Source organism: Dendrobates tinctorius, unplaced genomic scaffold (genome assembly GCF_039654945.1).
Source record: "Dendrobates tinctorius isolate UK_male_01 unplaced genomic scaffold, ASM3965494v1 ptg000162l, whole genome shotgun sequence".
NCBI classification, from domain to species: Eukaryota; Metazoa; Chordata; class Amphibia; order Anura; family Dendrobatidae; genus Dendrobates; species Dendrobates tinctorius.
Window position 1 is genome coordinate 48,036,461 of NW_027361829.1, and position 60,948 is coordinate 48,097,408.

Consider the following 60,948-nt stretch of genomic DNA (forward strand, 5'->3'; position numbering starts at 1 on the left):
AGTGCCGCTCAGGCGGACGCCACTAATTGCCTAGGATTGGGCCAGATAAGTGCACAGGTTGTGCAAGGCGTTGCACAGGCATGGCTATCACTTGCCGCGGTGCGATAGTGCCCTGCAGTGGGCGACACCATCGGATGCTAGTGTGCAGAAGACTGGACTGCACTGTGGCGTATACAGTACACTAGCCACTGACAGGCGCTGACTCTAACCACTAAACCCTAACAACAGACACAACCAAGGGTAGGGGTTTCATAAGGAGTCAGTCACCAGATGCATGCATCCATCATCATACACTCCGTAAGTATTTGAGTCCGGGACCTTCCTAGTGGTCCAATGGGAGCAGCAATAGGACCTGAGCATGTGACCTCATACCTCCAATGAGAGGACTTCCCACGGGCATGCTCAGTGGACCGAAAGAAGGATTTAGTCCCAGGAGCTGCTCGCTGCTGGCTATTGCAGGTTACTATAGCTGAACCCTGATTAGCAGCAGTAACCAAGCCAACAGTAGTAGACTGAGCAAGATACCGAGAACGACGTCTTTGCTGAGCAGGCTCCTCTGAGGCCAGAGAGGAATGGGAGACTGCAGATGGCAAGGCTCAGGATTCCTGCTGTGCAGATGCAAGAATCTGACGCCTAACACCTGGCCTGCAAGGGTGGATTCCCAGTCTGTGCCTAAATACCTGTCTGATTTTCGGGATGTTTTTGGAACAGGGGTTTCAAGAACTTCCTCCTTATGACCGTGCCATTAATCTTGCCCTTGGGGCCAAGCTGCCAAAGAGCAGTCTATATAATATCTCTGGTCCAGAGAGGCAGTCAATAAAGGACTATATCGCCGAAAGATGGGCAAAGGGTCATATCATCCCCCATTGCTGCTGGGTTTTTTCTTTGTAAAGGAGAAAGACGGGGGGTTATGCTGTCAGAGACACCGCACTGTACTTGCTCATAGAGCCAGTGCGCGTGTCCTGAGTACAGAAGCAGTGCTAATAGATACCTGTGGAGCAGGTCAGCAGAGGTGACCATGCGTGCTTCAGGCTAATAGTGTCAGGGTCCAGTCAACGCTGGAAGGTAAAGAGGCATAGGACCTGCGGACACTGAAACTGAATAATCTAGCACGGGACCTATGGTCTTGTGACTGCAAGGGGGCGGGGCTTAGCGTCCTGTTTACAGATAGGACAGTACACCATACAACAACTCAGAGTCAGGCAAAACAGAGGTCACAACCGTACGGGCAAACGAGGTACAGGAGGGGCAAACAGACGGGTAGTCAGACAAAGCCAAAGGTCATACACAAGAGGGCGACAAGGTACCAAGGGGACGAGCAGAGAGAAGTCGGATCACAAGCAGAGAGTCATACACTAGAGGTAGCGCAGTACAAGAGGGTCAGGCAGAACTCATAACAGGGGCAGAACCAGATCACAACCGAACAAGCAAGCAAGATATCAGGCACAAGGCACACGTATACAAGAGGTCACTTAACTCAGCCGAGGGCAGGAGTATAACTGACACCGGACCCAGGTCCAGTGAGCACTAAATTGCCTCCTGCTGCCAGAGAGAGGCAGCACAATTAACCCATAGTCTAACCAGGATGGGTCAAAGTGAAATCCCGTCCTGGATCATGACAGTACCCCCCTCTCAATGGGGGGCCACCGGACCCCCAGGTCTCTCAGGGTACTTGGCGTGAAAGGTTCGGATCAACCGATCCGCATGAACTGATCGAGCAGGAACCCACGAGCGTTCCTCAGGACCGTAGCCCTTCCAATGTATCAGATACTGAAGGGCGCGACGGACCAACCTGGAGTCGACAATTCGTTCCACCTCGTACTCAGCCTGCCCATCTACCAAAACCGGTGTCGGGGAAGATGATGACCCCTCCCCACCGGACCTCACAGGTTTCAAAAGGGCCTTATGGAAAACATTAGGAATCCTTAGAGATGGCGGAAGACTCAACCGAAAAGCCACTGGGTGAACTGCTTCGGTAATTACATAAGGACCTATAAACTTGGGTCCAAGCTTCGCAGAGGGGACCTTGAGCCTTATATTTTTGGTGGATAACCATACCTTATCTCCGACCTGAAACACTGGACCCACGGATCGTTTTTTGCCTGCAAAAAATTTAAATTTGTCCTGGGCCTTCGTAATATTATTCTGGACCTCCCGCCATACCTCCCCCAACCGCTGGATCGTCTCATCCGCCCCGGGACACCCAGAATTCAAGCGGGAAAATTCTCCAAAATGAGGATGAAACCCATAATTGCAAAAAAATGGAGATGTACCCGTAGACTGGTTAGTGCGGTTGTTAAATGCAAACTCAGCCAATGGTAACACAGAACACCAATCATCCTGTCGGGCTGAGGTCAAACAGCGCAGAATTTGCTCCAGAGACTGATTGGTCCGCTCAGTCTGCCCATTAGTCTCTGGATGGTAGGCGGATGAAAAGGACAGACCAATGCCCAACCTCCTACAAAAGGCTCTCCAAAATCTGGACACAAATTGCACTCCCCTATCAGACACCACATTCAGGGGTACCCCATGCAACCGCACCACATGCTCCACAAACAATCTGGACAATGTTTCCGCATTAGGTAGAGCTGCCAAAGGTACAAAATGTGCCTGCTTACTAAACCTGTCCACTACGACCCAGACCACGGTATTACCCTTGGAAGGGGGGAGGTTGGTGATAAAATCCATGGACAGATGAGTCCATGGTCTCTCAGGAATTGGCAGTGGTACCTATTCCCCGGCCGGCCTGTTATTGGGAGTTTTCGCACGGGCACAAACCTCACACGCAGACACATACTCCCCAACATCAGAGGCTAAAGAAGACCACCAGAATATTCTAGCAATGGCCTTCCGGGTCGCTGAGATCCCTGGATGTCCACCCAGAACTGAGTCATGGAACTCCTGGAGGACCTTGAGACGAAACTGAGCTGGCACATACAGTGGGGAAAAAAAGTATTTAGTCAGTCAGCAATAGTGCAAGTTCCACCACTTAAAAAGATGAGAGGCGTCTGTAATTTACATCATAGGTAGACCTCAACTATGGGAGACAAACTGAGAAAAAAAAATCCAGAAAATCACATTGTCTGGTTTTTTTTTTCATTTTACTTGCATATTATGGTGGAAAATAAGTATTTGGTCAGAAACAAAATTTCATCTCAATATCCTTTGTTGGCAATGACAGAGGTCAAACGTTTTCTGTAAGTCTTCACAAGGTTGCCACACACTGTTGTTGGTATGTTGGCCCATTCCTCCATGCAGATCTCCTCTAGAGCAGTGATGTTTTTGGCTTTTCGCTTGGCAACACGGACTTTCAACTCCCTCCAAAGGTTTTCTATAGGGTTGAGATCTGGAGACTGGCTAGGCCACTCCAGGACCTTGAAATGCTTCTTACGAAGCCACTCCTTCGTTGCCCTGGCGGTGTGCTTTGGATCATTGTCATGTTGAAAGACCAAGCCACGTTTCATCTTCAATGCCCTTGCTGATGGAAGGAGGTTTGCACTCAAAATCTCACGATACATGGCCCCATTCATTCTTTCATGTACCCGGATCAGTCGTCCTGGCCACTTTACAGAGAAACAGCCCCAAAGCATGATGTTTCCACCACCATGCTTTACAGTAGGTATGGTGTTTGATGGATGCAACTCAGTATTCTTTTTCCTCCAAACACGACAAGTTGTGTTTCTACCAAACAGTTCCAGTTTGGTTTCATCAGACCATAGGACATTCTCCCAAAACTCCTCTGGATCATCCAAATGCTCTCTAGCAAACTTCAGACGGGCCCGGACATGTACAGGCTTAAGCAGTGGGACACGTCTGGCACTGCAGGTTCTGAGTCCATGGTGGCGTAGTGTGTTACTTATGGTAGGCCTTGTTACATTGGTCCCAGCTCTCTGCAGTTCATTCACTAGGTCCCCCCGCGTGGTTCTGGGATTTTTGCTCACCGTTCTTGTGATCATTCTGACCCCACGGGGTGGGATTTTGCGTGGAGCACCAGATTGAGGGAGATTATCAGTGGTCTTGTATGTCTTCCATTTTCTAATTATTGCTCCCACAGTTGATTTCTTCACTCCAAGCTGGTTGGCTATTGCAGATTCAGTCTTCCCAGCCTGGTGCAGGGCTACAATTTTGTTTCTGGTGTCCTTTGACAGCTCTTTGGTCTTCACCATAGTGGAGTTTGGAGTCAGACTGTTTGAGGGTGTGCACAGGTGTCGTTTTATACTGATAACAAGTTTAAACAGGTGCCATTACTACAGGTAATGAGTGGAGGAAAGAGGAGACTCTTAAAGAAGAAGTTACAGGTCTGTGAGAGCCAGAAATCTTGATTGCTTGATTCTGACCAAATACTTATTTTCCACCATAATATGCAAATAAAATGAAAAAAAAACAGACAATGTGATTTTCTGGATTTTTTTTTCTCAGTTTGTCTCCCATAGTTGAGGTCTAACTATGATGTAAATTACAGACGCCTCTCATCTTTTTAAGTGGTGGAACTTGCACTATTGCTGACTGACTAAATACTTTTTTTCCCCACTGTAAAGTTTATCCACCGGCTTAGCTGGAGGTGCCAGAGCCTGGGCTTCTCGAATCTCCCGTTCCAACACATTAGAAACCTCTGCCATCACCATCCCAGGCTGAAGAATGGAGGATGGAGGTTCCGGGGGGGACACCGGATCTAGACTGCGTGACAACGCATCTGCTCTGATATTCTTGGATCCTGGTCGGAAAGTGATCGAGAAGTTGAATCGGGAAAAAAAAAGTGACCATCTAGCCTGTCTGGGAGTCAACCTTTTAGCTGACTCAATGTAAGCTAGGTTTTTGTGGTCCGTGATTACCGTTATAGGATGAACAGCCCCCTCCAAAAAATGCCTCCATTCTTCAAAGGCCAGTTTTACGGCCAGCAGTTCCCGATTCCCCACATCATAGTTTCTCTCCGCAGGGGAGAACTTCTTTGAGAAAAAGGCGCAAGGTCTTAAATTGGTCAAAGTGGCGGGTCCCTGGGACAATACCGCCCCCACCCCCACCTCTGAGGCGTCTACCTCAACAATAAATGGTTCAGAGGGGTCCAGTTGAATAAGAACCGGGGCCGACATGAAACATTTTTTAAAAAACTGAAATGCCGCTACCGCTGCGGTTGACCAATTCTTGATATCGGCCCCCTTTTGAGTCATGTCTGTGAGGGGTTTGACCACCTGTGAGAACCCCCTTATAAATTTCCGATAATAATTAGCGAACCCTAGAAAACGTTGCAGACCCTTCAAATCACACGGTTGAACCCACTCGAGAATGGCCTGCACCTTATTAGGATCCATGCGATACCCTTCAGCGGACACGATGAACCCCAGAAAGGACAGTTCCTGCACAAAAAATAAACATTTTTCAAGTTTAGCAAAAAGACAGTTCTCCCTGAGCCTTTGGAGAACTGCCCGAACATGACCAATGTGAGCTTGTTTATCAGGCGAGTAGATTAAAATGTCATCCAAATACACCACCATAAAACGTCCAATCAAATCGGAGAACACATGATTTATGAAATTTTGGAAGACCGCTGGAGCGTTGGTCAGGCCGAAGGGCATGACCAAATTTTCAAACAACCCTTCAGTAGTGAGAAAAGCAGTCTTCCACTCATCTCCATCCCGGACTCGGATAAGGTTATACGCTCCCCGTAGATCTAATTTCGAAAACCACTTAGCTCCGGACAACTGATTGTATAAATCAGGAATAAGTGGAAGGGGATAAGTATTCCTCACAGTTATTTTATTTAACTCACGAAAATCGAGGCATGGGCGCAAACCACCGTCTTTTTTTTTTTTTTTACAAAAAAGAACCCTGCCGCCACAGGAGAAACAGAAGGACGAATATGCCCCTTAAGGAGGCTCTCGGAAATATATTCCTTCATCGCAGCCCGTTCCGGACCCGAGAGGTTATACAGGCGGGCTTTGGGCAATTTCGCACCTGGAACCAGGTCAATAGCACAATCAAATGGGCGGTGTGGTGGTAAAACCTCAGCCTCCTTTTCGGAGAAAACGTCTGTGTAATCTATCAGGCACTCCGGAATGCCTTCTAGACCCACGGACGACACAGACACAGAAACAAGACATTTCTCAGAGCAATAGGGACCCCATTTAACAATATCCCGAGATTCCCAATTAATCACAGGATTATGCAGACGTAACCAGGGGAACCCCAACACCAGTCCCGCAGGCAGGTTGTTCATTACAAAACATGAAATACGTTCCTGGTGTAAGGAACTCACTTTAAGGAGAAACTCTTCAGTACAAGACACAATGTAATTCGTAACCAGTGGTGTTTTGTCAATAGCAACAAGGTGAATCGGAGACTCCAACCTAACTGTCCCTAACTTACACCTGGCCACCAAGTCAGAGTCAATTAAGTTCAATGATGAACCGCAATCCACGAAGGCAGAAGTGGATGTGGAGACACTCCCACAACAAAGTTCCACTTGAAATGACATTTCAGAAAATGCAGAAAAGGGTACCTGAGAGCCTGGGTGACCTCCACGATAATCACCCGGGCTCAGTCGCTTGTTGGTTAGTGGCCGGAAGGGGCAATCCTTTTTCCAATGTCCACACTCGCCACTGAGAACAAAGCATTTTCTCGCGTGTCGTTGTCTCCTTTCTTCCTCCTTAAGGTTGATGGTTCCCATCTCCATGATTTTCCATGAAGAACTGGCTCCCCTTCCTTGGGAGAATAATGATGTCTCGGTTTGTATCACTCCCCTAGCCCGTAACCTGCGATCCATTCGGACGGCCTGTGTCATAGCTTCCTCCAGGGCATCAGGTGGGGGGTGGAGAGCCAAGGCGTCTTTCAGATGCTCAGAAAGGCCTCTACGGAACAACCCCCGGAGGGCGGTGTCGTTCCAGCAGACCTCAGCAGCCCAGCGTCTGAACTCCGAACAAAACCACTCGGCTGAGTGCTTCCCCTGGCAAACATTCATCAGCCTGTCCTCAGCCATACGCACCCGATCAGGCTCATCATAAATATGCCCCAGGGCCTCAAAAAATGCATCCACAGTCATACGCTCAGGGGCCGTGGTAGGAAGGGAGAAAGCCCAAGCTTGGGGGGCTCCCCTTAACAGAGACATAATGACCCCCACTCTCTGACTTTCATCCCCAGAAGAGTGTGGTCTTAAGGAAAAAAAAAGCTTACAGCCCTCCTTGAACACTCTGAAGTCATTTTTATCTCCAGAAAAGGTGTCTGGTAACTTCACTGGAGACTCAGGGGAAATTAATGTAACATCCCGAGCCCCCAATGAAAGAACCCCCTGCACAGTGTCGGCGATCAGCTGCTGAGACTGAGCCAGGACTCTTTGTTCCCCAAAGAGTTTCTGAGACATCTGCGTCAGGTGCTTAACCTGTTCAGAAAGAGCGAGCATAGGATCCATCACACACACACAGGTGAATGGGAGCAGAGAAAAAAAAAATGGTATGGGTCAGTTATAATGTCAGAGACACCGCACTGCACTTGCTCATAGAGCCAGTGCGCGTGTCCTGAGTACAGAAGCAGTGCTAATAGATACCTGTGGAGCAGGTCAGCAGAGGTGACCATGCGTGCTTCAGGCTAATAGTGTCAGGGTCCAGTCAGCGCTGGAAGGTAAAGAGGCATAGGACTTGCGGACACTGAAACTGAATAATCTAGCACGGGACCTATGGTCATGTGACTTCAAGGGGGCGGGGCTTAGTGTCCTGTTTACAGATAGGACAGTACACCATACAACAACTCAGAGTCAGGCAAAACAGAGGTCACAACCGTATGGGCAAACGAGGTACAGGAGGGGCAAACAGACGGGTAGTCAGGCAAAGCCAAAGGTCATACACAAGAGGGCGACAAGGTACCAAGGGGACGAGCAGAGAGAAGTTGGGTCACAAGCAGAGAGTCATACATGAGAGGTAGCGCAGTACAAGAGGGTCAGGCAGAACTCGTAACGGGCAGAACCAGATCACAACCGAACAAGCAAGCAAGATATCAGGCACAAGGCACACGTATACAAGAGGTCACTTAACTCAGCCGAGGGCAGGAGTATAACTGACACCGGACCCAGGTCCAGTGAGCACTAAATGCCTCCTGCTGCCAGAGAGAGGCAGCACAATTAACCCATAGTCTAACCAGGACGGGTCAAAGCGAAATCCCGTCCTGGATCATGACATATGCACCATCTAAATTTATGCAAACTCAATCGGATTACGGTCAGGGATCCATAATCACTCTTTCTCATCCCAGACCTCTTTAATCAGATTGTAGGCGCAAAATGGTTTTCTAAACTGGATCTCAGTGGGGTGTATAATCTCATTCATATTAAAGAGGGGGATGAGTGGAAAACAGATGTCAATATGCCTGTGAGACACTATGAGAACCTTGTGTTGCCATTTGAGTTAACTAATGTTCCCTACATCCTTCAGCACTTCATGACATCTTTAGTCACCTGGTAGGTACATTTGTTGTAATCTATCTTGAGGACAAATTAATTTATTTACCTGAACTTGAGTCACATCAGATACATGTCAGGCAGGTCTTACAGATACTCAGAGACAATAAATTATTTGTCAAACCAAGGAAATGTGTGTTCTCGGTTGAGGAGTTCTCTTTTCTATGAAAAGTTTTATCGTCCATGGATTTTCGCATGGATACAGCGAAAGTCCGGACGGTACTGGATTGGGGTCATCCTAAGGATTTGAAGGCTTTACAAAGGTTTTTGGGTTTCACCAACTACTACTGTAAATTCATCAAAAACTTTTAGGTAGTGGCCAAACTTCTGACGGATATGACCAGGAAAGGGACACTTTTCAAAATAGTCCAGTCCGGCAAGGGAGACATTCAATATTTTGAAGGAGTGTTTTGCATCTAGGCTGAGTCTCATACTGTTAGGGCTGGCGGAATGCACCAAATTATAAAATAATAGTAGGTGCGTTCGCAGCCCGGGGTCCACTGTGCAGAGGTGGTACACTGCTGCTAGATAATGGCGGACGCTCAATATGGCGGTATAATGGCGGAACACACGCGGGTTAAACGTCACCCGGTGTGCACAGGGCGAACTCTGTTGCTTCACAGAGCCGCCAAATCCCTACACACAAACACCGAGCCTGTTCAAGCTCACAGAGCTCGGGGAGATGAACGCTCAGTATATGGTCACAGGACTTGGGCCCAAGGACACAAGGCCAGCGTCCCTCTAGACCTACTAAGCGTGCGGCGTCGCAACCGCGAACGCCACTAACTGAGGCTGACTGCAGCGAAGCGACAGTGACTGCCACTGTACGATAGTGCCCTATAGTAGGCAACACCATCGGATGCTAGTGCTGTGGACTGATGTGCAATGTGGCCTATAGCTTAGCCACTGACTGGTGCCGACTCTAATACTGATACCCTAACCACATGCGTAATATTCAAGAGAGGGGAATCTTAATAAGTCATTCACCAGGTAGATGCCTCCATCATCATCCACACATATAGCAACTAGAGTCTATACTAGCGCATGGTCGAGCGGCCATGTGAGTTTTTTATAGCCGAGACCTTACGGAACCTTCCAGATCCCCCTGATGGACCAATCAGAACTGGAGAAGGACCTGAGCATGTGACTTCCGATCCCCAATGGGGAATCGTCCCATGAGCATGCTCAGTGGAGCGACGGAAGGACTTACATTCTGGAGTCTTTTGCTGCTGGCCAGGGTGCATGGTCATACCTGAACCAGAGGTGGCAGCAGCAACCGATCCCACGCTGCTGGTCAGGGCAGAGCGCTGGGACCGACGAGACTGCTGAGCAGGCTCCACTGCGGCCGAAGGAGAATGAAAGACCGCCGATTGCAAGGCTCTGGATTCCTGCTGTGCAGTGGCAGGAACCCGACGCCTAACACATACAGCCTGATGTCACTCAGCCACTTATTGTAGAAGTTGATGTGTCAGAAGTGGGGGGGGGGTGGATTGTATTGCCGCAAGGTGTGTCTGTTAAATGGCGTTCATGTGCATACTTTAAAAAAAAACTGTCATCTGTGGAGAGAAATTATTACATTGGTAACAGGGAACTCTTGGCAATCAAGTGGGCCTTTGAAGAGTGGTGTCATTTTCTGTAGGGGGCAGTTGATTCAGTTATGGTAATCACGGATAAGAATCTCGTATATCTAGAGTCTGCTAAACTGCTAATGCCTCGAAAGGTCAGAAGGGCATTGTTCTTCACCAGGATTAACTTTTTTGTTAAGGTACTGTCACGCTTAGCGATGTACCAGCGATCCCGACCAGCGATATGACGCAGTCAGGATCGCTGGTACATTGCTAAGTGGTCGCTAGTGAGCTGCCACACAGGCAGATCTCACCAGCGACATCGCTGGGGATGGGGGTCGCTACTTACCTGTCACACTAGGCGATCCTGACGTCCTCCCGCCCGGCTCCACGCTCGTCGCTCGTCTCTCCACAGGAAGCGCCGCAGGAAGCCGACGACGAGAAACGGTCCAGGACGTTCTTGCGCGATCGCTAGCAATATCGCTATAACGTCACAAGTTATAGCGATATTGCTAGCGATATCGCTTAGTGTGACAGTACCTTTACATATAGGCCAGGGAACAAGAACATTAAGGAGGTTGTCTTATCACATAGTTTTCCTGGGGGGTGGAGATAATTGTGAACCGGTTCCTATAGTACAAAAATGGGTGTTTATTGCGTCTATATGCTCCGATCTTTAGAAAGAGGTTGTTGACACTCAGGGGGATGCCCCTGCTGCCTGTCCATTATGTAAACTGTTTATACCTGTGAATCTCCATCTGAGAGTTCTTAGTGAACATCATGATTCGGTCTTGGCCAGACATCCCGGCAATAAAGCCACCACAGATCTTCTTATTCTGCATTTTTAGTGGTCAGGGAAACATCAGGATGTCTGGGACTCAGTGGATTGTATCACTGATCTACCCATGTCAGGTAATACTGTAATTTTGGTGGTGATGGATAGATTCAGTAAAATGTCACCTTTCATTGCACTACCCGCTTTACCCAATGCCAAGACCTTGGTGCAAATTTTCATCAGAGAGATTGTAACATTACATGGGATCCCCACTGATATTATTTCTGACTGGGGGTGCAGTTTATTTCCAAATTCTGGAGGACATTTTTCACTCGTTTAGGGATTCATCTGTTTTCTTCAGCATTTCACCAGCATTCTAATGGGCAAACTGAACGAATTAACCAGAATCTTGAGACTTATCTCATTGGGATTGGGTTACCTACTTACCTCTAGTTGAATTCACGGTAAATAATTGTTGTCATGAGTTTACTAGCAAGTCCCAGTTTTTCAGGGCATACTGGTTTAATCCTCAGTTCAGCCCATTTATTAGGAATTGTTCTTCTGGAATACTTGAAAAAGAATGGTTTTCATCCTCAATTACGTCTGTGTGACAAGGGATTCTTGATAATTTGAGGAAGATGGGGTCCACATAGAAGAGTATGGCTGATTGGAGACGTTTTGGTGGGTCCAGACCTGTGGATTGGTGACTTGGTGTGGTTGTCCTCAAGGAACAGTAAATTGAAGGTTCCCTCTTGGAAACTGTTCCCAGTTTCATCGGTCCTTATAAGATTGTGATTTTTGTCAATCCTGTAGTATTCTGCTTTGCTTTGCCATGCACTTTTAGGATCCATAATGTGTTTCATTGATCTCTACTCAAAAAATATGTTGTGTCCTCTGTACTATCTCCGCTACCATCATGTCCTGTCATTGTGGATGGAAATTTGGATTTTCAGATAGCGAAGATCGTTGATTCTCGCTTAATTCATCGGTCTCTTCAGTATCTGGCTGTCACGGAGCGGTAGCAGGTAAACAGGGGGCAAGGAACCAGGGCCCCTGAACTGCCCCTCAGGCTAAGGGGGTGCCTTGACTTTCCTTAACTTGGGGGTACACTTGATGGTAGTGAGACCCAAGTCCCCGACCTGTCCCTATCTCCTGTTTAGCCCTGAGCTAAACCCCCAACCCCATCACCAGGAGGTGAGACAGGGAAAACAGTGAACTGTACCACAAACCAAAGGAAAAATAACACAGACACCATGGGATTATATCAACTGAAAAACAAAACTTAGCTTTAGCTGCTGCTAAGCACCGAACAGAAGAGGCACCAGAACAAGGAAATAGCTGGAGCTCCACTGCAACACAGCCTGCTCCTGACTCCAGCTTGGTTGGTCTCCAAAGTGGAATAATATCACCAACAGTTAGCTGGTGCACCTGGTGAGCTTATATAGGAAAGTGGGAGTGGTTTCCACCTGTCTCAACAGATAGACCAGCCATGCAATTTCACCAGCGGCCACCGGGGGGAAAAACCCACCAGCAGACTTACTAAACTTATAGTAACACCAGTGGCAACCGGGGTAAAAACTAATATTAACCCCTGATGGCCTGAAAGGAAAAAAAGTTTATCTGCGAGAAGCCCACACTGACACAGATCCAGAAATGGATCGTGACACTGGCACACTGGAAGGCATATGGTCCTGAAAAGAGGATGTGGGCACCAGCATCTGACATCCATGTGGCCAGGTTGATCCGGTCTTATCTCATGGCCCACCCTGATAAAACTAGTTCTGAGGTTCCAGAGGTCTTTCGTAGAAGAGAGGGTACTGTCACGGGTTTACTGCCACAGGTAGAAGCCAGAAGATGGCAGTGTCTGATTTCTCCTACACTGATTAGAAGCTTTTCACCTTCATATTAAGTGGTGCAGGTTTCTTTTAGCAATGCATTGGTTAATCTGTTCAGTTGAGAGCTCCTGGAAGATTTCTGTAAAGGCTCCGCTGTTCACTATTTGACACTCCCATCTCCTATATAATCTAGGCCCTGGCAAGCACTCATTAACAGAGTAGCTTTTGCTGCATGGCTGGAGGATGTTGTTGGTGGTTATTTGAGAAGGTGATTGGTGGATTTATCTGTGACTGTTGCTAGTAGGTTTTGGGTGTGTGATAATTCTCCTTCTCCTATTTTGGTTTAACCCCATGCTCCTCTCCCCGATGCATTCCTCTATTATATGTGTGATTATATTTGTATGATTGGTATTTTTCATTATTCCTGTTCGTATTACTCTGTTAGTCTGGTTGGTATATTATGGTACACTACTACTCCCCTTTTCTCTGGGTGGGAAAGTGTGGAGACTGAGGGTGGATTCAGGAGCTAAGGCAAGGTACGTGGCTTCGGTGTCCTCACCATCAGAAGTAATCTGGGGTACAGGGTGAGCTAGGGCGCCCCTAGCATTAGAAACAGGTAAGCAGCCTCTGGTCCTGGGACACCCGACAACTCACTAATGGAAAAAAGATTACACTGACTATATACTGAAGACACACTGATGGAAATAAAAGGTTAGACTGACCATACACTGATGATACACTGATGACGAAAAGATTACACTGACTGCACACTGACACACTGGTGGTAAAAAATGTTACACTGACGACACACTGATGGTATAAAAGGTTACACTGACCGTACACTGATGACAAAAAAGGTTACACTGACCGTACACTGATGACACACTGATGGTAAAAATGGTTACACTGACCGTAAACTGATGACACACTGATGGTAAAAAAGGTTACACTGACCGTACACTGATAACACTCTTATGGTAAAAAATGTTACACTGACGACACACTTGATGGTAAAAAAGGTTACATTGACCGTACACGGACACAAAACAGTTATGACACCAGTAACATTTTTTCACATACATGTTTAAACACATGAGAACTTACAGTGTATTTATGCAGGAAATTACACTTTTTTTTTCAAATTTCTTGTAAAAACTTTTTAAGTAAGGTAATCAGTCTACTTTCTCATCTTAGAAAAGAGCTTGAATTTAATGTGTCCAAAGTTGCATGTTAACGACAATACTTTTTGTGCAAATAGCGACTTCTTATGAATATTTACAATATTAGTTTGTGCATGAAAAATAGTATAAGAACCAGCATTGTCCAAACACAGATGCAGCAATAAAAGGACCATGAATTTCCACAAAGAGATAAAACCACAAGTGATGAGCGAGTGTGCTCCAGTAACGCGTTGTCTGAGCATGTTCGTGTGATAACTGAGTGACTTCGGCGTGCTCAGATAATATGGTCGACAAGTGGGGATTGCCTAACAAACAGCTGAGAGACATGCAGCCGCGGGGACTCGAACATATTATCCGAGCACGCTGAAGTCACTCAGCACACGAGCATGCTCGGATAACATCTTATCTGAGCACATTCTCTCATCACTACAAACCACTCACTAACAAACAGCTGAGAGACATGCAGCCGCGGGGACTCGAACATATTATCCGAGCACGCTGAAGTCACTCAGCACACGAGCATGCTCGGATTACACCTTATCTGAGCACATTCTCTCATCACTACAAACCACTCACTAACAAACAGCTGAGAGACATGCAGCCGCAGGGACTCGAACATATTATCTGAGCACGCCGAAGTCACTCAGCACACAAGCATGCTTGGATTACACCTTATCTGAGCACATTCTCTCATCACTACAAACCACTCACTAACAAACAGCTGAGAGACATGCAGCCGCGGGGACTCGAACATATTATCCGAGCACGCTGAAGTCACTCAGCACACGAGCATGCTCGGATTACACCTTATCTGAGCACATTCTCTCATCACTACAAACCACTCACTAACAAACAGCTGAGAGACATGCAGCCGCAGGGACTCGAACATATTATCCGAGCGCGCCGAAGTCACTCAGCACACGAGCATGCTCGGATAACACCTTATCTGAGCACATTCTCTCATCACTACAAACCACTCACTAACAAACAGCTGAGAGACATGCACCCGCAGGGACTCGAACATATTATCTGAGCACGCCGAAGTCACTCAGCACACGAGCATGCTCGGATTACACCTTATCTGAGCACATTCTCTCATCACTACAAACCACTCACTAACAAACAGCTGAGAGACATGCAGCCGCAGGGACTCGAACATATTATCCGAGCACGCCGAAGTCACTCAGCACACGAGCATGCTCGGATAACATCTTATCTGAGCACATTCTCTCATCACTACAAACCACTCACTAACAAACAGCTGAGAGACATGCAGCCGCAGGGACTCGAACATATTATCCGAGCACGCCGAAGTCACTCAGCACACGAGCATGCTCGGATTACACCTTATCTGAGCACATTCTCTCATCACTACAAACCACTCACTAACAAACAGCTGAGAGACATGCAGCCGCAGGGACTCGAACATATTATCCGAGCACGCCGAAGTCGCTCAGCACACAAGCATGCTCGGATTACACCTTATCTGAGCACATTCTCTCATCACTACAAACCACTCACTAACAAACAGCTGAGAGACATGCAGCAGCAGGGACTCGAACATATTATCCGAGCACGCCGAAGTCACTCAGCACACGAGCATGCTCGGATTACACCTTATCTGAGCACATTCTCTCATCACTACAAACCACTCACTAACAAACAGCTGAGAGACATGCAGCCGCAGGGACTCGAAACATATTATCTGAGCACGCCGAAGTCACTCAGCACACGAGCATGCTCGGATTACACCTTATCTGAGCACATTCTCTCATCACTACAAACCACTCACTAACAAACAGCTGAGAGACATGCAGCCGCAGGGACTCGAACATATTATCCGAGCACGCCGAAGTCACTCAGCACACGAGCATGCTCGGATAACATCTTATCTGAGCACATTCTCTCATCACTACAAACCACTCACTAACAAACAGCTGAGAGACATGCAGCCGCAGAGACTCGAACATATTATCCGAGCACGCCGAAGTCACTCAGCACACGAGCATGCTCGGATTACACCTTATCTGAGCACATTCTCTCATCACTACAAACCACTCACTAACAAACAGCTGAGAGACATGCAGCCGCAGGGACTCGAACATATTATCCGAGCACGCCGAAGTCACTCAGCACACAAGCATGCTCGGATTACACCTTATCTGAGCACATTCTCTCATCACTACAAACCACTCACTTACAAATAGCTGAGAGACATGCAGCCGCAGGGACTCGAACATATTATCTGAGCACGCCGAAGTCACTCAGCACACGAGCATGCTCGGATTACACCTTATCTGAGCACATTCTCTCATCACTACAAACCACTCACTAACAAACAGCTGAGAGACATGCAGCCGCAGGGACTCGAACATATTATCTGAGCACGCCGAAGTCACTCAGCACACACGAGCATGCTCGGATTACACCTTATCTGAGCACATTCTCTCATCACTACAAACCACTCACTAACAAATAGCTGAGAGACATGCAGCCGCAGGGACTAGAACATATTATCCGAGCACGCTGAAGTCACTCAGCACACGAGCATGCTCGGATTACACCTTATCTGAGCACATTCTCTCATCACTACAAACCACTCACTAACAAACAGCTGAGAGACATGCAGCCGCAGGGACTCGAACATATTATCTGAGCACGCCGAAGTCACTCAGCACACACGAGCATGCTCGGATTACACCTTATCTGAGCACATTCTCTCATCACTACAAACCACTCACTAACAAACAGCTGAGAGACATGCAGCCGCAGGGACTCGAACATATTATCCGAGCACGCCGAAGTCACTCAGCACACGAGCATGCTCGGATTACACCTTATCTGAGCACATTCTCTCATCACTACAAACCACTCACTAACAAATAGCTGAGAGACATGCAGCCGCAGGGACTCGAACATATTATCCGAGCACGCTGAAGTCACTCAGCACACGAGCATGCTCGGATTACACCTTATCTGAGCACATTCTCTCATCACTACAAACCACTAACAAACAGCTGAGAGACATGCAGCCGCAGGGACTCGAACATATTATCCGAGCACGCCGAAGTCACTCAGCACACGAGCATGCTCGGATTACACCTTATCTGAGCACATTCTCTCATCACTACAAACCACTCACTAACAAACAGCTGAGAGACATGCAGCCGCAGGGACTCGAACATATTATCTGAGCACGCCGAAGTCACTCAGCACACGAGCATGCTCGGATTACACCTTATCTGAGCACATTCTCTCATCACTACAAACCACTCACTAACAAACAGCTGAGAGACATGCAGCCGCAGGGACTCGAACATATTATCCGAGCACGCCGAAGTCACTCAGCACACGAGCATGCTCGGATTACACCTTATCTGAGCACATTCTCTCATCACTACAAACCACTCACTAACAAATAGCTGAGAGACATGCAGCCGCAGGGACTCGAACATATTATCCGAGCACGCTGAAGTCACTCAGCACACGAGCATGCTCGGATTACACCTTATCTGAGCACATTCTCTCATCACTACAAACCACTCACTAACAAACAGCTGAGAGACATGCAGCCGCAGGGACTCGAACATATTATCCGAGCACGCCGAAGTCACTCAGCACACGAGCATGCTCGGATTACACCTTATCTGAGCACATTCTCTCATCACTACAAACCACTCACTAACAAACAGCTGAGAGACATGCAGCCGCAGGGACTCGAACATAATATCTGAGCACGCCAAAGTCACTCAGCACACGAGCATGCTCGGATTACACCTTATCTGAGCACATTCTCTCATCACTACAAACCACTCACTAACAAACAGCTGAGAGACATGCAGCCGCGGGGACTCGAACATATTATCCGAGCACGCTGAAGTCACTCAGCACACGAGCATGCTCGGATTACACCTTATCTGAGCACATTCTCTCATCACTACAAACCACTAACAAACAGCTGAGAGACATGCAGCCGCAGGGACTCGAACATATTATCCGAGCACGCTGAAGTCACTCAGCACACGAGCATGCTCGGATTACACCTTATCTGAGCACATTCTCTCATCACTACAAACCACTCACTAACAAACAGCTGAGAGACATGCAGCCGCAGGAACTCGAACATATTACCTGAGCACGCCGAAGTCACTCAGCACACGAGCATGCTCGGATTACACCTTATCTGAGCACATTCTCTCATCACTACAAACCACTCACTAACAAACAGCTGAGAGACATGCAGCCGCAGAGACTCGAACATATTATCCGAGCACGCCGAAGTCACTCAGCACACGAGCATGCTCGGATTACACCTTATCTGAGCACATTCTCTCATCACTACAAACCACTCACTAACAAACAGCTGAGAGACATGCAGCCGCAGGGACTCGAACATATTATCTGAGCACGCGGAAGTCACTCAGCACACGAGCATGCTCAGATTACACCTTATCTGAGCACATTCTCTCATCACTACAAACCACTCACTAACAAACAGCTGAGAGACATGCAGCCGCAGGGACTCGAACATATTATCTGAGCACGCCGAAGTCACTCAGCACACGAGCATGCTCGGATTACACCTTATCTGAGCACATTCTCTCATCACTACAAACCACTCACTAACAAACAGCTGAGAGACATGCAGCCGCAGGGACTCGAATATATTATCTGAGCACGCCGAAGTCACTCAGCACACGAGCATGCTCGGATTACACCTTATCTGAGCACATTCTCTCATCACTACAAACCACTCACTAACAAACAGCTGAGAGACATGCAGCCGCAGGAACTCGAACATATTATCCGAGCACGCCGAAGTCACTCAGCACACGAGCATGCTCGGATTACACCTTATCTGAGCACATTCTCTCATCACTACAAACCACTCACTAACAAACAGCTGAGAGACATGCAGCCGCAGGAACTCGAACATATTATCTGAGCACGCCGAAGTCACTCAGCACACGAGCATGCTCGGATTACACCTTATCTGAGCACATTCTCTCATCACTACAAACCACTCACTAACAAACAGCTGAGAGACATGCAGCCGCAGGGACTCGAACATATTATCTGAGCACGCCGAAGTCACTCAGCACACGAGCATGCTCGGATTACACCTTATCTGAGCACATTCTCTCATCACTACAAACCACTCACTAACAAACAGCTGAGAGACATGCAGCCGCAGGGACTCGAACATATTATCCGAGCACGCCGAAGTCACTCAGCACACGAGCATGCTCGGATTACACCTTATCTGAGCACATTCTCTCATCACTACAAACCACTCACTAACAAACAGCTGAGAGACATGCAGCCGCAGGGACTCGAACATATTATCCGAGCGCGCCGAAGTCACTCAGCACACGAGCATGCTCGGATTACACCTTATCTGAGCACATTCTCTCATCACTACAAACCACTCACTAACAAACAGCTGAGAGACATGCAGCTGCAGGGACTCGAACATATTATCTGAGCACGCCGAAGTCACTCAGCACACGAGCATGCTCGGATTACACCTTATCTGAGCACATTCTCTCATCACTACAAACCACTAACAAACAGCTGAGAGACATGCAGCCGCAGGGACTCGAACATATTATCCGAGCACGCCGAAGTCACTCAGCACACGAGCATGCTCGGATTACACCTTATCTGAGCACATTCTCTCATCACTACAAACCACTCACTAACAAACAGCTGAGAGACATGCAGCCGCAGGGACTCGAACATATTATCCGAGCACGCCGAAGTCACTCAGCACACGAGCATGCTCGGATTACACCTTACCTGAGCACATTCTCTCATCACTACAAACCACTCACTAACAAACAGCTGAGAGACATGCAGCCGCAGGGACTAGAACATATTATCCGAGCACGCTGAAGTCACTCAGCACACGAGCATGCTCGGATTACACCTTATCTGAGCACATTCTCTCATCACTACAAACCACTCACTAACAAACAGCTGAGAGACATGCAGCCGCAGGGACTCGAACATATTATCCGAGCACGCCGAAGTCACTCAGCACACGAGCATGCTCGGATTACACCTTATCTGAGCACATTCTCTCATCACTACAAACCACTCACTAACAAACAGCTGAGAGACATGCAGCCGCGGGGACTCGAACATATTATCCGAGCACGCTGAAGTCACTCAGCACACGAGCATGCTCGGATTACACCTTATCTGAGCACATTCTCTCATCACTACAAACCACTAACAAACAGCTGAGAGACATGCAGCCGCAGGGACTCGAACATATTATCCGAGCACGCTGAAGTCACTCAGCACACGAGCATGCTCGGATTACACCTTATCTGAGCACATTCTCTCATCACTACAAACCACTCACTAACAAACAGCTGAGAGACATGCAGCCGCAGGGACTCGAACATATTATCCGAGCACGCCGAAGTCACTCAGCACACGAGCATGCTCGGATTACACCTTATCTGAGCACATTCTCTCATCACTACAAACCACTCACTAACAAACAGCTGAGAGACATGCAGCCGCAGGGACTCGAACATATTATCCGAGCACGCCGAAGTCACTCAGCACACGAGCATGCTCGGATTACACCTTATCTGAGCACATTCTCTCATCACTACAAACCACTCACTAACAAACAGCTGAGAGACATGCAGCCGCAGGGACTCGAACATATTATCCGAGCACGCCGAAGTCACTCAGCACACGAGCATGCTCGGATTACACCTTATCTGAGCACATTCTCTCATCACTACAAACCACTCACTAACAAACAGCTGAGAGACATGCAGCCGCAGGGACTCGAACATATTATCTGAGCACGCCGAAGTCACTCAGCACACGAGCATGCTCGGATTACACCTTATCTGAGCACATTCTCTCATCACTACAAACCACTAACAAACAGCTGAGAGACATGCAGCCGCAGGGACTCGAACATATTATCTGAGCACGCCGAAGTCACTCAGCACACGAGCATGCTCGGATTACACCTTATCTGAGCACATTCTCTCATCACTACAAACCACTCACTAACAAACAGCTGAGAGACATGCAGCCGCAGGGACTCGAACATATTATCTGAGCACGCCGAAGTCACTCAGCACACGAGCATGCTCGGATTACACCTTATCTGAGCACATTCTCTCATCACTACAAACCACTCACTAACAAACAGCTGAGAGACATGCAGCCGCAGGGACTCGAACATATTATCCGAGCACGCCAAAGTCACTCAGCACACGAGCATGCTCGGATTACACCTTATCTGAGCACATTCTCTCATCACTACAAACCACTCACTAACAAACAGCTGAGAGACATGCAGCCGCAGGGACTCGAACATATTATCCGAGCACGCTGAAGTCACTCAGCACACGAGCATGCTCGGAAAACATCTTATCTGAGCACATTCTCTCATCACTACAAACCACTCACTAACAAACAGCTGAGAGACATGCAGCCGCAGGGACTCGAACATATTATCTGAGCACGCCGAAGTCACTCAGCACACGAGCATGCTCGGATTACACCTTATCTGAGCACATTCTCTCATCACTACAAACCACTCACTAACAAACAGCTGAGAGACATGCAGCCGCAGGGACTCGAACATATTATCCGAGCACGCTGAAGTCACTCAGCACACGAGCATGCTCGGATTACACCTTATCTGAGCACATTCTCTCATCACTACAAACCACTCACTAACAAACAGCTGAGAGACATGAAGCCGCAGGAACTCGAACATATTATCTGAGCACGCCGAAGTCACTCAGCACACGAGCATGCTCGGATTACACCTTATCTGAGCACATTCTCTCATCACTACAAACCACTCACTAACAAACAGCTGAGAGACATGCAGCCGCAGGGACTCGAACATATTATCCGAGCACGCCGAAGTCACTCAGCACACGAGCATGCTCGGATTACACCTTACCTGAGCACATTCTCTCATCACTACAAACCACTCACTAACAAACAGCTGAGAGACATGCAGCCGCAGGGACTAGAACATATTATCCGAGCACGCTGAAGTCACTCAGCACACGAGCATGCTCGGATTACACCTTATCTGAGCACATTCTCTCATCACTACAAACCACTCACTAACAAACAGCTGAGAGACATGCAGCAGCAGGGACTCGAACATATTATCCGAGCACGCCGAAGTCACTCAGCACACGAGCATGCTCGGATTACACCTTATCTGAGCACATTCTCTCATCACTACAAACCACTCACTAACAAACAGCTGAGAGACATGCAGCCGCAGGGACTCGAACATATTATCCGAGCACGCCGAAGTCACTCAGCACACGAGCATGCTCGGATTACACCTTATCTGAGCACATTCTCTCATCACTACAAACCACTCACTAACAAACAGCTGAGAGACATGAAGCCGCAGGAACTCGAACATATTATCTGAGCACGCCGAAGTCACTCAGCACACGAGCATGCTCGGATTACACCTTATCTGAGCACATTCTCTCATCACTACAAACCACTCACTAACAAACAGCTGAGAGACATGCAGCCGCAGGGACTCGAACATATTATCCGAGCACGCCGAAGTCACTCAGCACACGAGCATGCTCGGATTACACCTTACCTGAGCACATTCTCTCATCACTACAAACCACTCACTAACAAACAGCTGAGAGACATGCAGCCGCAGGGACTAGAACATATTATCCGAGCACGCTGAAGTCACTCAGCACACAAGCATGCTCGGATTACACCTTATCTGAGCACATTCTCTCATCACTACAAACCACTAACAAACAGCTGAGAGACATGCAGCCGCAGGGACTCGAACATATTATCCGAGCACGCTGAAGTCACTCAGCACACGAGCATGCTCGGATTACACCTTATCTGAGCACATTCTCTCATCACTACAAACCACTCACTAACAAACAGCTGAGAGACATGCAGCCGCAGGAACTCGAACATATTATCCGAGCACGCTGAAGTCACTCAGCACACAAGCATGCTCGGATTACACCTTATCTGAGCACATTCTCTCATCACTACAAACCACTAACAAACAGCTGAGAGACATGCAGCCGCAGGGACTCGAACATATTATCCGAGCACGCTGAAGTCACTCAGCACACGAGCATGCTCGGATTACACCTTATCTGAGCACATTCTCTCATCACTACAAACCACTCACTAACAAACAGCTGAGAGACATGCAGCCGCAGGGACTAGAACATATTATCCGAGCACGCTGAAGTCACTCAGCACACAAGCATGCTCGGATTACACCTTATCTGAGCACATTCTCTCATCACTACAAACCACTAACAAACAGCTGAGAGACATGCAGCCGCAGGGACTAGAACATATTATCCGAGCACGCTGAAGTCACTCAGCACACAAGCATGCTCGGATTACACCTTATCTGAGCACATTCTCTCATCACTACAAACCACTCACTAACAAACAGCTGAGAGACATGCAGCCGCAGGGACTCGAACATATTATCCGAGCACGCCGAAGTCACTCAGCACACGAGCATGCTCGGATTACACCTTATCTGAGCACATTCTCTCATCACTACAAACCACTCACTAACAAACAGCTGAGAGACATGCAGCCGCAGGGACTCGAACATATTATCCGAGCACGCCGAAGTCACTCAGCACACGAGCATGCTCGGATTACACCTTATCTGAGCACATTCTCTCATCACTACAAACCACTCACTAACAAACAGCTGAGAGACATGCAGCCGCAGGGACTCGAACATATTATCCGAGCACGCCGAAGTCACTCAGCACACGAGCATGCTCGGATTACACCTTATCTGAGCACATTCTCTCATCACTACAAACCACTCACTAACAAACAGCTGAGAGACATGCAGCCGCAGGGACTCGAACATATTATCTGAGCACGCCGAAGTCACTCAGCACACGAGCATGCTCGGATTACACCTTATCTGAGCACATTCTCTCATCACTACAAACCACTCACTAACAAATAGCTGAGAGACATGCAGCCGCAGGGACTCGAACATATTATCCGAGCACGCCGAAGTCACTCAGCACACGAGCATGCTCGGATTACACCTTATCTGAGCACATTCTCTCATCACTACAAACCACTCACTAACAAACAGCTGAGAGACATGCAGCCGCAGGGACTCGAACATATTATCTGAGCACGCCGAAGTCACTCAGCACACGAGCATGCTCGGATTACACCTTATCTGAGCACATTCTCTCATCACTACAAACCACTCACTAACAAACAGCTGAGAGACATGCAGCCGCAGGGACTCGAACATATTATCCGAGCACGCCGAAGTCACTCAGCACACGAGCATGCTCGGATTACACCTTATCTGAGCACATTCTCTCATCACTACAAACCACTCACTAACAAATAGCTGAGAGACATGCAGCCGCAGGGACTCGAACATATTATCTGAGCACGCCGAAGTCACTCAGCACACGAGCATGCTCGGATTACACCTTATCTGAGCACATTCTCTCATCACTACAAACCACTCACTAACAAACAGCTGAGAGACATGCAGCCGCAGGGACTCGAACATATTATCCGAGCACGCCGAAGTCACTCAGCACACAAGCATGCTCGGATTACACCTTATCTGAGCACATTCTCTCATCACTACAAACCACTCACTAACAAACAGCTGAGAGACATGCAGCCGCAGGGACTCGAACATATTATCCGAGCACGCCGAAGTCACTCAGCACACGAGCATGCTCGGATTACACCTTATCTGAGCACATTCTCTCATCACTACAAACCACTCACTAACAAACAGCTGAGAGACATGCAGCCGCGGGGACTCGAACATATTATCCGAGCACGCTGAAGTCACTCAGCACACGAGCATGCTCGGATTACACCTTATCTGAGCACATTCTCTCATCACTACAAACCACTAACAAACAGCTGAGAGACATGCAGCCGCAGGGACTCGAACATATTATCCGAGCACGCTGAAGTCACTCAGCACACGAGCATGCTCGGATTACACCTTATCTGAGCACATTCTCTCATCACTACAAACCACTCACTAACAAACAGCTGAGAGACATGCAGCCGCAGGGACTCGAACATATTATCTGAGCACGCCGAAGTCACTCAGCACACAAGCATGCTCGGATTACACCTTATCTGAGCACATTCTCTCATCACTACAAACCACTCACTAACAAACAGCTGAGAGACATGCAGCCGCAGGGACTCGAACATATTATCCGAGCACGCCGAAGTCACTCAGCACACGAGCATGCTCGGATTACACCTTATCTGAGCACATTCTCTCATCACTACAAACCACTCACTAACAAACAGCTGAGAGACATGCAGCCGCAGGGACTCGAACATATTATCCGAGCACGCCGAAGTCACTCAGCACACGAGCATGCTCGGATTACACCTTATCTGAGCACATTCTCTCATCACTACAAACCACTCACTAACAAACAGCTGAGAGACATGCAGCCGCAGGGACTCGAACATATTATCCGAGCACGCCGAAGTCACTCAGCACACGAGCATGCTCGGATTACACCTTATCTGAGCACATTCTCTCATCACTACAAACCACTCACTAACAAACAGCTGAGAGACATGCAGCCGCAGGGACTCGAACATATTATCTGAGCACGCCGAAGTCACTCAGCACACGAGCATGCTCGGATTACACCTTATCTGAGCACATTCTCTCATCACTACAAACCACTCACTAACAAATAGCTGAGAGACATGCAGCCGCAGGGACTCGAACATATTATCCGAGCACGCCGAAGTCACTCAGCACACGAGCATGCTCGGATTACACCTTATCTGAGCACATTCTCTCATCACTACAAACCACTCACTAACAAACAGCTGAGAGACATGCAGCCGCAGGGACTCGAACATATTATCTGAGCACGCCGAAGTCACTCAGCACACGAGCATGCTCGGATTACACCTTATCTGAGCACATTCTCTCATCACTACAAACCACTCACTAACAAACAGCTGAGAGACATGCAGCCGCAGGGACTCGAACATATTATCCGAGCACGCCGAAGTCACTCAGCACACGAGCATGCTCGGATTACACCTTATCTGAGCACATTCTCTCATCACTACAAACCACTCACTAACAAATAGCTGAGAGACATGCAGCCGCAGGGACTCGAACATATTATCTGAGCACGCCGAAGTCACTCAGCACACGAGCATGCTCGGATTACACCTTATCTGAGCACATTCTCTCATCACTACAAACCACTCACTAACAAACAGCTGAGAGACATGCAGCCGCAGGGACTCGAACATATTATCCGAGCACGCCGAAGTCACTCAGCACACAAGCATGCTCGGATTACACCTTATCTGAGCACATTCTCTCATCACTACAAACCACTCACTAACAAACAGCTGAGAGACATGCAGCCGCAGGGACTCGAACATATTATCTGAGCACGCCGAAGTCACTCAGCACACGAGCATGCTCGGATTACACCTTATCTGAGCACATTCTCTCATCACTACAAACCACTAACAAACAGCTGAGAGACATGCAGCCGCAGGGACTCGAACATATTATCCGAGCACGCCGAAGTCACTCAGCACACGAGCATGCTCGGATTACACCTTATCTGAGCACATTCTCTCATCACTACAAACCACTCACTAACAAACAGCTGAGAGACATGCAGCCGCAGGGACTCGAACATATTATCCGAGCACGCTGAAGTCACTCAGCACACGAGCATGCTCGGATTACACCTTATCTGAGCACATTCTCTCATCACTACAAACCACTAACAAACAGCTGAGAGACATGCAGCCGCAGGGACTCGAACATATTATCTGAGCACGCCGAAGTCACTCAGCACACGAGCATGCTCGGATTACACCTTATCTGAGCACATTCTCTCATCACTACAAACCACTCACTAACAAACAGCTGAGAGACATGCAGCCGCGGGGACTCGAACATATTATCCGAGCACGCTGAAGTCACTCAGCACACGAGCATGCTCGGATTACACCTTATCTGAGCAAATTCTCTCATCACTACAAACCACTCACTAACAAACAGCTGAGAGACATGCAGCCGCGGGGACTCGAACATATTATCCGAGCACGCTGAAGTCACTCAGCACACGAGCATGCTCGGATTACACCTTATCTGAGCACATTCTCTCATCACTACAAACCACTCACTAACAAACAGCTGAGAGACATGCAGCCGCAGGGACTCGAACATATTATCTGAGCACGCCGAAGTCACTCAGCACACGAGCATGCTCGGAAAACATCTTATCTGAGCACATTCTCTCATCACTACAAACCACTCACTAACAAACAGCTGAGAGACATGCAGCCGCAGGGACTCGAACATATTATCTGAGCACGCCGAAGTCACTCAGCACACGAGCATGCTCGGATTACACCTTATCTGAGCACATTCTCTCATCACTACAAACCACTCACTAACAAACAGCTGAGAGACATGCAGCCGCAGGGACTCGAACATATTATCTGAGCACGCCGAAGTCACTCAGCACACGAGCATGCTCGGATTACACCTTATCTGAGCACATTCTCTCATCACTACAAACCACTCACTAACAAACAGCTGAGAGACATGCAGCCGCAGGGACTCGAACATATTATCCGAGCACGCTGAAGTCACTCAGCACACGAGCATGCTCGGATTACACCTTATCTGAGCACATTCTCTCATCACTACAAACCACTCACTAACAAACAGCTGAGAGACATGCAGCCGCAGGGACTCGAACATATTATCCGAGCACGCCGAAGTCACTCAGCACACGAGCATGCTCGGATTACACCTTATCTGAGCACATTCTCTCATCACTACAAACCACTCACTAACAAACAGCTGAGAGACATGCAGCCGCAGGGACTCGAACATATTATCCGAGCACGCCGAAGTCACTCAGCACACGAGCATGCTCGGATTACACCTTATCTGAGCACATTCTCTCATCACTACAAACCACTCACTAACAAACAGCTGAGAGACATGCAGCCGCAGGGACTCGAACATATTATCCGAGCACGCCGAAGTCACTCAGCACACGAGCATGCTCGGATTACACCTTATCTGAGCACATTCTCTCATCACTACAAACCACTCACTAACAAACAGCTGAGAGACATGCAGCCGCAGGGACTCGAACATATTATCCGAGCACGCCGAAGTCACTCAGCACACGAGCATGCTCGGATTACACCTTATCTGAGCACATTCTCTCATCACTACAAACCACTCACTAACAAATAGGTGAGAGACATGCAGCCGCAGGGACTCGAACATATTATCCGAGCACGCCGAAGTCACTCAGCACACGAGCATGCTCGGATAACATCTTATCTGAGCACATTCTCTCATCACTACAAACCACTCACTAACAAACAGCTGAGAGACATGCAGCCGCAGGGACTCGAACATATTATCCGAGCACGCCGAAGTCACTCAGCACACGAGCATGCTCGGATTACACCTTATCTGAGCACATTCTCTCATCACTACAAACCACTCACTAACAAACAGCTGAGAGACATGCAGCCGCAGGGACTCGAACATATTATCTGAGCACGCCGAAGTCACTCAGCACACGAGCATGCTCGGATTACACCTTATCTGAGCACATTCTCTCATCACTACAAACCACTCACTAACAAATAGCTGAGAGACATGCAGCCGCAGGGACTCGAACATATTATCCGAGCACGCTGAAGTCACTCAGCACAAGAGCATGCTCGGATTACACCTTATCTGAGCACATTCTCTCATCACTACAAACCACTCACTAACAAACAGCTGAGAGACATGCAGCCGCAGGGACTCGAACATATTATCTGAGCACGCCGAAGTCACTCAGCACACACGAGCATGCTCGGATTACACCTTATCTGAGCACATTCTCTCATCACTACAAACCACTCACTAACAAACAGCTGAGAGACATGCAGCCGCAGGGACTCGAACATATTATCTGAGCACGCCGAAGTCACTCAGCACACGAGCATGCTCGGATTACACCTTATCTGAGCACATTCTCTCATCACTACAAACCACTCACTAACAAACAGCTGAGAGACATGCAGCCGCAGGGACTCGAACATATTATCTGAGCACGCCGAAGTCACTCAGCACACACGAGCATGCTCGGATTACACCTTATCTGAGCACATTCTCTCATCACTACAAACCACTCACTAACAAATAGCTGAGAGACATGCAGCCGCAGGGACTCGAACATATTATCTGAGCACGCCGAAGTCACTCAGCACACGAGCATGCTCGGATTACACCTTATCTGAGCACATTCTCTCATCACTACAAACCACTCACTAACAAATAGCTGAGAGACATGCAGCCGCAGGGACTCGAACATATTATCTGAGCACGCTGAAGTCACTCAGCACACGAGCATGCTCGGATTACACCTTATCTGAGCACATTCTCTCATCACTACAAACCACTCACTAACAAATAGCTGAGAGACATGCAGCCGCAGGGACTCGAACATATTATCCGAGCACGCTGAAGTCACTCAGCACACGAGCATGCTCGGATTACACCTTATCTGAGCACATTCTCTCATCACTACAAACCACTAACAAACAGCTGAGAGACATGCAGCCGCAGGGACTCGAACATATTATCTGAGCACGCTGAAGTCACTCAGCACACGAGCATGCTCGGATTACACCTTATCTGAGCACATTCTCTCATCACTACAAACCACTCACTAACAAACAGCTGAGAGACATGCAGCCGCAGGGACTCGAACATATTATCTGAGCACGCCGAAGTCACTCAGCACACGAGCATGCTCGGATTACACCTTATCTGAGCACATTCTCTCATCACTACAAACCACTAACAAACAGCTGAGAGACATGCAGCCGCAGGGACTCGAACATATTATCCGAGCACGCCGAAGTCACTCAGCACACGAGCATGCTCGGATTACACCTTATCTGAGCACATTCTCTCATCACTACAAACCACTCACTAACAAACAGCTGAGAGACATGCAGCCGCAGGGACTCGAACATATTATCCGAGCACGCCGAAGTCACTCAGCACACAAGCATGCTCGGATTACACCTTATCTGAGCACATTCTCTCATCACTACAAACCACTCACTAACAAACAGCTGAGAGACATGCAGCCGCAGGGACTAGAACATATTATCCGAGCACGCCGAAGTCACTCAGCACACGAGCATGCTCGGATTACACCTTATCTGAGCACATTCTCTCATCACTACAAACCATTCACTAACAAACAGCTGAGAGACATGCAGCCGCAGGGACTCGAACATATTATCCGAGCACGCCGAAGTCACTCAGCACACAAGCATGCTCGGATTACACCTTATCTGAGCACATTCTCTCATCACTACAAACCACTCACTAACAAACAGCTGAGAGACATGCAGCCGCAGGGACTAGAACATATTATCCGAGCACGCCGAAGTCACTCAGCACACGAGCATGCTCGGATTACACCTTATCTGAGCACATTCTCTCATCACTACAAACCACTCACTATCAAACAGCTGAGAGACATGCAGCCGCGGGGACTCGAACATATTATCCGAGCACGCCGAAGTCACTCAGCACACGAGCATGCTCGGATTACACCTTATCTGAGCACATTCTCTCATCACTACAAACCACTAACAAACAGCTGAGAGACATGCAGCCGCAGGGACTCGAACATATTATCCGAGCACGCTGAAGTCACTCAGCACACGAGCATGCTCGGATTACACCTTATCTGAGCACATTCTCTCATCACTACAAACCACTCACTAACAAACAGCTGAGAGACATGCAGCCGCAGGGACTCGAACATATTATCTGAGCACGCCGAAGTCACTCAGCACACGAGCATGCTCGGATTACACCTTATCTGAGCACATTCTCTCATCACTACAAACCACTCACTAACAAACAGCTGAGAGACATGCAGCCGCAGGGACTCGAACATATTATCCGAGCACGCCGAAGTCACTCAGCACACGAGCATGCTCGGATTACACCTTATCTGAGCACATTCTCTCATCACTACAAACCACTAACAAACAGCTGAGAGACATGCAGCCGCAGGGACTCGAACATATTATCCGAGCACGCCGAAGTCACTCAGCACACAAGCATGCTCGGATTACACCTTATCTGAGCACATTCTCTCATCACTACAAACCACTCACTAACAAACAGCTGAGAGACATGCAGCCGCAGGGACTCGAACATATTATCCGAGCACGCCGAAGTCACTCAGCACACAAGCATGCTCGGATAACACCTTATCTGAGCACATTCTCTCATCACTACAAACCACTCACTAACAAACAGCTGAGAGACATGCAGCCGCAGGGACTCGAACATATTATCCGAGCACGCCAAAGTCACTCAGCACACGAGCATGCTCGGATTACACCTTATCTGAGCACATTCTCTCATCACTACAAACCACTCACTAACAAACAGCTGAGAGACATGCAGCCGCAGGGACTCGAACATATTATCCGAGCACGCCAAAGTCACTCAGCACACGAGCATGCTCGGATTACACCTTATCTGAGCACATTCTCTCATCACTACAAACCACTCACTAACAAACAGCTGAGAGACATGCAGCCGCAGGGACTCGAACATATTATCCGAGCACGCCAAAGTCACTCAGCACACGAGCATGCTCGGATTACACCTTATCTGAGCACATTCTCTCATCACTACAAACCACTCACTAACAAACAGCTGAGAGACATGCAGCCGCAGGGACTCGAACATATTATCTGAGCACGCCGAAGTCACTCAGCACACGAGCATGCTCGGATTACACCTTATCTGAGCACATTCTCTCATCACTACAAACCACTCACTAACAAACAGCTGAGAGACATGCAGCCGCAGGGACTCGAACATATTATCCGAGCACGCCGAAGTCACTCAGCACACGAGCATGCTCGGATCACACCTTATCTGAGCACATTCTCTCATCACTACAAACCACTCACTAACAAACAGCTGAGAGACATGCAGCCGCAGGGACTCGAACATATTATCCGAGCACGCCGAAGTCACTCAGCACACGAGCATGCTCGGATTACACCTTATCTGAGCACATTCTCTCATCACTACAAACCACTCACTAACAAATAGCTGAGAGACATGCAGCCGCAGGGACTCGAACATATTATCTGAGCACGCCGAAGTCACTCAGCACACGAGCATGCTCGGATTACACCTTATCTGAGCACATTCTCTCATCACTACAAACCACTCACTAACAAACAGCTGAGAGACATGCAGCCGCAGGGACTCGAACATATTATCCGAGCACGCCGAAGTCACTCAGCACACGAGCATGCTCGGATTACACCTTATCTGAGCACATTCTCTCATCACTACAAACCACTCACTAACAAACAGCTGAGAGACATGCAGCCGCAGGGACTCGAACATATTATCTGAGCACGCCGAAGTCACTCAGCACACGAGCATGCTCGGATAACACCTTATCTGAGCACATTCTCTCATCACTACAAACCACTCACTAACAAATAGCTGAGAGACATGCAGCCGCAGGGACTCGAACATATTATCTGAGCACGCCGAAGTCACTCAGCACACGAGCATGCTCGGATTACACCTTATCTGAGCACATTCTCTCATCACTACAAACCACTCACTAACAAACAGCTGAGAGACATGCAGCCGCAGGGACTCGAACATATTATCCGAGTACGCCGAAGTCACTCAGCACACGAGCATGCTCGGATTACACCTTATCTGAGCACATTCTCTCATCACTACAAACCACTCACTAACAAACAGCTGAGAGACATGCAGCCGCAGGGACTCGAACATATTATCCGAGCACGCCGAAGTCACTCAGCACACGAGCATGCTCGGATTACACCTTATCTGAGCACATTCTCTCATCACTACAAACCACTCACTAACAAACAGCTGAGAGACATGCAGCCGCAGGGACTCGAACATATTATCCGAGCACGCTGAAGTCACTCAGCACACGAGCATGCTCGGATTACACCTTATCTGAGCACATTCTCTCATCACTACAAACCACTCACTAACAAACAGCTGAGAGACATGCAGCCGCAGGGACTCGAAGATATTATCCGAGCACGCTGAAGTCACTCAGCACACGGGCATGCTCGGATTACACCTTATCTGAGCACATTCTCTCATCACTACAAACCACTCACTAACAAACAGCTGAGAGACATGCAGCCGCAGGGACTCGAACATATTATCTGAGCACGCCGAAGTCACTCAGCACACGAGCATGCTCGGATAACATCTTATCTGAGCACATTCTCTCATCACTACAAACCACTCACTAACAAATAGCTGAGAGACATGCAGCCGCAGGGACTCGAACATATTATCCGAGCACGCCGAAGTCACTCAGCACACGAGCGTGCTCGGATAACATCTTATCTGAGCACATTCTCTCATCACTACAAACCACTCACTAACAAATAGCTGAGAGACATGCAGCCGCAGGGACTCGAACATATTATCCGAGCACGCTGAAGTCACTCAGCACACGAGCATGCTCGGATTACACCTTATCTGAGCACATTCTCTCATCACTACAAACCACTCACTAACAAACAGCTGAGAGACATGCAGCCGCAGGGACTCGAACATATTATCCGAGCACGCTGAAGTCACTCAGCACACGAGCATGCTCGGATTACACCTTATCTGAGCACATTCTCTCATCACTACAAACCACTAACAAACAGCTGAGAGACATGCAGCCGCAGGGACTCGAACATATTATCCGAGCACGCCGAAGTCACTCAGCACACGAGCATGCTCGGATTACACCTTATCTGAGCACATTCTCTCATCACTACAAACCACTCACTAACAAACAGCTGAGAGACATGCAGCCGCAGGGACTCGAACATATTATCTGAGCACGCCGAAGTCACTCAGCACACGAGCATGCTCGGATTACACCTTATCTGAGCACATTCTCTCATCACTACAAACCACTCACTAACAAACAGCTGAGAGACATGCAGCCGCAGGGACTCGAACATATTATCCGAGCACGCCGAAGTCACTCAGCACACGAGCATGCTCGGATAACATCTTATCTGAGCACATTCTCTCATCACTACAAACCACTCACTAACAAATAGCTGAGAGACATGCAGCCGCAGGGACTCGAACATATTATCCGAGCACGCTGAAGTCACTCAGCACACGAGCATGCTCGGATTACACCTTATCTGAGCACATTCTCTCATCACTACAAACCACTCACTAACAAACAGCTGAGAGACATGCAGCCGCAGGGACTCGAACATATTATCTGAGCACGCCGAAGTCACTCAGCACACGAGCATGCTCGGATTACACCTTATCTGAGCACATTCTCTCATCACTACAAACCACTCACTAACAAACAGCTGAGAGACATGCAGCCGCAGGGACTCGAACATATTATCCGAGCACGCCGAAGTCACTCAGCACACGAGCATGCTCGGATTACACCTTATCTGAGCACATTCTCTCATCACTACAAACCACTCACTAACAAACAGCTGAGAGACATGCAGCCGCAGGGACTCGAACATATTATCCGAGCACGCCGAAGTCACTCAGCACACGAGCATGCTCGGATTACACCTTATCTGAGCACATTCTCTCATCACTACAAACCACTCACTAACAAACAGCTGAGAGACATGCAGCCGCAGGGACTCGAACATATTATCCGAGCACGCTGAAGTCACTCAGCACACGAGCATGCTCGGATTACACCTTATCTGAGCACATTCTCTCATCACTACAAACCACTCACTAACAAACAGCTGAGAGACATGCAGCCGCAGGGACTCGAACATATTATCTGAGCACGCCGAAGTCACTCAGCACACGAGCATGCTCGGATTACACCTTATCTGAGCACATTCTCTCATCACTACAAACCACTCACTAACAAACAGCTGAGAGACATGCAGCCGCAGGGACTCGAACATATTATCCGAGCACGCCGAAGTCACTCAGCACACGAGCATGCTCGGATAACATCTTATCTGAGCACATTCTCTCATCACTACAAACCACTCACTAACAAATAGCTGAGAGACATGCAGCCGCAGGGACTCGAACATATTATCCGAGCACGCTGAAGTCACTCAGCACACGAGCATGCTCGGATTACACCTTATCTGAGCACATTCTCTCATCACTACAAACCACTCACTAACAAACAGCTGAGAGACATGCAGCCGCAGGGACTCGAACATATTATCTGAGCACGCCGAAGTCACTCAGCACACGAGCATGCTCGGATTACACCTTATCTGAGCACATTCTCTCATCACTACAAACCACTCACTAACAAACAGCTGAGAGACATGCAGCCGCAGGGACTCGAACATATTATCTGAGCACGCCGAAGTCACTCAGCACACGAGCATGCTCGGATTACACCTTATCTGAGCACATTCTCTCATCACTACAAACCACTCACTAACAAACAGCTGAGAGACATGCAGCCGCAGGGACTCGAACATATTATCCGAGCACGCCGAAGTCACTCAGCACACGAGCATGCTCGGATTACACCTTATCTGAGCACATTCTCTCATCACTACAAACCACTCACTAACAAACAGCTGAGAGACATGCAGCCGCAGGGACTCGAAGATATTATCCGAGCACGCTGAAGTCACTCAGCACACGAGCATGCTCGGATTACACCTTATCTGAGCACATTCTCTCATCACTACAAACCACTCACTAACAAACAGCTGAGAGACATGCAGCCGCAGGGACTCGAACATATTATCCGAGCACGCCGAAGTCACTCAGCACACAAGCATGCTCGGATTACACCTTATCTGAGCACATTCTCTCATCACTACAAACCACTCACTAACAAACAGCTGAGAGACATGCAGCCGCAGGGACTCGAACATATTATCCGAGCACGCCGAAGTCACTCAGCACACGAGCATGCTCGGATTACACCTTATCTGAGCACATTCTCTCATCACTACAAACCACTCACTAACAAACAGCTGAGAGACATGCAGCCGCAGGGACTCGAACATATTATCTGAGCACGCCGAAGTCACTCAGCACACGAGCATGCTCGGATTACACCTTACCTGAGCACATTCTCTCATCACTACAAACCACTCACTAACAAACAGCTGAGAGACATGCAGCCGCAGGGACTAGAACATATTATCCGAGCACGCTGAAGTCACTCAGCACACAAGCATGCTCGGATTACACCTTATCTGAGCACATTCTCTCATCACTACAAACCACTCACTAACAAACAGCTGAGAGACATGCAGCCGCAGGGACTCGAACATATTATCCGAGCACGCTGAAGTCACTCAGCACACGAGCATGCTCGGATTACACCTTATCTGAGCACATTCTCTCATCACTACAAACCACTCACTAACAAACAGCTGAGAGACATGCAGCCGCAGGGACTCGAACATATTATCCGAGCACGCCGAAGTCACTCAGCACACGAGCATGCTCGGATTACACCTTATCTGAGCACATTCTATCATCACTACAAACCACTCACTAACAAACAGCTGAGAGACATGCAGCCGCAGGGACTCGAACATATTATCCGAGCACGCCGAAGTCACTCAGCACACGAGCATGCTCGGATTACACCTTATCTGAGCACATTCTCTCATCACTACAAACCACTCACTAACAAACAGCTGAGAGACATGCAGCCGCAGGGACTCGAACATATTATCTGAGCACGCCGAAGTCACTCAGCACACGAGCATGCTCGGATTACACCTTATCTGAGCACATTCTCTCATCACTACAAACCACTCACTAACAAACAGCTGAGAGACATGCAGCCGCAGGGACTCGAACATATTATCTGAGCACGCCGAAGTCACTCAGCACACGAGCATGCTCGGATTACACCTTATCTGAGCACATTCTCTCATCACTACAAACCACTCACTAACAAACAGCTGAGAGACATGCAGCCGCAGGGACTCGAACATATTATCCGAGCACGCCGAAGTCACTCAGCACACGAGCATGCTCGGATTACACCTTATCTGAGCACATTCTCTCATCACTACAAACCACTCACTAACAAACAGCTGAGAGACATGCAGCCGCAGGGACTCGAACATATTATCCGAGCACGCCGAAGTCACACAGCACACAAGCATGCTCGGATTACACCTTATCTGAGCACATTCTCTCATCACTACAAACCACTCACTAACAAACAGCTGAGAGACATGCAGCCGCAGGGACTCGAACATATTATCTGAGCACGCCGAAGTCACTCAGCACACGAGCATGCTCGGATTACACCTTATCTGAGCACATTCTCTCATCACTACAAACCACTCACTAACAAACAGCTGAGAGACATGCAGCCGCAGGGACTCGAACATATTATCTGAGCACGCCGAAGTCACTCAGCACACGAGCATGCTCGGATTACACCTTACCTGAGCACATTCTCTCATCACTACAAACCACTCACTAACAAACAGCTGAGAGACATGCAGCCGCAGGGGCTCGAACATATTATCTGAGCACGCCGAAGTCACTCAGCACACGAGCATGCTCGGATTACACCTTATCTGAGCACATTCTCTCATCACTACAAACCACTCACTAACAAACAGCTGAGAGACATGCAGCCGCAGGGACTCGAACATATTATCCGAGCACGCCGAAGTCACTCAGCACACGAGCATGCTCGGATTACACCTTATCTGAGCACATTCTCTCATCACTACAAACCACTCACTAACAAACAGCTGAGAGACATGCAGCCGCAGGGACTCGAACATATTATCCGAGCACGCCGAAGTCACTCAGCACACAAGCATGCTCGGATTACACCTTATCTGAGCACATTCTCTCATCACTACAAACCACTCACTAACAAACAGCTGAGAGACATGCAGCCGCAGGGACTCGAACATATTATCTGAGCACGCCGAAGTCACTCAGCACACGAGCATGCTCGGATTACACCTTATCTGAGCACATTCTCTCATCACTACAAACCACTCACTAACAAACAGCTGAGAGACATGCAGCCGCAGGGACTCGAACATATTATCTGAGCACGCCGAAGTCACTCAGCACACGAGCATGCTCGGATTACACCTTATCTGAGCACATTCTCTCATCACTACAAACCACTCACTAACAAACAGCTGAGAGACATGCAGCCGCAGGGACTCGAACATATTATCCGAGCACGCCGAAGTCACTCAGCACACGAGCATGCTCGGATTACACCTTATCTGAGCCCATTCTCTCATCACTACAAACCACTCACTAACAAACAGCTGAGAGACATGCAGCCGCAGGGACTCGAACATATTATCCGAGCACGCCGAAGTCACTCAGCACACGAGCATGCTCGGATTACACCTTATCTGAGCACATTCTCTCCTCACTACAAACCACTCACTTGGCAGAAACATGAATGTTGTCCAGCAAACAGAAGAAGGGCGGCAGCTCTCCCCAATCCAGGGTCATTTTAAAGACCTTTTATTACCATCGCAGCACATGGATACGAGGTCGCTGGAGAGGAAAGAGGTGTAGAAGCACAGAAACGGGCAAAACCGCCTCTCGTCAGCGCTTTGCTCTCTGGGGAACCCGCGTGCTGCGGTGGAAGCGACATAACAATGAGCCCGCACATTACCGCACTTGTTCTCTTTACTGCACCGCATTCATGTATTTGTCCCATGTCCAACAGTTATGACCAGTCGAGAATAAGCGACTTTTTGAAGCGTTCAGGTATACAAGTACGATCATAAATATGTCAGAATTAACGTTAGGCTTAACCACACGGTCTTCTCATTTGTAAATGTTTCAGTGCAATAAATGGTGTAACACATACATTTCTTGCAGTGCAGGAACGAAAACAAAATGGCGCTAGCTGTGCCAAAATTTTGCCACAAACGCAATGATATAAGGTCCCCAATTATTTGGTCTCCCGGTAAAAGGCACAAAATTCTCCCGCCGGTCTGTAGTCTTATACCGAGGATACACTAGAGGGCGCTCAGGTGCTGCTGCGGCTGCTGTCTGGCCATTCACTACTTATGCAACGGCCATCTTGGTACACCTTTCACACGTACACCCACAGCTCAGCTGCGTGGCCGTTACATGAAAACTGATTTCCTGCACGGGCCACATATACCACACGCGCCCGTGTGTGGTATAACAGGACGCGCAGCTTTAACTCCTCCCATATATCACATGATCAACACAGTGAAAGGTCCTTTAGTTTAAAAGCTAAATATTACCCATTCATGGAACTGATCACGTGGTCATGACGTCATTAAAGGTCCTTTACACCACTAGTGTGTGAGAGAGTTTGGCAGCGCAGGGCAGAGATGTCCTGGGTGCGGGCGGCGGCGCTTCATCCACAGGGGGAGGATGAGGTGTTTGATGAGGAAGCAGATGAGATGAAACTCCTGCAGAATGACTGGAAGAGCAATATGGAGAAGAGGCTGAAGGTGGGTGATGGCGCTGCTGCTGCGGGCTGCAATGTCTGCGAGTCACGTGGGGTCTTGGCCTGGCAGGAAATCATCAGCCACAAACACCAGGGCTCCGTGATGGAAAGTCGCTGGTGACCTGTGACTAGTGTGTGGCCTGCGGGTCACGTCATATGGTGGCATGTCATTACTGTGCGGTGCATGGGCCAGCACTAATCGCTCCTGATAGATTGCTGGCAAGTCCCGAGTAGCCCCACACCACACATCGCCATTGTACGTTCGTGTCTGTGTGTTCCCTTACAGGAGGGCTATGTAGATGGCGTAGAGGCCGGGAGAGAGAGAGCGCTCCAGACTGGATTCAATGTGGGCTATAAAGAGGGGGTGACCCTACTGCTGCCTTGTGGGGAGCTCAGGGGGACATTGAGGTGAGTGCATTCAGGTCTAAATATACCGTATTACTTCACTATACACTATGGAGTGTGCGGCGTGTACGCTGTACGGAGTGTGTGTGTATACGGGGTGTACGCTGTACGGAGTGTGCGTGTGTACGCTGTACGGAGTGTGCGTATACGGGGTGTGCGGTGTGTATGCTGTACGGAGTGTGTGTGTATACGGGGTGTGCGGCGTGTGTGTGTGTATACGGGGTGTGCAGCGTGTACGGTGTGTGTGTGTGTGTACGGGGTGTGCGGCGTGTACGCTGTGCAGAGTGTGTGTGTATACAGTGTGTACGCTGTACGGAGTGTGTGTGTATACGGGGTGTACGCTGTGCGGAGTGTGTGTGTATACGGGGTGTGCGGCGTGTACGCTGTACGGAGTGTGTGTATACGGGGTGTGCGGCGTGTACGCTGTACGGAGTGTGTGTGTGTATACGGAGTGTGTGTGTATACGGGGTGTGCGGCGTGTACGCTGTACGGAGTGTGTGTATACGGGGTGTGCGGCGTGTACGCTGTACGGAGTGTGTGTGTATACGGGGTGTGCGGCGTGTACGCTGTACGGAGTGTGTGTGTATACGGGGTGTGCGGCGTGTACGCTGTACGGAGTGTGTGTGTATACGGAGTGTGCGGCGTGTACGCTGTACGGAGTGTGTGTGTATACGGAGTGTGCGGCGTGTACGCTGTACGGAGTGTGTGTGTATATACGGAGTGTGCGGCGTGTACGCTGTACGGAGTGTGTGTGTATACGGGGTGTGCGGCGTGTACGCTGTACGGAGTGTGTGTGTATACGGGGTGTGCGGCGTGTACGCTGTACGGAGTGTGTGTGTATACGGGGTGTGCGGCGTGTACGCTGTACGGAGTGTGTGTGTATACGGGGTGTGCGGCGTGTACGCTGTACGGGGTGTGCGGCGTGTACGCTGTACGGGGTGTGCGGCGTGTACGCTGTACGGAGTGTGTGTATACGGGGTGTACGCTGTGCGGAGTGTGTGTATACAGTCTGTACGCTGTACGGAGTGTGTGTGGGTGTGCGGCGTGTACGCTGTGCGGAGTGTGTGTATACAGTGTGTACGCTGTGCGGAGTGTGTGTATACAGTGTGTACGCTGTGCGGAGTGTGTGTATACAGTGTGTACGCTGTGCGGAGTGTGTGTATACAGTGTGTACGCTGTGCGGAGTGTGTGTGTGTATACGGGGTGTGCGGCGTGTACGCTGTGCGGAGTGTGTGTGTGTATACGGGGTGTGCGGCGTGTACGCTGTGCGGAGTGTGTGTGTGTATACGGGGTGTGCGGCGTGTACGCTGTGCGGAGTGTGTGTGTGTATACGGGGTGTGCGGCGTGTACGCTGTGCGGAGTGTGTGTGTGTATACGGGGTGTGCGGCGTGTACGCTGTGCGGAGTGTGTGTGTGTATACGGGGTGTGCGGCGTGTACGCTGTGCGGAGTGTGTGTGTGTATACGGGGTGTGCGGCGTGTACGCTGTGCGGAGTGTGTGTGTGTATACGGGGTGTGCGGCGTGTACGCTGTGCGGAGTGTGTGTGTGTATACGGGGTGTGCGGCGTGTACGCTGTGCGGAGTGTGTGTGTATATACGGGGTGTGCGGCGTGTACGCTGTGCGGAGTGTGTGTGTGTATACGGGGTGTGCGGCGTGTACGCTGTGCGGAGTGTGTGTGTGTGTACGCTGTGCGGAGTGTGTGTGTGTGTATACGGGGTGTGCGGCGTGTACGCTGTGCGGAGTGTGTGTGTGTGTACGCTGTGCGGAGTGTGTGTGTGTGTGTATACGGGGTGTGCGGCGTGTACGCTGTGCGGAGTGTGTGTGTGTGTGTATACGGGGTGTACGCTGTGCGGAGTGTGTGTGTGTGTGTATACGGGGTGTACGCTGTGCGGAGTGTGTGTGTGTTTGTATACGGGGTGTACGCTGTGCGGAGTGTGTGTGTGTGTGTATACGGGGTGTGCGGCGTGTACGCTGTGCGGAGTGTGTGTGTGTGTGTGTATACGGGGTGTGCGGCGTGTACGCTGTGCGGAGTGTGTGTGTGTGTGTGTGTGTATACGGGGTGTGCGGCGTGTACGCTGTGCGGAGTGTGTGTGTGTGTGTGTGTATACGGGGTGTGCGGCGTGTACGCTGTGCGGAGTGTGTGTGTGTGTGTGTGTATACGGGGTGTGCGGCGTGTACGCTGTGCGGAGTGTGTGTGTGTGTGTGTATACGGGGTGTGCGGCGTGTACGCTGTGCGGAGTGTGTGTGTGTGTGTGTGTATACGGGGTGTGCGGCGTGTACGCTGTGCGGAGTGTGTGTGTGTGTGTGTGTATACGGGGTGTGCGGCGTGTACGCTGTGCGGAGTGTGTGTGTGTGTGTGTATACGGGGTGTGCGGCGTGTACGCTGTGCGGAGTGTGTGTGTGTGTGTGTATACGGGGTGTGCGGCGTGTACGCTGTGCGGAGTGTGTGTGTGTGTATACGGGGTGTGCGGCGTGTACGCTGTGCGGAGTGTGTGTGTGTGTATACGGGGTGTGCGGCGTGTACGCTGTGCGGAGTGTGTGTGTGTGTGTATACGGGGTGTGCGGCGTGTACGCTGTGCGGAGTGTGTGTGTGTGTGTATACGGGGTGTGCGGCGTGTACGCTGTGCGGAGTGTGTGTGTGTGTGTATACGGGGTGTGCGGCGTGTACGCTGTGCGGAGTGTGTGTGTGTGTGTGTATACGGGGTGTGCGGCGTGTACGCTGTGCGGAGTGTGTGTGTGTGTGTGTATACGGGGTGTGCGGCGTGTACGCTGTGCGGAGTGTGTGTGTGTGTGTGTATACGGGGTGTGCGGCGTGTACGCTGTGCGGAGTGTGTGTGTGTGTGTATACGGGGTGTGCGGCGTGTACGCTGTGCGGAGTGTGTGTGTGTGTGTATACGGGGTGTGCGGCGTGTACGCTGTGCGGAGTGTGTGTGTGTGTGTATACGGGGTGTGCGGCGTGTACGCTGTGCGGAGTGTGTGTGTGTGTGTATACGGGGTGTGCGGCGTGTACGCTGTGCGGAGTGTGTGTGTGTGTGTATACGGGGTGTGCGGCGTGTACGCTGTGCGGAGTGTGTGTGTGTGTATACGGGGTGTGCGGCGTGTACGCTGTGCGGAGTGTGTGTGTGTGTGTGTGTATACGGGGTGTGCGGCGTGTACGCTGTGCGGAGTGTGTGTGTGTGTGTGTATACGGGGTGTGCGGCGTGTACGGTGTGTGTGTGTGTGTATACGGGGTGTGCGGCGTGTACGCTGTGCGGAGTGTGTGTGTATACGGGGTGTGCGGCGTGTACGCTGTGCGGAGTGTGTGTGTATACGGGGTGTGCGGCGTGTACGCTGTGCGGAGTGTGTGTGTATACGGGGTGTGCGGCGTGTACGCTGTGCGGAGTGTGTGTGTATACGGGGTGTGCGGCGTGTACGCTGTGCGGAGTGTGTGTGTGTGTGTGTATACGGGGTGTGCGGCGTGTACGCTGTGCGGAGTGTGTGTATACAGTGTACGCTGTACGGAGTGTGTGTGTACGGGGTGTGCGGCGTGTACGCTGTGCAGAGTGTGTATACAGTGTGTACGCAGTACGGAGTGTGTGTATACGGGGTGTGCGGCGTGTACGCTGTACGGAGTGTGTGTGTATACGGGGTGTGCGGCGTGTAGGCTGTGCGGAGTGTGTATACAGTCTGTACGCTGTACGGAGTGTGTGTGTGTGTACGGGGTGTGCGGCGTGTAAGCTGTGCGGAGTGTGTGTATACAGTGTACGCTGTACGGAGTGTGTGTATACGGGGTGTACGCTGTATGGAGTGTGTGTGTGTATACGGGGTGTGCGGCGTGTACGCTGTGCGGAGTGTGTGTGTGTATACGGGGTGTGCGGCGTGTACGCTGTGCGGAGTGTGTGTGTATACAGTCTGTACGCTGTACGGAGTGTGTGTGTGTACGGGGTGTGCGGCGTGTACGCTGTGCGGAGTGTGTGTATACAGTGTACGCTGTACGGAGTGTGTGTGTGTACGGGGTGTGCGGCGTGTACGCTGTGCAGAGTGTGTATACAGTGTGTACGCAGTACGGAGTGTGTGTATACGGGGTGTGCGGCGTGTACGCTGTACGGAGTGTGTGTGTATACGGGGTGTGCGGCGTGTACGCTGTACGGAGTGTGTGTGTATACGGGGTGTGTGGCGTGTAGGCTGTGCGGAGTGTGTATACAGTCTGTACGCTGTACGGAGTGTGTGTGTGTGTACGGGGTGTGCGGCGTGTAAGCTGTGCGGAGTGTGTGTATACAGTGTACGCTGTACGGAGTGTGTGTATACGGGGTGTACGCTGTATGGAGTGTGTGTGTATACGGGGTGTGCGGCGTGTACGCTGTACGGAGTGTGTGTGTACGGGATGTACGCTGTGCAGAGTGTGTGTATACAGTGTGTACGGAGTGTGTGTATACGGGGTGTGCGGCGTGTACGCTGTACGGAGTGTGTGTGTATACGGGGTGTGCGGCGTGTACGCTGTGCGAAGTGTGTGTATACAGTGTGTACGCTGTGTGTGTGTACGGGGTGTGCGGCGTGTACGCTGTGCGGAGTGTGTGTATACAGTGTGTACGCTGTACGGAGTGTGTGTGTACACGGGGTGTGCGGCGTGTACGCTGCACGGAGTGTGTATACAGTGTGTACGCTGTACGGAGCGTGTGTATACGGGGTGTGCGGCGTGTACGCTGTACGGAGCGTGTGTATACGGGGTGTGCGGCGTGTACGCTGTACGGAGCGTGTGTATACGGGGTGTGCGGCGTGTACGCTGTACGGAGCGTGTGTATACGGGGTGTGCGGCGTGTACGCTGTACGGAGCGTGTGTATACGGGGTGTGCGGCGTGTACGCTGTACGGAGTGTGTGTGTATACGGGGTGTGCGCTGTGCGGAGTGTGTGTGTATACGGGGTGTGCGGCGTGTACGCTGTGCGGAGTGTGTGTATACGGGGTGTGCGGCGTGTACGCTGTACGGAGCGTGTGTATACGGGGTGTGCGGCGTGTACGCTGTACGGAGTGTGTGTGTGTATACGGGGTGTGCGCTGTGCGGAGTGTGTGTGTATACGGGGTGTGCGGCGTGTACGCTGTGCGGAGTGTGTGTATACGGGGTGTGCGGCGTGTACGCTGTGCGGAGTGTGTGTATACAGTGTGTATGCTGTACGGAGTGTGTGTGTGTACGGGGTGTGCGGCGTGTACGCTGTGTGGAGTGTGTGTATACAGTGTGTACGCTGTACGGAGTGTGTGTGTACACGGGGTGTACGGAGTGTGTGTGTACACGGGGTGTGCGGCGTGTACGGAGTGTGTGTGTGTGTATACGGGGTGTACGCTGTACGGAGTGTGTGTATACGGGGTGTGCGGCGTGTATGCTGTACGGAGTGTGTGTGTGTGTATACAGTGTGTACGCTGTGCGGAGTGTGTGTGTATACGGGGTGTGCGGCGTGTACGCTGTACGGAGTGTGCGTGTGTGTATGCTATACGGAGTGTGCGTGTGTGTATGCTATGCGTTTAGTGTATGAGGCATTTGGCACTGGCGTCTGCCAAGAGATGCAGATTCCGCGCAGAAAATTCTGCAGGCAAATCTGCAATGTGTGCACATACCCGTTCTCCGTGGATGTTTTCAAAACCGTCTTAAAATTATGCAAAAAAAATGCTCCAAACTAAATAAGCGTGGAAGAGATTGTTTACTATTTACTTTTATTATTTATTCTTCGGGTTCCTTTAAATTTACGACCGATAATTATTTGAATCTTCCCTAGTGCCCTCGTCACATGGTGTGAAGTCCATGACGCCGACCCTCCAACATGTGCACGGCTTGGTGAGCTCCTATCTTCTGTCACCCAGTGTGAAGACAACCTAGTGAAGAGCTTGTCGGCAATTCATCGGATTACCCCGCCGTCTGACATATCGAGCGCATTGGAGGATATGGCTTTCACAAGTTGTTCAAAGCCGTCCAGCGAGGGGGCATGTAATGGTGGGCAGGACAGTTTACTCAGCCAGCAATCCCATTCTCCACCATTGTCTCCCTGTAAGAATGTACAACAATTAAGCAATGTAATGAAACATGAACTTGATCTAATTCTGCGAGACACCATCGCTCTAGTTCAAGAAAGTAATATGTCTGCAGATCTTTTTTCTTTTTTGCAGACGCTGAAAACCAAGTATTGCATTAGGGCCGCTGATAATGTGTGATGTGCACGGACTGCAATCATGTTAGATCAACAGCTTTTACAATGGTTGTTTTTTTTTTTGCTGACAAGTAGATTAGTTTATATTACCATATTTATTGCCATGCACAAATACTTGCAATTCAGGTTTGGGATTATCTTTTTCTCGATGGGTTGGAGAACATTAGTTTTATATTAAATTTTAAAGGTTTGTTAATCTTAAACTACAGTTCTGGATTTAATCAGAAGACGATATGTGAATGTAGTATGGGTGAAGGATGTTCTCGTAAGTAATCATCTTGGTCTGAAACTCATCTATTAAGGCTCGTTCACACTTATCGGATAGCACTCAGCCCAATGTTATACTGTGGGGGCAATACTGTCTGTCTTTTTTCCTCTTCGCCACGACAGCACCCACTGAGAGAGGGGATCCGCCCCCGGAACAGGAAACCTACAGAGAGATAAATGGGGCGGTCCCCCTCGCTCCCTCAGTTTGGTTTCCTGTTCCTGGAAAGGAACCCGCAGAAGAGGATGCCTGGTCTGGTAGCCGCCTGCGTGCAGAATATGAGCAGCAGGGGCCCCAGGACCGGAGGCAGCGTCGGGCGGAGAGGTGTATTTCCCCCCCCCCCCAGAGCTGGTAATGCAGGTGAGGCTGGAGGCGACAGTGGTGCCAAAGCTCACTGGGGGCATGGCTATACTCCTCCTCCTCCTCCCCCCCCCCCCCCGGGGGTAGACGCATTACTAACGCCATCTGGGCGTACTGAGGCCGCGCGCCCCCCCCTGAGTGGCAGAAGGGCTTGAGCGTGTGTGCTGAGCGGCGCCGCTGGGAGTCATACCTGCGGCAGGAGAAGGACCCCGTGCGTGGAGGGGGGGCGCAGACGCGCGGTGTCGCCGGCCGCATCACTATTTGCGGTGACCCAGCCCTCCAGGAGAGGCAACCCGGAAGTGGAGGAGGACTTCCGGGATCAGGCTGAAGGCAGAGACCGCGGGACAACGCCCGCGCATGCGCAGTAGGGGAAGAAAAAAAAAAAAAAAAATGGTGGACGAAGAAAAAAAAAAAGAGAAGGAGGAGCAGCTATGGCAAAGGCTTTAAAAGGAAGCCACAGACACAGCGCTAGTGCGCAGTCATGTCGTCCTTAGATGACCCAGCTTCGCTCCCATTAGGTCAGCTAGTGGTATCCCCACTTGGCAGTAGACAGAGCAGTGCTACAAGGAGAACCAATAGCACCAGAAAAAGTGGCAGCTCTAGGAAGGAATCCAGTGGACCTTCCAGGCAAGATGAGCCGTTAGAGAAGAAACGTAAGGAAAAGAAGTCGTCCCATGCCTCGCCTCAGCCTGGGTCTCGGACACCGCAGCCGGTAGTTGCTGACGAAATTCACGGGTGAGTGTTTTTTTGGTCAGGATAGATAATTGATAGCCTTCTCTTTCTGGTCCATACCCCTTTTAGGCTAAAAGAACAGAGAAGGCGAAACATAGAGAGTGTGCCTTATGTTCGCAGCCCCTCCCGGATGGCCACCCAAAGAGATTATGCCAATCATGTATTGAGGAGGCCTTACAGGAGGAATCCTCACGAAAGAAGGAGGATATCCGGGCAATGATAAGAGAGGAACTACGGGCCTTAGGCGGTTCCAGTAGTCTAGGGGGTCACTCCTCCGTGAGAGAAATACGTTCGCCTAAAGGAGGAGTCTCGCTGGCGTCAAAGTCGCCGTCAGATACCGGAGAACTAGATTCCGATAAGTCCCAGGAATACCTTTCCTCAGAGGACGAGGATCAGACGTGTTTCCCCACAGACAGTGTCAGTAATCTTGTGAAGTCTGTCCGAAATACCATGGGGTTGCCGGAGAGTAAGGACCCCAAGACCCCTCAGGACATAATGTTTGCGGGTATTTCCTGTAAAAAGGTCCGAGCATTCCCAGTGGTCCCAGCTGTAAAAGACCTAGTTAAGAGGGAATGGGAGAAACAAGGTCAGAGAACCTTCCTCCCCTTAACGTCAAAGCGTAAGTATCCCTTTGACGATGAGGAGTTAACAGCCTGGTCGAGAGCCCCCAAGGTGGATGCGGCAGTGGCCTCTACCTCCCGTAGATCCTCCTTGCCGGTAGAGGATTCGGGAACTTTGGCTGATTCTTCAGATCGTAAGACCGATACATTCCTCAAAAGATCTTGGAAAGCTTGTACGGCAGCCTTTAAGCCCGCAATAGCAGCCACGTGTATGGCAAGATCAATGTTGGTGTGGCTGAACGACTTGGAGGACAATATTAAGAATGGAGTAGCTAGGAGTAGACTTCTTTCCTCTATACCCCTCATTAAGGGAGCAGCGGCCTTCCTCTCCGACTCCTCCGCGGACTCTCTCCGGTTGTCGGCTAGAGCGGCAGGACTGACCAATGCAGGCAGGCGGGCCTTATGGTTGAAGGGATGGAAAGGAGACACACAAACAAAAACTAGATTGTGTGTTATACCCTGCCAGGGTAAGTACCTGTTTGGTACGGAACTGGATGAAATTTTGACAAAAGCGGGGGAGAGGAAGAAGGGGTTCCCTAACCCGTATGTTCCGTTCAACAGGAGGGCCTACAGGAAGCCGCCGTTCGGTAAAAAGAAGGACTTTAGACCCCAGGACCGCTGGGGAAATAAGGACCCCAAGCAAAGAGGCAACCTATTCGGGAAACGTCCCTTCAGGGGAGACAGATCCCGATAAAACCGTTACACCGGTAGGTGGCAGGCTATTAAGATTCAGCCGCCAATGGATGAAGGTGACATCAAACCCGTGGGCCCTAAATATTGTATCATCAGGCCTAAAATTAGAATTCGTTCGGTATCCACCGAACTCCTTCTTATTGACTTCTATGAAGTCCCGATCACAGCAGGAAGCACTGGAGATGGAGATTGCGGTACTGCTAACTAAACAGGTCCTAGTAAAGGTCCCAGACGACGAAATAGGGATGGGCTTTTATTCTCTATTTTTAGTCCCAAAACCAGATGGCTCTTACAGGACTATAATAAATTTAAAGAAACTTAATACCTTCCTAAGACTAAGGTCGTTTAAAATGGAGTCGATTAAGTCTGCAATAAAGCTTTTGTTTCCCAGGTGTTATATGGCAGTCATGGACCTAAAGGACGCCTACTACCATCTCCCCATATATCGAGAGCACCAGAGGTTCCTGCGGGTAGCAGTCTGGTTCAGAGGTCGGATTCAGCATTTCCAGTTTGCGGCAATGCCATTCGGGCTATCCATGGCTCCTCGGGTATTTACCAAATTAATGCTGGAAGTAATGTCGTATGTAAGGCTGAATGACACCCTAGTTGTCCCTTACTTAGACGACCTACTCATAGTGGGGAATTCTGTTACACAGTGTGAAGCAAGAATAGCTAGGATTATCTCATCCCTACAAACACTGGGTTGGCTAATTAACTGGGAGAAGTCCAGACTAGAGCCAGTGACCTGTCAAAGGTTTTTGGGCCTGCAAGTGGACTCCGTAACTGAGGAGTGCTATCTGCCAAACGCCAAAGTAATGGCCATAATCAATAAAGTACAGAATACTACAGGAGGACCCGTAATATCATTGAGACAGGGAATGTCCTTGCTGGGGTCTCTGATATCGTGCATTCCAGCGGTGCAATGGGCTCAGTTCCACTCCAGAGAACTACAGTGGGCTATTCTGCAGGAGACAGACTGCAGGGGCGGCTGGAAGGGAAGATGTCCCTATCGCCCGAGGTGGTTGAATCTCTAAAGTGGTGGTTGATTCCTTCCAATCTATCGAAGGGAGTACAGTGGTGGGTGACTCCCTCCAAGATACTCACCACGGATGCCAGCCCCTTAGGTTGGGGAGCCCACCTAGAGGAGCACATGGTACAAGGCTGGTGGCGTGAGAATGAAATAGAGGCCTCCTCTAATGTAAAGGAGCTAACAGCGATTTTTTACGCAATATCCTACTTTCTCCCGCAGTTAAGAGGCGCCCACGTAGAGATCCAGACAGACAATACCACCGCAGTGGCCTATATAAACCGGCAAGGAGGCACGCGGTCAATGCCACTGATGTCTATCGCGGGAAAGATTCTGGAGATGGCCGAGGTCCATCTTCTCTCCTTGTCAGCGCTCCATATAAGAGGAGTGGACAACTCCCGAGCAGACTCTCAGTCGCCAGGCCCTATACCAGGGAGAGTGGGTCCTTAGCAGAGACGTCTTCGAAATGATAGCGTCAGAATGGGGCAGACCGGAGATAGACCTATTCGCAACCAGAGCCAACAGGCGCGTAAAAAGGTTTGCTTCTCTCTACAGGTCAGACAACCCAGACATTCTAGATGCCCTCCAAGCACCCTGGGCATTCCAACTAGCCTATGCCTTCCCTCCAATGGTGCTACTACCAACAGTAGTCAGGAAAATAAGACAGGAGAGGGCGAGGGTCATCTTGATAGCCCCGTTTTGGCCAAAAAGACCGTGGTTTTCATGGCTGAGAGCCATGTCGGTAACCGACCCGTGGATCCTGCCGCTGCACCAGAATCTTCTCTCGCAGGGACCCTGCTACCATCCACAGGCCAAAGCCCTGCACCTAGCGGCCTGGAATTTGAAAGGGAGCTACTGAGGCAGAAGGGTTTCTCAAAGAACCTAATCAATACCCTGCTACAAAGCAGGAAGGAGTCCACGACAAAAATATATGCTAAGGTGTGGAGGAAGTTCCTGGCCTTTCACCCAACAAAACTAGCTGGTGAAGTACCCATTACGGCCATTCTAGAGTTTCTACAAAAAGGCCGAGAACTGAGACTCTCAGTAAACACTCTTAAGGTCCACGTGTCAGCCCTAGGAGCCCTGTTTAACTATAACGTGGCAGCAAATAGATGGGTGACTCGGTTTATCTCGGCTTGTCAACGAGCAGAACCGGTGCATGTGCCTCGGCTACCAGCGTGGAACCTTACTCTAGTTTTGGATGCCTTCACTCAGGCACCATTTGAGCCCATAAGCTCAGCATCAGTAAAGTGCCTCTCATTGAAAACGGCTATGCTGGTGGCCTTAGTATCGGCCAGGAGAGTGAGTGATCTTCATGCTCTGTCAGTAGACCCACCGTTCCTGTTAACACGAGACAGTCTCATTTTAAAGACGGGCCCGTCCTACCTGCCCAAACGGGCAACTAAATTTCATAGGTCTCAAGAGATATGCCTACCTTCATTCTATGAGAACCCGTCAACACAGGACGAGGAGAAATATCACACCTTAGATGTGAAAAGAGCCGTGCTAGCCTATCTAGATAGGACCAGTCCCTGGAGGCAAAGTAGGTCTCTTTTTGTCTCATTCCAGGGCAGCAGGAAGGAGTCTGCAGTTACATCAGGCACGATATCCAGATGGATTAGAGATGCGATCACAATGGCGTATCTGACAAAAGGAGAAGACCCTCCACTGGGGATTAAGGTGCACTCCACTAGAGCCATATCATCCTCCTGGGCCGAGAGGGCAAACGTCCCAATTGAACAAATATGTAAGGCTGCAACCTGGTCTTCTCCGTCTACCTTTTATAGTCACTATAGACTAGATTTGTCCTCTACCGAGGATCTAACTTTTGGTAGATCAGTCCTTAACATGGTGTGCCCGCCCAAGTGATTATCTCTGGAAATCTCTCCGTGGGTGCTGTCGTGGCGAAGAGGAAAAACCGGATTACTTACCGGTAATACTCTTTTGTAGAGTCCACGACAGCACCCGCTCACTTCCCTCCCGTAAGAATTTTTCACACATGGGTCTCCTTGGTGGTGGAGATTGTGATTTAAGTTAGATATGTGATTAAACTTAGTAAACATAAAACTACATAAGGGTAAGATAGATGAATTGCCCAAATAAATTGACTAAAACATGTATGGCGGTTCCTCTGTTGTTCTCGGTAACACAAACTGAGGGAGCGAGGGGGACCGCCCCATTTATCTCTCTGTAGGTTTCCTGTTCCGGGGGCGGATCCCCTCTCTCAGTGGGTGCTGTCGTGGACTCTACAAAAGAGTATTACCGGTAAGTAATCCGTTTTTTTTTTTTTTTTCTTGTGCCGATCTGGCATGAAACTGAAAAAAAAAAAATTGCAGCATGGTGAAAGTGCATCTGATAATCAGAACAAGCACACCTATACAACTCTATGGTGCGTTTAAATCATCAGACTGCACTCGGATGTCATATGAGTCTATTCCGAATTACATGGACAGAGACAATGGAGAAATTAATTGCTCCCTCATCACACCTGTATTGCAATTCTCTTATGCAAGAGAGTCGGATCACACTGAGATGACACTTGGATCAAACTCTGACAGGCTTTGAGCCAAGTGTCAGCATAATTGGCCCAATTATCTTGCTTGAGAGAACACATGGCCGTCTGACCACAGCCTTAGAATCTCAAGATTACCCAAATGTTACACCATGGAAGATAAGTCCAAAAAAGATGCCGTAACAGGATGAAACAAATATATAGCTTAGACACCCAACGTTTCGACCCTCTCGGGTCTTAATCATGGGGTACTAAAACACAAGAAAAGGGCATCTAAGATATATATATATATATATATATATATATATATATATATATATATATATATATATATACACAGTAAGGACAAAATAATAAATTGATGAAAAAGAAATCAAGTAAAAATAGTAATATAATAATTTGCAATAAATGTAAATTGTGCTGTAGAGATGCAACACAATAGATGGTTATATCAATAATATTACCTAAACAGGTAGAGCAGGTACAGTATCTTAATAGAATTGATCCACAAGCTAAACAATAGTGTTTAATAAAGGTATTCCCAGGAATGAGACAATTATAGACAAAGCTCTAATGATTTACCTTGGTTGCTGTAATGTTTTGAACTATGAGGTAAAGATAGGAGATATGGAGCCCCTTTGTTCTCCCCAGATACTGCAATGAACGATGGGGATGTTAGTAGTGCAAAGAAAGACAATTGATTATAAACCTAAAGTACCTTAAGTATATGTAATGGGACTTTAGCAGCAGGGCTGTGGAGTCGGTAAGCAAAGCCTGCGACTCAGACTCCTCAATTTCCCTTACTCCGACTCCAACTCCGACGCCACGACTCCGACTCCCACATATATTGCTTATATTTAAGTGAAAAAATTTTTGTAGTACAATGTGAACATCAGACATTTAATCATTTTTATGATACAATAATCAAGACATTTAGATAGAACATAATATATATTGGAATACAACTTTAGAACACAAAAAGCTAAAATTGTAAATATGCAATACAATATGTAAGATCGATTATATATCACTATGTAATAAACTAAGTGGCAGAAAACAGTTTTCAACAAAAACATACTAAATAACATTTGTGCAGTCTATAAATTGGTTCTAAGAAATAGAATTGCCTCCATCAGATCCTCCTTCATTGATGTCCTCAAATCTGACCTAATAATTTTAAGGCTAGAGAACAACCTCTCTACACTAACTTGGGTTGCAGGCAAAGCCGTAACCACATGGGCAACATCTCTAACAATTTCCGGGTAAAAAGGAATTGCCTCATGCAGAATCAGTTTTGATGAACGGTTGAATTTTTCTATTTCTTTGAGTTGAGAGCAAGTGAAACATTTTGGACTAGCTTACATAAATCCTCCTGTAAAATAAAATTGTCCTCCTCTGTATTGATTACCCTGCAGAGTTTAGTTTCATCTGCAAATATTGAAATTCTACTTTCTATGCCCTCTACAAGGTCATTAATAAATGTTAAAAAGAAGCGGGCCCAAAACTGACCCCTGTGGTACCCCACTGCTAACCGTGACCCAGTCCGAGTGTGCTCCATTAATAACCACCCTTTGTTTCCTATCCCTGATCCGGCTCTTAACCCACCTACACATATTTTCCCCTATCCCCATTGTTCTCATTTTATGTATCAACCTTTTGTGTGGCACTGTATCAAAAGCTTTTGAAAAGTCCATGTACACCACGTCCACTGCATTCCCTTGGTCCAGTCCTGAACTTACCTCTTCATAAAAGCTTATCAGATTAGTCTGACAGGAACGGTCCCTTGTAAACCCATGTTGATATTGGGTCATGAGGTTATTCTTCTCCAGATACTCCAGTATAGTATCTCTTAGAAAACCCTCCAGGATTTTACCAACAGTTGAGGTTAAAATTACTGGCCTATAATTTCCAAGTTCAGTTTTTGTCCCCTTTTTGAGTATTGTCACCACATTTGCCAGTCCTGTGGTACAGACCCTGTTATTATGGAATCTTTAAAGATTTTGAAGCAGATTCAATGAGATCATCTATTTCTAAAGTATAATTTTGCTCTTCTTCTGTTGTAATATCTATTTGTTCCTCAGTTACATGAACAGCACTGTGGCCTTCCATCTCAAACATACTGAATCCTAAATCTTCTTCTAGCTGTTGTTCATTCCTCTCATTCATCAGTTTAATTGTACTTATCATATTTGAAGCATTGTCCGTTACAATAGCAAGAACCTGTTCTTTTTTGAGTTCGTAATCTTGCAGAACTTTTTCCACTAAGGCCTGGCTTTAGTATCTTTTACTGCCAGTGTCTCGGTAACAATTTCTTTGTTGTCACAAACATTAAACATTGATGGCAAAATAGTTCCCTCTGTGACGTGTGCAGGCATCCATTTTAAGAAACATGAAGCGTCTTTTGAGAGTCTTTTTAAGATCTTCCTTTTACAGAGAGAGCACATAATAATCACCTACAATATTAGCATTAGTTACCTTCCTGTGACACAGATGAGCAGCAGTACTTTCACTTTCTCCAACTCAGGGCCCAGAAATCGGATCCTGTGCAGGGCAGGCACCCCTCCCCCTCTCTCTGGTGAAGACAGGACAGAGGAGGGGAGATTGCCCCCTGCAGTCTGGTGTCGGTGCAGGACAGGAGCACTGCAGCATACGAGTGAGTTTTGATAGGTGCGTGCCCCTGCTTCTAGGGGGGGCAGCTGCCCCTCGCTGGCTACGGCCATGATTCACACAGCATTTTTGCGGATCCGTTTTTTGCAGTAAAATGCAGCTACTCTGGGCATCCCAGCAAAGTCAGTGGGTGTCAAGATATGACATTCAGACTCATCGTTTTGTGAGGATCCGTTTTTGGGCTCAAAAACTCACAAAGAATGAGCATGTCAGTTTGTGCGGCATTTTTCTAATCTGCTTTTGCTATTGAAAACATTATCTATGAGCTCAAAAACCTTTCAGGTGATGTGGTTTTTTAAAAAGCTGATCTGCTTTTGCAGCTGAAAAACGTATCCTCAAAAACGCTGTGTGTGAATGTAGCCTTAGATCAGGAATAGAACAGCCATTTATAGGACATTTCATAATTTTCCCAAATTCCTATGAAAAAATATTCACGTTCTGCATTGAACTACTGTAGCCAATTTCTTATATATTTTAGGAGTCAGAGTCGGTCCATTTTATACCAACTCCGACTCCACCAAAATGAGCACCGACTCCACAGCCCTGTTTAGCAGAGGTGGCCGTCAATTTGGGACCAGACCTACAGTGGATTTATATAAATTTTGTTATAAACACATGATCCGTTATAATAAAAAAAGCCTGGTGCATTAACCCCTTCCCGACCATTGACACAGAGCATGCATCATGAGTCGGTGCCAATCCTACCAATGACGCATATGCTGTGTCATGAATTGATGGGTGACCGGGGTCAATGAAAGGTCACCCGACCCGCAGGTACAGGGGGCTTTGTACTTCACCTCGGGGGGGTGGCTTTGACCCCCGTGGCTACGATCGCTCTGATTGGCTGTTTCACTTTCAACAGCCAATCAGAGCAATTGTAATATTTCACCAATGAAATTTGGTGAAATATTACAATCCAGCCATGGCCGATGCTGCAATATCATCGGCCATAGCTGGAGACCGAGAACTGACCCCTCCCCCCCCCATCAACTGCCGGCGGCGATTTGCCACCGCCGTCAGCATCTGCTCCCCCTCCCCTTCGCTACCCCCGCCTTCCAATCCCCTCCCCCGTGCCTCCTATGTCCCTGTGTCCCTCCCGTATTCATGGGCGCCGCCATCTTCCAAAATGGCAGGTGCATGCGCAGTGCGCACTCCGAATCTGCCGGGCGGCAGATTTATTCATTACAGGTACATTTTGATCACTGTGATCAAAATTAAAAAAAAGTAAATACACCCCCCGTTTATTACTCCCATAGGTAGGGAGATAAAAATAAATATATTTTCTTTATTTTATTATATTTTTCCACTAGGATTAGGATTAGGGTTGAGGTTGGAATTAGGGTTAGGCTTGTGGTTAGGGTTATGTTGGGATTAGGGTTGTGGTTAGGGTTAGGGGTGTGTTTGGGTTAGGGTTGAGTTAGAATTGAGGAGTTTCCACTATTTAGGCGCATCAGGGGGCCTCCAAACGACATGGCGCCACCATTAATTCCAGCCAATTTTGCGTTCAAAAAGTCAAACAGTGCTCCCTCCCTTCCGAGCCCCGACATGTGCCCAAACAGTGGTTTACTCCCATATATGGGGTATCAGCATACTCAGGAAAAATTGCACAACAACTTTGGGGGTCTAATTTCTCCTGATACCCTTGTGAAAATAAAAAATTGCGGGCTAAAAAGATCATTTTTTGAGGAAATTTTTTTTTTTTTCACGGCTCTGCGTTATAAACGTTTGTGAAGCACTTGGGGGTTAAAAGTGCTCACCATACATCACAATAAGCTCCTTGGGGGGTCTAGTTTCCAAAATGGTGTCAATTGTGGGGGGGTTCTACTGTTTAGGCACATCAGCGGCTCTACAAACGTAACATGACGCCCGCAGACCATTCCATCAAGTCGGCATTTCAAAACGTCACTACTTCCCTTCCGAGCCCCAATGTATGCCCAAACAGTGGTTCCCCGCACATATGGAGTACCAGCGTACTCAGGACAAACCGGACAACAACTTTTGGGGTCCAATTTCTCCTGTTACCTTTGTGAAAATAAAAAATTGCGGACTAAAAAAAAAATCATTTTTTGAGGAAAAAAAATGATTTATTTTCACGGCTCTGCGTTATAAACTTCTGTGAAGCACTTGGGGGTTCAAAGTGCTCACCACACATCTAGATAAGTTCCCTGGGGGGTCTAGTTTCCAAAATAGGCTCACTTGTGGGGGAGCTCCAATGTTTAGGCACACAGGGGCTCTCCATACGCGACATGGTGTCCGCTAATGATTGGAGCTAATTTTCCATTCAAAAAGTCAAATGGCGCTCCTTCCCTTCCGTGCGCCCAAACAGTGGTTTATGACCACATAGGAGGTATCGGTGCACTCAGGAGAAATTGCCCAACAAATTTTAGGATCCATTTTATCCTGTTGCCCCTTTGAAAATGAAAAAAATTGAGGCTAAAAGAAAATTTGTGAAAAAAAAAAGTACTTTTTCATTTTTACGGATCAATTTGTGAAGCACCTGGGGGTTCAAAGTGCTCACTATGCATCTAGATAGGTTCCTTAGGGGTCCAGTTTCCAAAATGGGGTCATTTGTGGGGGAGCTCCAAGGTTTGGAGAGCCCCTGTGTGCCTAAACACGACATGGTGTCTGGTAACGATTGGAGCTAATTTTCCATTCAAAAAGTCAAATGATGCTCCTTCCCTTCTGAGTCCTGCCGTGTGCCCAAACAGTGGTTCCCCCCCCACATATGGGGTTTCAGCGTACTCAGGACAAATTGGACAACTTTTGGGGTCCACGTTCTCCTTTTACCCTTGGGAAAATAAAAAAAATTGTTGCTAAAAGATCATTTTTGTGACTAAAAAGTTAAATGTTCATTTTTTTCCTTCCATGTTGCTTCTGCTGCTGTGAAACACCTGAAGAGTTAATAAACTTCTTGGATGTGGTTTTGATCAGCTTGAGGGGTGCAGTTTTTAGAATGGTGTCACTTTTGGGTATTTTCAGCCATATAGACCCCTCAGACTGACTTCAAATGTGAGGTGGTCCCTAAAAAATGGTTTTTTTAAATTTCGTTGTAAAAATGAGAAATCGCTGGTCAACTTTTAACCCTTATAACTTCCTAATAAAACACTATTTTGTTCCAAAATTGTTCTTATGTAAAGTAGACATGTGAAATGTTATTTATTAACTATTTTGTGTCACATAACTCTGCTTTAACAGAATAAAAATTCGAAATTTGAATTTTCACAAACACAAAAATTGACCTAAATTTACTACTAACATGAAGCCCAATATGTCACGAAAAAAAACAATCTCAGAATCGCTAGGATCCGTTGAAGCATTCCTGAGTTATTACCTCATAAAGGGGTTAGAATTCCAAAAAATGGCCTGGTCATTAAGGTCAAAATAGGCTTGGTCATGAAGGGGCTAAAGTATAAATACCTGGAGTTTGGGGGCATAGAGAATGTTACAGCGGCGCTCCCACGCCCTGCTGGATGTGCTGGCATGATGCTGTTCAGAGAATGGGGGTTTATAAATAGCGCCGTGTACCGCCGGCCTGCAAGTGACGCGGCTCCGAGAGGTGAAACGTATGCGCTGTTGTAGTAGGAGCAACCGTGGTTGTATAAGCTTGCTGGCATGGGAATGGGGGCGGTACCATGCTAGTGACATGAGCGCAATAGTAGAGGCTGCATTGAAGTGTCACTGGCTCAAATAGACCGTAAATAACGGTAAAGTTATGGTTATAAAATAAAGAGATGGCCACTGATGATGGAGGGTGATGTAAAAATATATAAATAGGAGGAAAAATAATTATATGGGGATGGTTGTAGACAGAAACATAATAGTATATATAATGATGAGGTAGAGAGATCAAATAGTCACTATATTTAAAGACAATTATGGTGACCGTATTTAGTGTACATGTTAAATGGAATATAGTAAGACACTCACCTAATAAGAAGGAGGGTCAATGTGTCTGAAAAAAAGAGAAATATGGTTAACGCCCCTTCTTGGTTTGGGTACATGTTCGATAACCTGATACTTCAGTTGTGCTACAGTATGTTTATGTTTAATGAAATGATCAGATAAGGGTAGCCAAGTTTTGCCACAACGTATGGTCGAATTGTGACTTGCAATTCGGTCCTTAATGTGTTGGGTTGTCTCCCCAACGTATAAGAGGCCACAGGGGCACTTTATGATATAGACAACGAAGTTTGAGTCACAGGTATGGTAGTCATGGATGGTGTTATGATGAGTCACCGAAGGAGGAAAAAAAATACCAGCTAGGTCCAGAAAAACCGGAGAGGTTGGCAGCTATCGGATTGCAGACCCCTGAACCTATCCACAACAACTAGCAGGAGCCGTGGGGGGTTCCTACGGTGCCCTAGACCCCTCGATCACAGCCGGAGAACTACATAGCCTAAAGACAGAAAGGGGAAAAACTAAACTGCCCCAGAGCAGACCCCAAAGCAATAGGCAGCCCCCAACATATAATGACGGTGAAGCAAGATGAAAACACTAACACAGATAGAAAGATAGGTTGAGCAAATGATGGGGCCCAAGCTAACTACATAGGACAGGATAGGAAAGCTGCTGTCTGCCATCCGCAAAAACCCTATCAAAATGAGCCAACCAACTGATAGGAAAAACAGGCCCTGAAGTCGCTAGGCTTCAAAAGACTATATCAGCACTCAGGTATATTCTGAAGACAGAGCAAAAGAACAACAGATCAGAGACAAAAATGGAATTCAGCTCACCCCCGGCCGGGGATGACAGAGCTCCCAAAAAACAAGGCAAAACAAAAACAAAACTGAAGAGTACAAAGCAGAGCAGAAAAACTTAGCTTTGAGATGCAGGAATCAGACTGGTCTCCAAGAATCCAGCAGGAAAGTCACCAGCCAGGAAGAAGGGCTTCGGCAGCCTTATATCCAGTCCTCAATTCCAGCCACCCAGTCATCATCTAACTGCCCAGGTGTTTGGTAATCAGTCTCACTACCTTCCTTCACTAGAGGAGGGAGTTCATCAGACCTCAATGGTGAAGGGAAAAATGAACTCACAACAGTACCTCCCCCTTGAGGATGGGTCACCGAACCCTCATCCATGCCACCAGGGCGATCCAGGTGAGCCCGATGAAAGGCACGCACCAATCTTTCGGCATGAATATCAGAGACCCAGGAATTATCCTCCTGACCATAACCCTTCCACTTAACCAAATACTGGAGTCTCCATCTAGCCAGATGGGAATCCAGTATCTTCTCTACCTCATATTCCATGTTACCTTCAACCAATATAGGGTCAGGAGGTGCCACCACAGGAACTACTGGTTCAACAAACCTCTTCAACAAGGACTTATGAAACACATTATGAATTTTAAATGTGACAGGAAGAGCCAACCGAAAAGAGACCGGATTAATAATCTCCAAAATCTTGTAAGGTCCAATAAATCTAGGCTTAAACTTAGGAGAAGCCACCTTCATAGCAATATTTTTTGATGACAACCAAACCATATCACCCACCTTAAACTGGGGACCAACGGTCCTACGCCGGTTGGAAAACTGCTGGGCCTTTTCCTGGGAGAGAGACAACTTATCCACTACTTGGTCCCAGATCTGGTGCATTCTCTCCACCACAGTGTCAACACCTGGGCAGGCAGAAGGCTCCACCTGCCCTGAAGAAAATCGAGGGTGAAAACCAAAGTTACAAAAAAAAGGTGACATCAAAGTGGTAGAACTAGCTCTATTATTTAAAGCAAATTCGGCCAAGGGCAAAAATGAAACCCAATCATCCTGATCGGCAGAAATAAAACATCTCAAATACGACTCCAAAGTCTGGTTTGTTCTCTCCATCTGCCCATTGGTCTGAGGGTGAAACGCAGAGGAGAAGGACAACTGAATTCCCAGCTTGGAACAGAAAGTCCTCCAAAATCTAGACACAAACTGAACTCCTCTGTCAGATACAATGTTCTCAGGAATCCCGTGCAAGTGAACCACCTGTTGCAAAAACAAGGGCATCAACTCAGAGGAAGATGGCAACTTAGGGAGTGGTACAAGATGGACCATCTTAGAGAATCTATCACAAATCACCCAAATGACAGTCATTCTCTGAGAGACAGGCATATCA

General features: G+C 48.5%; 1 protein-coding gene across 1 annotated transcript; it reads left to right on the top strand.

The window, feature by feature from the left end:
- The first annotated feature begins 39,194 nt into the window (after positions 1-39,194).
- YAE1 (YAE1 maturation factor of ABCE1) lies at positions 39,195-46,179 on the top strand. The gene is made up of 3 exons (XM_073550007.1): positions 39,195-39,401; positions 39,684-39,805; positions 45,548-46,179. The coding sequence occupies exons 1-3, from the start codon at positions 39,279-39,281 to the stop codon at positions 45,978-45,980; spliced, it is 678 nt and encodes a 225-aa protein (XP_073406108.1). The 5' UTR covers positions 39,195-39,278; the 3' UTR covers positions 45,981-46,179.
- Positions 46,180-60,948: the final 14,769 nt, after the last annotated feature.

Excerpts from the sequence above, each read along its gene's own strand:
- YAE1 (XM_073550007.1), top strand. The coding sequence starts at position 39,279 with ATGTCCTGGGTGCGGGCGGCGGCGCTTCATCCACAGGGGGAGGATGAG. Across the intron at positions 39,402-39,683 it reads ATATGGAGAAGAGGCTGAAG|GAGGGCTATGTAGATGGCGT; the intron begins GTGGGTGATGGC and ends GTTCCCTTACAG. Across the intron at positions 39,806-45,547 it reads GAGCTCAGGGGGACATTGAG|TGCCCTCGTCACATGGTGTG; the intron begins GTGAGTGCATTC and ends AATCTTCCCTAG.